Consider the following 72089-nt stretch of genomic DNA (forward strand, 5'->3'; position numbering starts at 1 on the left):
GCTACAATATCACCATACATTATGAAATCCCTAACTCTAAGCCATTTTATACATGTTTTTGTCGCTTACAAAATTAGGGCTAGAATAATTCACCCAATAGAAAAATAATAGCTAACGTCTTTTACAATATAAAGTCATTTTCAGCTTCAGGGGCGCTACCCCCAAAAATCCCTATGGAGGTGTTGCCCCTCAACCCCACCCTGTACTGTGATAGGGAGTGCACCTAGGGCACTACCCCTTGAACCTGTCTTGGGGGCACTACCCCCAAACCCCCATAAAAATAATTTGCGAAAAAACTGCACCGAATAAACCTCTGAGTTTGATTAGGATCCACATCACAACAATCTCCCACTTGGAGACTAATCAGACTCCATAACAATAACCTCCCACTTGGAGAATGATCATAGCCCTACTAAACCTGTAGCTCCCACTAGAATATGAAACCACCCTAGACTCTGTTGTTCTTTTATTTTGTTTAGTCTAAGAGACCAACCAAATTGAAGACGAGTTCATCTTTTCCCTTGTTACTGCCTTGGTAAACATATTTTTTGGATTATCATTTGTTTGTATCTTCTCCAGCTTTAACTGTCCATCATCTAAAATTGACCGAATGAAATGGTACCATAAGTGTATGTGTTTTGTCTTTGAATGCTAAGCAGAATTATTCACATGATGAATGGCACTGGTTATCTGTGAACAAATAATTATCCCTCTGTGGGTGTCCCAATTCTTCCATGAAGAACTGGAGCCATATCATCTCCTTGGATGCCTCTGTAGCAGCAACATACTCTGCCTCTGTAGTGGATAAAGCATTAACCTTCTATAACCGAGAAACCCAACTCACTATTGTCCCACCAATAGTAAATACATAACCTGTAGTACTCCACCCAGTATCAATATCCCCTATAAAATCTCAGTCAATATAGCCCTTTAAATCAGTGGTAAAGCTCTCAAAATGTAAACACTTACTGGATGTTCTTCTCAAATATCTAGGATTCCATTTAACTGCATTCCAATGCTCAATTCCTGGATAACTCATATACCTACTAACGACTCCCACTACATGTGCAATATATGGCCTTGTACATACCATAGCATACATCAAGCTTCCTATAGTTGAAGCATAAGGTACCTTGAAAATATTAGCCACCTCTTCTTGTGTCTTTGGACACATCTCCTTAGTCAATTTCAAATGACCAGGTAAAGGTGTGTTGACAACTTTAGCATTCTCCATAGAGAAACATTACAACACCATTGCAATATAAACAACCTAAGATAATGTCAATTTTCTATTTTTCTTATCTCTCCAAAATTTCATACCAAGGATTTTCTTTGCTCCCCCCAATCCTTCATAGCAAATGAGAGTGTTAACTATTCTTTTAACTTCTTAATGTGATCCATGTTAGACCCAGCTACAAGCATATCATCAAAATATAAACATAAAATAATATAGTTGTCATCATCGAACCTCTTAAATTAAACACAATGATCTGAATGACACCTATTGTATCCATGCTCATGCATAAAACTGTCATATTTTAGATGTCATTGTTGAGGTGTTGGCTTCAAGCCATATAAACTTTTTTTTAATCTACACACTAGATTCTCCTTACCTTGGACCTCAAATCTTTGTGGCTATGTCATATATATCTTTGTTGGAAATACAATAGGAAAAGTAAACTCTGAGAGGGGGGATGAATTAGTACTTAAAAAAATTAACCATAAAACCATTCACCACCCATGCATTTCACAATCTATGCATGTAAACTAAAATACCAAATTAAGCATATACATCCATAACTTGACAGTAAGTAAACATTCAATACATGTATGACACAAGATACTTGGCCACCTAGAAACCCTCCAAGGAGAAGGTAAAACTAGGGTGGGGATGACACCCACAAATCTTCACTACTGCAATAATAAAGTGTATCCAATGAAGGTTGCAATGCTTTGATCATGAAACATGATCTATCCTGTGAAAGGTTTGCCATGTTAAAAGCTTACAAGATTGTTAGATCTTACCCTGTTAAAAGATTTCAACACCTTGTTAGAAGTGTGCCTGGTAAAAGGACTTTGACTTACAATGAAATAAGCACTCTGTTAAAGGATTTACAACAGCCTGTTAAGACTACTTTGTTAAGAGATTTAATTGATTCACCTATTAGAATGTCTCAGCAATGATCCTTAGGTTGGCACTCTATTGCTTGATGGCAAATCACCTATTTCCTAATATGTACTTGATCCTTCATGATCAGATGTATCTATGTTGGCTTCTAATTCCTTTTCTGTGTTCTCCTCTGACTAATTCTGTAACATATCTCAATTCACAATTCCTTAGCCACCATAAATACTTTGTTTGCATATGAAAACTTCTCTTTTCTCCTTCCACGCACATGCATAAAAATTTTAGGGTTTATCCTATTTAAGAAGACCTATGTGACTTAGGGTTAGGTATGAATCAACGAATGTGATTCACCCATATTGTCGCTTAGTCCTCTTTTTATGATTGGTTACATGGACTGCATAGGGATTCTCAATAAAGATCTGTCCTTATCATCTAGGATTGCAAAAAATCCTCAAGTCGGCTCCAAAATGGTTTACATCGTAGTTTGTACCATTACAAACAACTATGTCAAAATTGTATTACTCGGCACTTGAAGTCCCTGATGCTCGGCATCAACTGCAACTTCAATGTTGTAACTCGGCCTCTAAATGACTCGGCATCCATTGATCACGCAGCATGAATGACTCGACACTTACTATCTGCTCGGCACTTGAGTGATTTAGCACTTACTAGTTACTCGACACTTATTGAATATCTCTTACTCAGCATGAACTAAGTAAATGACTTAAGTATATTATCACTCATATGTCAAAACCAATATGAGATTAACAATCTCTTCATCCAAACAACCATGAAGAAATGTTGTTTTAACATCAAGCTGCTCCAAATGCAAATCTTCAGTAGTCACAATACTTAAAATAATATGAATAGAACTCATTTTAACAACAGGAGAAAATATCTCATCAAAATCAATGCCCTTTTTCTGTACAAATCCTTTTACAACTAACTTGGCTTTAAATCTTTTCTTACCTCCATCATCTTCTTTCAACCTATAAACCCATTTATTTTGTAAAGTCATTTTACCTACAGGCAGCTTGCATAAATCTCATGTCTTATTTTTTAGCAAAGAGTCCATTTCTTCTTTCATTGCAGACTCCTACTGAATCTTTGTATCCATCTACATAGTTTCACCATAACATTCAGGTTCACCAACATCAACAAGTAAAATAGAATACAAAGAAGGAGAAAATCTTTTTGGAGGTCTACTTAGCCTTGTTGACTGTCTAACATTCACTGGGGTGTGTGGTATTTGTTGTTGCGATTATTGCAGATCATGAGGAACTATTGGAACATCATCTTTTGGAGTGTCATTCAGCACTACATAATCATTTTCTTTCTTCTAATGTTGCTGCAACATATCTTTGTACAACACTTTCTCATTGAATATGACATCCCTACTTCTTATAATTTTACAATTTTTAAAATCTCAAAGCTTATAACCAAATTCATCAATGTCATATCCAACAAATACACATTTCTTTGACTTAGCTTCCAGCTTGGTTCTATTTTCAGATCCTATATGTGCAAATGTTTCACAGCCAAAGGTTTGGATAAAAGAATAACTCACCTTCTTACTAGTCCATGCTTCCTCTAGAATACCACAGCCCAAAGGAGTAGAAGGACCTCTATTATCCAAATATACAGCACTATTGACAGCATCCACCTATATGTTTAAGGGAAACATGGCATTGCAACCTCATGCTTCTTGCACTCTCCATTATTGTCCTATTCTTGCATTCAGCCACTCTATTTTCCTGTAGAGTCCTTGGAACAGTTTTCTATCTATTAATACCATTAGTGGAGCAATAATCTTCAAATTCATGACTGTGATACTCACCGCCATTATCAGATCTAACACATTTTAACTTTTTACCAGTCTCATTCTCAACCAAGCATTTCCATTTCTTAAAAGTTTGAAATACATCATATTTATGTCTAAGGAAATAAACTCATACTTTTCTAGTTGCATCATCAATCAATGTAACATAATAATGAGAGCCACCAAGGGAAGATACCTGCATTGATCCCCATACATCTATATGCACAAGCTCTAATTTATCATTTTTTGTTTCCTTCCCACACTTCACAAAACTCACTCTCTTAAGTTTTCCATACACAATTTTCACATAAATCCATATTAACACATTTTAGAACTAATAAAACTTTCTTTGAATGAAGTAATTTCATACCTTTCTCACTCATGTACCCAAGTCTATGGTATTATAGTGTTGTATTAGAATCTACAATATTTGTTTATTCTCCTTGCTCAACTACAACAACTATTCTTAAATATTCATTTTTCTCTGAAACAATCAAAGTAGAAGGAATAGTATGAGATGTACAAAGATATAAGGTGCCTACTTTCACACCTTTTGCTACTACAAGGGAGCCTTTTGAAACTTTCCAATTTTTATCATTAAAAGTAACTACAAAACCCTCATCACCGAGTTGTCTTGCTAAAAATAAATTCTTACTCAGCCTTGGAACGTATCTTACCTTATGTAGTAGCCAATGATTCCCATTTTGCAACTTAATCTTAACTTTTCCCTTTCCAACAATCTAACAGGGTTCATTATCCCCCAAATAAACAAGCCCAAAATCCCTTTCGACATAATAAAATAACCTCTATGAGATATAGCATGAAACGAAGCCCCAGAATCTAAAACCCATGAATCATCAACACTTTCTAAAGAAAGAACCAAAGCATCCTATTTGGATTTGTTACTTACCACATTTGCCTCCTTGTTCCCTTCTAGTTTATCTCCTTCATTGTTCTTCGAGTCCAAGAATCTTTCTTCTTATGCCCTGGCTTCCCATAGTACCAGAAATCTCTCGGTCCTCTGGATTGAGACCTCTTCCTCTTTGACTTTCCTCTTCATTTTCCACGATTTCCAAAATTACTTCCTCTCTTAGTCATGCTACCTTTGCTTTGTGCGTTCAAAGCACTTCTTGATGTAGATCCACCTAAAGTTTTCCTACGAGTTTTATCACTTAGAATAACACCAATCACATCATCAAATATTAGGGTATTAGATCTAGAAATAAAATTACTCACAACCATTGTCAAGCCATTCCATCTTTCTGGCAAATAACACAAAATCAAGAGAGCTCTAATTTATTCATCAAAATTGACATTCACAGAAGATAACTGACTAGTAACAATATTAAAATCATTTAAATGATCTGCAACAGATCCACCTTCTAACATCTTCATATTAAACAAACACTTCATGAGAAATAACACAACCATTGTCAAGCCATTCCATCTTTCCGGCAAATAACACAAAATCAAGAGAGCCCTAATTTATTCATCAAAATTGACATTCACAAAAAATAACTGACTAGTAACAATATGTCTGCAATAGATCCACCTTCTAACATCTTCATATTAAACAAACGCTTCATGAGAAATAACTTATTTGAAGCGAAGGGCTTTTCATACAATTTTGCTAGGGTTCACATCAACTCTTCCATCATCTTTGCTTTTGTAATTTTAAATGTCACTGATGGTGCTAAGCATAATCAAATACTTCTAAGTACCTTTCTATCTAAAATCTTTCAGTCCTCATTTGTCATAGTTCCTTGTTTCTTTTTTTTCCTTCCAATGGCTTTCATAAATCCTTCTGATAATGATACTCCTCCATTTGTATTTTCCATAACTTAAAGTTCTACCCATTAAACTTCTCAACCTTCAGCTTACCCTCATCTGCCATCACTCCCACTCAACCGTGAGACCTTCCTACAAAGGATCACTAAAAAAAGTACAATGACGATCTAGCTAAAAAAAATGACGACCACAGACAAGAATAATAGTTACATGCAAATATAACCAATATTAGAAAATAATAAAATACACAAAAGAGAACACAAGACATAAAAATTTAACATGGTTCACCCAATCCCTAGGCTATGTCCACCAACAGCAAGTCCAATATCATTATTATTATCTAGTGATTACAATATACAATCCCTTATAGCTCAATACCGCTACAAGAAGCTACAATATCACCATACATTATGAAATCCCTAACCCTAAGCCATTTTATACAAGCTTTTGTCACTTACAAAATTAGGGCTAGAATAAGTCATCTAATAGAAAAATAATAGTTGATGCCTTTTACAATATAAGGTCATTTTTGGCTTCGAGGGCGCTACCCCTGAAAACCCCTGCGGGGGCATTACCCCTCAACCCCACCCTATACTGCAATAGGGTGCGCACCTGGGGCACTGCCCCTTGAACCCTTCTTGGGGGCGCTGCCCCCAAACCCCCATAGAAATAATCTAGGGAGAAACCACGCCAAATAAACCTCTGAGTCTGATTAGGCTCCACATCACAACAAAAACATCTTGCATGATCAAACATATGTGCTCTATTCAAGTCCTTTTCTACCTTAAAATTATTTGTTGAATGTAGTTCCACAATTTTGGTTGAGAGAAGGGGATATATATAGTTTGAAGTATCAAATTTGTAGAAGTTTTTTTGGGATTTATGTGTTTTTTTGCAAAAAGAGTGTTGAGTTTTGAAGAAGAAATGAAATGGGTGGTTCACTTATTAGACATGAACCAATAGACCACTATATGTTGTTACAAGATGTGAAGCATTTACCAAAACTCTGCAGGTATGGCTAGCTTGATTATTTTCTTAAGTTGCTTATGTTTGGCGAGGATATTGTTGAGGAGTTTGTCAAAACATTTAGAGATGGCAAGGCTAGAGTAAAAGGGGTGATAATTGATGCATCTATCAACCATAGTGCAGAAATTACTCGTTTACCACAAGAACAGGAATGTTTCCACATAATAAGGATGTCAGAAATGCAAGGGTTGAGTTCACAAAGCCAAGAGACCCTCCTCTTGATACAAACAAACAAGGAACAAAGAGGGTTAGTCTTCCTCCAAAATGGATGGCACAGACAACATACATTATCAAGCACATCACCTGTGAAGGTAGGTTGATGAATATTTTTTATTTTCTTTAAAATTTGCTTTCAAATACCTCTACTGAGTATAAGAAAGGTAGATTGCACTTTGTTTTGCAACATTGTTTAATTAAGTTGCTTGTGGAGAGGTCACTTAGGATTGTTTCCTAGATGACTTGGGAATAATTTGTGATTTGTGGAATATTTGAACCTAGACCCTAGAATGTCATCCCTAAGGGTCAACCTCTTGCCCATAAATGTAAGAAATTGCAAATTCAAGAGTCTTCCACAAATGAATCTTCCCCATCTAAGTCCTTAGCCTCTAATTCATCGAATTCCATAGATAATGTACCTCTGTCTAAAAGAATGTCTAGGTCAAATCCAAAGCTTTATCCTTAGAAGCAAGACCTTCTAGTCATAAGGGCAAAGAGTAAATGTGTGATGAACCTCCACAATAGCCAATTCCTCAAATCACTAGGAAGGATATTAAAAGAAAGTAACCTTAGAAAACTTCATCTCATACAACCACTATGTTCAAGAAACCTAAATCAATACCCACTCCTCAGTGAAGAAACACTAGAATCTGCCACCAAACCTCACCTCTACAGTCCACTATAAACTTGGAATCTAGTTACTCTTCCCAAAATCTTTGTCCACGGCCTATACCCTCTTCCTCTCCTCAAGAACATTCTAAATATATAGTTCATGAGGAAGTAGAGTAGAATGCGAATGAAGAAATGAATTCAAGACCTAGGCTTGATGATTTGGCAGAGGCATAGCAAATGCAAGATGAATTAATGAGGCAACCTTGGGAAGGTGAAAGGTTGGAAGTGCGGGTTGAGGAGGTACTTGAAGAAAATGAGGATTAGGTAATGCTTAGTTAGAAGTTACCCAAAGTGATTATAATTGTAGATGTGCCTAAGAGGATTGACGAGATGGAACAGGGAGTACCTGTAGATCAAGTACATGAAGAAGTGGCAGAGCAGATTGCAAAAGACTCTTCAGGAGGAAATAATGTTAATATCAAATGAAGGTGAGAAAGTGATGAAATAGATAGAAGGAGGTAGTCAATATAGTAGGGATAAAATGGATGAGGTGCTACCTAATTCAGAGGAAAGTATACCTCATGTGCCACAAGAAACTCAGTTTGATAATACAACAGAGCATCTAGCTCAATCAGCTAATACAATAGCTAAAGTCGTAGTTGATGATATTCCTATAAATAATGATTCTAAAGGAATGGAAGAAGTTCCCACAACAAGCACTATTGAACAACCAACAAAACTTCATGATCAAGTTTCTCAACATGAGAGAGGACAAAGGCACGAAGTAGGGGAAAAAGAAGACACCATCAGACCATCTCTTCATGTAACCTTTTTTGTCACAGGGATGGAATGTTATACTGAGATTGTTGATCAGCAAACAATGTATGAGATGGAAATTCACAAGTTAAAGAAAATCATTCAAAACAAGGATGTGTAGATTGCCAATTTAAAGGACAATTTCAATCAAGTAATCAAGTTAGTTCTACAAATGCTTGAATGTCAATGCAATGTATCTCAAAGAATTGTATTTGAATTTTCAAATGATTAGACTATGGCAAGGGAAAGATCCCTCACTAAAAACTTCTTTTGAGTTTTATGAGGTATATAGGGATTCTCTTTTACATATCAAATATTTACTTTGTGAATTCTATTTACATGACTTTGTTGTACCACAAGACACAGCTTGGAATCCTTTGTGTTATGTGGTTGACATTCATAACAGTACTCTTATCTCTTAGATTCAAAATGAGATCACTAGGAGGGAGCAATTTGATTCATATAAGTATGCAAAAGTCTTCCAACCTCTTCTAGTAAGAAAGGAATCAAAGAATGGGCAAAGGCTATATCTTGATTGGAAGAATTTGTAGGTTGATCAATGGTTCAGGCCATATATAGAACCCCTTAGGAGACAAGTCTTTGATTAGTATAACAGGGTTGTTAATAATGATCTTCATGTTGCCTTGATTCACAGACATCACCAGATGGGGAGATATGATAGCATGTCAGCAAAGGAAAGAATCTCATTCCCTCAGCCTTCTTTAAGTTGCTACCATCAAAGCTAAATGATACATGTGAAATGATTTGAAAAGAAAGGAAAATTGGTACCATCAGAGCTAAATGATACATGTGAAATGATTTGAAAATAAAGGAAAATTGGCTTACATTGGTAATACAGCCACCTATCCTTCTTTGGTTGTTGCCTAATATGTGAGGTGAAGACAACATGTATGACAAAGATTTAGAGGAAAGGTGCTAGCGTGATCTAGAGGTGATGAAAGGCTACTATTGAAGCTTTGTTAGAAAACAAAATGGACAATAATTTAATGAAGATTTGATAGAATTTGCTAGGAGAAAGAATTCAATCTGTTGAAGGGACCAACTATAGATTAAGTTGAGGGGACTGACAAGCCAAATTTTTGGCATAAGTTAGGGAGTTGTCTTTCTTTCATTTTTAGAAAAGTAGATTAGATGTTAATATTTTCATTCGTGCTTCCAGTTACTGTTTTCATAAGAAGCTCAATGTGACTGTTCCTATGGCAAATGGAAATACATAGCCATCTATTGTTTCCTGCAAGCATTAGGGACAAAGTGATATTTGATCTAAAGACTAAGTCTAGGCCTTGTTTCCTGCAATAGGAAACAAGGCCTTGTTTCCTAGGCCACTAGGGGCAAAGTGATATTTGATCTAAAGATTGAGTATAGGCCTTGTTTCCTGCAATAGGAATTAGAGAAATTTCATTTCCAACATTTCTATTCCATCATAATACTATTTAGGATAGAATTCATGTCTAAAAAAGGAAGGTAATGCATATATTGTGTTGGCCCATTTCAAGTTTAACATTCTTGGGTTGATAATTAAATGATGTTTTAGATTGTTATGACTGTCAGTAGAGATGCCCTTTGCCTAAGTAAAGAAATATGTGTTCCTAGTTCTTACCCATATCTTGGACACTACAGCAACCCAATGCATTGTCACCAATTATTTTAGCGAAGTTGCAAGTGGAGTGTAGGAGTTGAGTGTGTCAACCATCAATCACATGGTGAATCATTAACTAGACATAGATCATGGCTTGGTGCTACGCTAAAAGACTCTTCAATCAAAGGTTTGCAAAAGCTCTTTGATGTTATGCAACCAATTAGAACCTGAGTGAGGGCTAAAAAAGAGATAAGAGTCTAAAAGGGATGAGAAAATTTATCGCCAAGATGGAAAATGTTTAAAAGATTGTAATCCATGCCTCAGCTATTATGAGATGTAATGTTAAATCATCGTTCAACTTTAATAGAAAATTGTGCAATCTTGGGCACTTACAAGATCCACATAATTGAACTAGTCAAAAAAATAATATATACCACTCTCATCAATTCAAGCATGTGCGTAAAGAGGGTTGGTAACTATAAACACTACTTGTCAACTTGCTAAGAAATGTAATCTCCTTTGATCAAACCCCTATGTGGACCAATATAACAGCAATGAATGAAGACATTCATAAAGCATGCAATATCCTTAAGATGATTGTGTGACTAATGATTTATAATGTTGGTATGATAATCTTGTATGAAAGATAACAGTATAACTTTGATCATCTATATGAAATAGAATTTGGTCCTTAAATACACGCACTAAGATCCAATTTGAAACAAAATGCACTTTGGTCAACTCATGTTGTCTAATTAGAGGAAACATGGAACCAAATTAAAAAATTCACGAAATTTGGAGTTTAGATTTGCACATGGGAAAAATAAGTCATGTCAATTCTAGACCTCCGAATTTGAATTATGATAGTTGACAACTAGATGTGGAGTCAAATCTGAATCTCGGGGATAATTGATGATGTTGATAACCTCAATAGAATTATTTTTGATATTTGAAAACTAGATGTGGAGTCAAGTCTGAATCTCGGGGATAACTAATGATGTTGATAACCTCAATAAAATTATTTTTTAACTTGCACATAAAATGCATCTAGTATGCTAGTTAATGCATCAAGGAAGCATGGTTGACATGACCCAAGATGTAAGAATAAAAGGCATGTGTCTAAATTTTCAACATCACAAGTTTGCAACCTTCAAGTCAATATAAGGGCCATGTTCAAACTAAACATGTTAGTTCCGCTCTGATTTTATTTTATTTTAGCTCTTTTTATATTGAAGTATATTTGAATTCAGCACCATCTAGGTGCCTAAATGAGCTTTTTGTCATTCTTTGGCACCTGGTTTAAAGGGAAAGTCCATTTCAACACAATAAGTAGCAAATTATAGTATTGTGAACCAAAAGAAATGTTTTTTTGTGTGAACCTATTTATATTGAAGGCAAACAAACAGCACATAACATTCTAAAATCAAGCTTAGAAGCATAAGATTCTAATAACTAAGATCACTTTGGAAATCCAAATTACACGCTCCTTGTTTGTCTATATAAAAACACCAATGTGCATTCTTCATTTATCTCCATGCCTCCCCAATCACAGCTTTCTTCATATCAATGCAAGTTGCCTTATTTATTATCTATGATTTAGCATTATATCTTATACTGAAACACCCTCAACAATGCAACTGACGTTGAAGAAAATCATATTCAAAATGAAAAAATTGCTGTAACAGCTTTATGGCAATTGTCAAAAAACGAGACTTATAATTCATACCACCATATCAATGCTGCTGGCAGGTATTCAATCAATGTGTCTACAAAGGACTTCAAAAGCCTGTCAGTGAATGTAGCTTGTCCAAGTAATGTTCAACTGTTAAAGGCCTAAAGATCCTGTATAGATAATTAAATCATTAGTTCCTAAAATCATGAAGATATAATCAATGAATGTTATACAGGGAATCCAAACTTCAACCTCGTGAATTGATACAAAAATATTCCTAACAGCTGTTGATGATTTCTAGATATTTTGCATTCACTGAGGAAAGATCAATTTTAGCCTGCAGATCAAAACCTTTTGTATCGGCAAAAAAACCAAGGACCTGTGCATTGGCTCAAATTTTATATTGTTGCCTCCCACTGCAGTTAGCCTTTTTGTTAGTCCTTTATAACCAATCCTAGTAGAGTTATACAAATTGTTTCACAGAATGAATCAAGTCAGTTTCGTGTTTTTTATGCGCTCTTTTGTTGAAATTGTGTCAAGACAGAAAATTGTTTGACTCATACGAATAACTGCCACATATTACTTCTAAAATACCACATGCTAAATATTCAAGGTTGCATGGGTACTTGTACCCACACCCCTGGTACTAGTACCAAGTACACGTATCCCAAGTACCAGGTACTCGATGGAGAGCATCATAGCTAAGGACCTTGCTTGAGATTTCTGATTATAATTTTTTTCAAATTTTTTTTTGTGTATCAGCTCGTTGTTTATCAAGCTTAACTCAATACCTAATTAGTTTGAAACTTTGATAGAATACTGATTAACAATAAACTTTATCACAATTCAAGCATAAGTTTGTCATTTCCAATATGTCCTCATCATATGATTTATGATCTTGTTCATGTTTAAAGTTTTCCTTCTCTGTTATTTGTTTATCAAGCTTAATTCAATACCTAGTCAGTTTGAAATTTTGATAGAATATTGATCAACAATAAACTTTATCACTGTTAAAGCCAGAAATTTATCATTAGCAATATTTCATTGTCATATGATTTATGATCTTCTTGTTCATGTTTGAAGTCTGTCTTCTATGTTATGCATCTAAACATTTATCATAAATTATTATTACAAACATATAACAAATCTGAAATTGAAAACAATACATTACATTTGTAAACTTTATCACTCTTCTTGATTTGAAAAATTATTGTCATGACTCATAAATTCAAGTTTTCTATAAATATAAAAGTATAATTAAAAATAAAATTTGACATACCCAAGTACCCCTGTCCCCTATTATTAAATATAGCTGTACCCATACCCGTACCAGTACCCTAAGTACCCCAAGTACCCCCGTCCCCGTGCAACCTTGTAAATATTGATGACTAAATGAAAACATGAAGTTCCTTTTCATATTATCATAGCATAGAATCCATTTTATTGACCACATGGATATATCATAAAACAACCGGAATTTCAGCAGTAATGCTCTTTCATTGTTCAACTTCTGCCACGTTGCTGCCCTTCAGCTACATAGTAGGTAATCAGATCTCGTACTCAGTTTAAATCTAACTGTCCATATCACCCTAATCTCTCTGCTGATTTCTCATGTATAACACACTGGGAACATATACTCAACTAGGGACAGTAGACACAAGAAGCAAAGATATCATTTGAATAAATTATAAGTTGTGAAATTTAAGTAGAACAATACATATTTTTTACAACTGATACAACTTAAAGGCTGTGTCTTTAAGGCTACCACTGAAAACCAGACATATGTATTTAATTGAGCACAGAGAAGAAGATAGAATGTAAGTATAATCCCACCATCAACAAATACAACCCATTCAAATCAACTCCTGCTATACCTTGATGTCATGAACGGGCTGAATTTCAAGGCTTCTAACGGTCCTTCTGAATCTCAAAAGAATAATCTACTTCAAGATGACACCTTCCATCATCATCTATAAACTGTACAGGATGTAATATAATCAAATTTTGCAAAAAATCAACAGGTAGTTGTGTACATTACAAGTGGTTTAAGCTAGGCAGCATAAAGACCATAACTGGTTTTTTTCTTTGGATGAGAAAAGTTTGAATAAAACACTAAAAGGGACATTCATTTCCTTGAGTGACAAACCTTTGTTTTGGCTGTATATGTTCCACGAGCAAGAACTCCACTTGGAGTTGTCTCCTCCTCCAAGGCATGTACATATGGTTCTTGCCTAGGACTAAATGCTCCCAACATATGATGAATATGATCAACTGTATAGGCTAGCAAAGTGTTAGCATGCTTCCATATATACTCAAAACAAAATTCACACTCAGCTGAACCATATGCAGCGTACCTTTAAGTCCAGCTTTCCAAACTGTGTTCACATATTGTAAACCAGAAACAATGTTGTGACGAACCATAAAACTGAACTTCAAGTAATAGTTGCAACCTTCCTTCAGAGTAAAGGATATGCCATCGGTGCTTTTCTCAGAAAGCAACGAGAAATTTATTTCTTGATTGCTAGATGATATTATCCCCAGAGATTGAAATGTAACTTCTGGTTCCATGTTTTCTGAAAGTATGGAAGAAAACATACAATCGTGAGACGGTAATACACCCTATGTAAGTTCATGCATGAATGCAAAGGGCATATACCTTCAGCAGAGTCATAATCAACACAACCAAGAAGTTTCTCTTTCCACCTTCTAAGACTTTCATCTTCCTGAATTTTGACACCAAGTCAATGATTCAGTATTGCTTAGCTTCTTGACAACTGATAAAGAACTAACACAAAAGTGAACCAAAAAAATAAAATAAGCGACACACCAAAGTATGGCACGACTTCCTATGCATTACAACATTTTAAGATCTTGAAAGCAAGAGTGCATGGAAAAAAGTACACTAGATTCAGAATTCCATTTAAAACAACTACTCAAGCTCCCAAAAAGCAGCTGTGTAGGGCAATGAATGAGGTATAATGCCAAGTGACTAAATTTGCACTCTGTGATCCTCTGCAATATGCTTTCTTAGTTTTCAAACATCATACAGCTTAGTGGCAACCTTTTTCAGCAGGGTCACAGATGCAAGGATCGCATTCATGGAAATCCAAGAATAGCAAGTCTTTCAAGCCAAATTTAATCTTCTGTACTGTTGCTAGACAGGATGTATTGAGAATAGATAACAAAATGTGTGGATGTTGATACCAAATTTGAAATGTTAGTTCTCATTGCCTATGCTAGAGGGAACCCCATAGGCTCCCAAAATGCAAGTTGTGTTGTTTCATGCAGTACAAGACACAAATCTCAATGTTTTTGTGTGTGTGTGTGTATGGCCATGTAATGAATCAAAGCTCTTCTGTCTAGTGCACTATCAACTTCAAAAATAATTCATAAGCAATAACAATATGGACCTAACAGAGATACAAGCTGTAAATAGCTGGGACAGTGTTAGATTAAACAAACTAGAGAGGAAAAAAGTCATAACTGTAACAGATGTATAGTAATGAAATGAGGAAAAATAATAAATAAAGAGAACCATGAGAAAATGCTTCTCTCTTGAACAAAAAAATATGCAAGAAGGTTAAATGCCCTTACATCTTGATTCAGTCATTACCACCCAGTGGGTCTACATATGGAGGAAGTGAAAATAAACCATACAATCCTAAGTAAAACCCATCTAAGAGTTTGAAGACACATGATGGCAGCCAAACATGCAAACAGCCATAAACAAGCCGAAACAGCTTTGGAAAGTACACAACCCATCCCACATCTGATCAAAACGAATATTATTGGTTAATTAAAGAGCAGGAAAAAATATATCCACCATTAAAACTAGAAGTATGTGTCACCATCATTTTCATTAGTGTTAAATTAGACAATAATCATTTCAGTAACAGATCACAATGTTTAAGGTAATATGGATGGCAACTTGGTCTAAGCCTAAAGCAAAAAATGTTGCATAAGAGCATTTACAAACAATAGATGGTTCGATTGATTTGTACATCACCTTTGATCAGTCACAACTCAATTAGTCTTTATCCAGAAAAACAATTGTGTAGGTAGCATAACAGGTACCAGGTGTGTTTTGCATGAGTTATTAATGCGCAACTTTGTTAACAATATTGTTGGACAAGAAAATAAATTGAGTACTGTGATTATTTTAAAGAGAATCACCAAAGGTAGTCTTAGGTAATATCTCAAGTCATGAATCACAACTATTAAATCACAACTTAAACTAGATGCATGTTGTCCTCGGCAAATTTGGCAGAGTAGCATGAGAGAATCATATGCGAGCATATACGAACAGTAATTTAGAGAGTCAGACTAATGATTCAACCCCATATAGCAAGAAGCGACGGAGATATGAGAAAAGCTGCAAGGTTGGGCAGAAAAATTGTTTGATATCAATATCAGCCAAATTCCTGTTTCAAAATGTTTAGAGGGATCATATACACAACTTGAAAAGTTTGAAATACCACAAGAAGAGTGTAAAGAGGTTTGTTTGAACTTTGTCAAGAGTTAGAAGAGATATCAGTTTCCATGAAGGCTACGACTGAATCTCTACCAAAAAGGAATTTCATTTGGGACAATTCAAAATCCAAAGATGTGGAAAATGGATAGTGGAGCTTAGTTCACAATAATTATAAGCATAGTTACACCGCCTTGGGGGACAGGGGGATGTTCGAATGGGTGGACAAGTTTCCAGGACGGGGGGACAGAGGGGCTTGAATTTGGGAACGGTTAGCGGATGGTGGGGGGATGGTGACGAGGGACATGGGGGGTTCTATATACTATACATATGGTACATAAAATGCTAGTTATGAAAAGATGTATTATAATTTAGAATATAATTGATGTAAAAGAGTAAATACTTGAACATTGGATTGAATTACATCGAACATTGAACATAAATAGTCAAATCAGCAAATAGTCAACACTGAGACGCCCCCCATCCTCAATGGAGGTGGCGGAATTTGGTGGCACCGCTGGGAACAAGTGAACGGAGTCCCCAAGTCCCCAGTGTGTCCCCGTCTCCAGGACGTGGGGAAAAAAGGTGGGGGACGCATCCCCATGTTACTATAATTATATGTAAAAAATAAAATAGAATCAAAACCATCCAGATTTATAACCAAAAATTTTGGTGGCAAAAAATATCAGGACTCAAACACACATTTTTTGAGTTGGGGGACAAACTATATGTCAAATGGTATATATGAAGATAAGATGCTCTCGAATAATACCTAGGAACATAGTTGAAATAATCGCTCAAAAATCAAGGAGTTCCTGCTAATTGCTGAGTTTTTGGGACTGGCAAGATTTTTCCCAGGTTTACGTGCGACTCGGTTGGTGAAAAAATCACCGAATTTTTGACCAAAAATGGGAGACTAATTGCTTGGCAAGTTTTGTGAAAACATGTCTATGCACAAAATAAGATGTCAAACACACAAAAATGTCATTTTTTATACCAATTTGCATTTAAAGCATTGTTTAGTCATTTTTCAGCTAAAGGGCAGGAGGATTTATACAAATATAACATTTAAGTATAAGTTGACTTTAAGTTATATTTGTATAAATACTGTGAGGATGTTTGAGATAGGTCTCAACTTCATAGGAGTTAAAATGCAAATTCTTGATTTTGGGGGTTTTCAAAATATTCTAGGCTTAGCAAAATTTTAGAATTCAGCATGCCTTCTGCAATGTTATCTCCCACAAACTGTCCTTGGTATTTGAAGTCAAAATTGAAGCTAGAACAATGATTTTCTAATGATTCTAACTCATTTTCTCACAAATCACTTGATTTCAATTCTAAATCCTAATTTATCTCAACCACTTGGTCACACCAAATTTGTAACCAGCTCCTCTGATGCCAAATTTGTTGAACTTCCACTGTCGATGATCACTTTGCAGCATTTCCCAACTAACTTACATTTGGTCTTGAAAAGACTTCTCCTATGAATAGGTTCTTTATCCTCAATTTTCTCATTGCAAAGAGTTCTTCTCACCATCAAATTTTCTCCAAGCTCAGGATCACTCTAAGGGTGCACAGATTCACCTTGTATCACAATATTCCTGCTACCACTTTCATTTTCACCAAAGTATCTACATTCAAAGGATCTATGCCCTTCTTTGCCCCATCCGAAACAGTTACCATGAAAACCACCTTTAGAATAAGAATTACCTCTTCCTCTGTAAGAACTAATACCTCCTTGGTAAGAACTACCACCTTTCCACTCAATCTTGCCTTTCTCATCAATTTTTCATTCAGATTTGCACTTATATTGCACAAAATTGTCAGATCTGCCACTTTCTCCATAAGATCTACCTCTGCCTCTCTGGAATCTACCACCTCTACCTCTCTATCTTTTTTCATGCTTCAATGTCAATATCTCCTTAGCTTTCAAGGCATATTGATATGCTTCTTCCACACTTTCCAATTTCACAAAACTTATCTCATCTTGAATTCCAAATCTCAATCCGTTTAGGTATCTTGCAACTTTCTCAACCTCATCATCCACATGTCCAAATCTGATGTCCAATCTATAGAATTCTTTAGTGTATCCTTCACAGTCATGTCCTTTTGTCTCAAATTTTGCATCTTTCTCAACAAGCTAACTTGGTAATCAGCATGAAGAAACTTCTTCACTTTGTTCACCATTTTCAACCAGGTATTGATCTTCTCTTTTCCTCCTCTTTGTCCATCTATTTGCAAATGCTCCCACCATAGTAGGGCATGACCTTTCCACCTAGTGACTGCAATCTTTACCTTCCTATTATTAGGAGTGCCTTCAAACTCAAAGAACTTCCCCATATTAGAGATCCAATCCAACACAACATTGGTGTCCAACATTCCATCATAAAGAACAACTTCCACAACAGGCTTTGAATGTGCCCTAGACAACACTCAACAATTTTTCCTCATCCTAATCTTCCTCAGGTTCTGAATTAGGGTTTGGTGCTATTGCTTCATCATCACTCACATCATCAAGATGCACTCCTCTCCTCTGGGCTATCTCCACGACATCTAATGTGGTTGTAATTTGTCTCAACATGTCCATAATAGTAGTGTTAGCATTTCCTCTACCTCGATCCATCTTTACAATTAAGCTCCTACAAGATCGTAACCCTCTGCAAGCTATAAGTCAAATCCGCGGATCTACCACCCTACAACCAAATTCAACTTAGGGTTCTAAACAATCCAATCTCCACAAGGACGAACCTCAAGCTCTAATACCACCTGACACAAGACGAGATCTAAAAAGCTAGGGCCAGAGGCAAACCTAACTATCCAACCACCTTGCTAAGTAAACACAACGGAAGCAAACAACACAAAGAATAGCACCAAGGAGAGAAGGAACAACAAATATTTTATTGATTCATCTGATTATCAACATACATACCCAACTGTAAGGCCTATCAACATACATACCCAACTGTAAGGCCTTCTAGGTTTCGGCCAAATACAAAGATACAACCACAAAATCCACGATCCCACTCTTAATTCGCTCTTCCAAGAACATTTGTTCTCAACTTTCTAAGTCATGCCTAACCTAAACCTAAACACCCCTATTTATACTTTCCAAAGGAGCTTGCTGAAGATTCTAGATCATTACATAATAAAAAAGGTCGACCTTAAACGGTCTGCACACATCCCAAGACAAGATCCTAACATTAAATTCTCGATCCAAATTAAATACATAAGTCAGCTTGAACCAATCACAGACAAACTCGATCAAAGAAGGAACTGAGCATCAACAAATATCAGGTTCACTCAGCACATGAAGGAATGCTCGGCCACCAAAGCACTCGGTCAATACTAGACAACTCAGCCAACACTGAATAGCTCGGTAACCACTAGAACAACTCAACAGCAACTACAACTTGGCAACCACTAGAACTTGACAATGACTAAACTCGGCATAACAAGCATAATGAACTAGGATGAGCAGAATAGCAAGGCAACCCAGGATGCTCCTGCATCATGTTTATAGTGTATTTTTTTTAAGCATACATGATATTTTGGTTTTAAGAACATATATGAGTTCCAATTGCCTATTATGGAACCGAAATCAATTATCATTACTTTATGGTTTATGAGACATATTTGTGATTGTGAGCTTAGAAGAGGTTGTCTTGGTAAATCCTAAGCAATGACTTACAATAAGGGTTCAAGACCCAAAGTAATCAGTGCCAGAGTAACCTATCATTAGTTTGGTAATAAGTGAAAACGTACTAATTAATATTTGGGATAAAACATTAAAAAGATAAATAGTGATGTTACCTCGCTTATGCCTTGAGTGTTGGTATAGGCTAAGATGGGAATGGGATGATAAGTAGTGAGTGGTATGACTTGTATTCCTAGTCTCCACGAGAGTGTATTCTAGATCTACATGGGTCACATTGAGGGTATGGGTCTCGAGTTACCAATCTAAGATAACTCAACACTTGAGGGTCTTAGGTCTAGTGAGAGAATAGTCCAAGGTAACTCAAGTAGTTTGACCATGTGATGACACTCTTGAATATGTAACCTAAGTCTCCTCCATAGGTGTATTTGCCTTTGGTGGGTGTTGTTTATGGTTGGTGATTGATGCTTATTGGTGATTGTTATTTTGTTGGTTATTTCTCTTTTGATGATTGGTATTTGATTTGGAAGTTGTTATTCTTTCAATGATTGTTCTCTTTGAAACTAGTACTTATTTTGGTATGCAGTTTTGGTTTTGGTCAATTGTTGTTTCGGCATTTGTTATCTATTCTTAATTAATAATTTGGTACCCTTGAGGTAGAAAGCTTTCAAGATTCTTTGCCTAGGAATTGCATTTGTGGTTTGATATCCATGTGCAGATCGTAGATCGTATGTTATCTCCCCAGCAAGGTGGGAGTATACCTTATTAGATTACCACGAGGTCAAGAGTTAGCGAATCATTGAGATCCCCAAAGATTTGCATCGGTGATGGATGATCCATTGTTGCAACTATACTATTCTCATTCTAATTCTTGGAGACTTACTCTTATTCTCAGTTGATTTGTCTATGTATCATGTACTTTGTATCTTGAGGTCTCATAAGATGATGTACAATATTGTATTGTACTTGTAACATTATTACATACTCTATGACATGTGCAATGAATATTGTGTATTTGGATGTACATTGTATCGGTTGTACTTATGAGTTTGTTTATGAGATCATGTATCTAATATTTCATTATGGTTATGGACATTGTACTTAGGATTAAATCTAATTAATAATAATTATTCAAATTAGATTCAACGTGAAGGAACCCTTGAGAAATGGGAACTTAATTTGTATTGCTTAATGTGTATTTGATGTGTATGTGCTATATTGCTTTTGCATTGTGATCTTGATGTTGCATAAACTTTTAAGGAAAAAAAAAAGTTCAGTAAACATTGTAACTTAACTAGCTAAGTTTTTCTTGTGTTCCCTAAAAGGATGTTACAATAAGGATAAATGCTAGGGAATTTCGAGAAGATTGGATTTATTTAACAAAAGTTAAATTTGTGTCTAAAGAAAGCTTAAAGTAAAGGAAGGAGAGTGTAGGGAATTTTTAAAGAGATTTATTCATGTTTTAGAACATTTTCTTGTACCTACAATTGTTGAAAGCATGAATGCTGATGATATTCCTATGGGGGAGTATTGTAGAAACATGATTAGATCATTATCATGATGATATGTTACATTCATGACTGTGTTTTTCATTGATGTCAACATGGCAGTTTTCTATGGTATCTAACAGAAGAACAACGATAAAGAGCAAGTTAGTACGGACAAATCGTTGAGTACTTTCACTAGCGAGGTTAAATGGAGATTACATTTTGTCTAGCATATGCAGCTAACCTCGGAAGCATAAGATATTAAGTCTAGAAGAAGTTATGCAAGTTTCGGTGAAGATTGTTCTGAGATAGAGTTTAAAGAAGCTTGTTCTGATAAACTTGTTATATCTCTTATCAGAGTTGTTATTCTGAGAAACCAAAGATAAAGATGTGAAGAAGACATGTTGGAGATGACGTGGCTAAGCTCGCTCGTCATAATATCACACGTACGGAAAGTTATTCAGGTTATAAGGTGAAAGATTAATGTTATCGCTAAGTGTAACGTGTTCTTATTGTGGTCCCATAATAATTAATTGAGGTGTAATAGCCAACTCAGGGAATTGTTTTATGGATTAAGAATAAAGGAAGGACATTTTCCTTCATCATGTATGGATAAGATGCGAATGATTGTAAGCAGCACAAAGAGTGAAATGCAAAATTAAGCAAAGCAAAGTGAAAGTGAAGGAAACTTTGTTGTCGAGGTCCTATTGTGTGATCCAAAGTTTGATACTTGGATCCGAGGTTCATGACCTAGTCTACAAGGTCCAACAGTGATTGGTCCAATTGACAAGACTCGGAGAAAGAAGTTGAAGTTCAGTACAAACAATTATTCTACAAGGAATAGTTGAAAAATCAGTTGGACAATGAGTTCAGTGGTCTTGCCCCAAAAGTTGTTTGAACAGTGGGTCCTTCTATCTTCCACAACTCCTGACAAGGATTCAAAGTCTCCTAACATGGACTCATATGTACTAAATGTTGTAATAGACTCCTAACAGAGTCCATCCTCTAACAAGGAATATTTATATTAGTACATCATCTTGTGGGCACCATTCCCACCGGGGTTTTCCCTCTGATCAAAAGTTTCCCTAGTTAACATATCTGGTGTAATTGTATATGTGCATCTTGTTATGGTTGCTGATTACTTTGATTGAATGGTTAAGATTATTTAAGGTTGATAAATGTTTTAATTATTGGATAACTGATTCACCCCCCCCCCTTCTCAGTTATCTTGGTGGACTATTGTTTCTAACAATAGTGACTTCTAATCTTTGTGAATCCAGTTCTAGAAACACGTGCAAAGAGAGAAAACTTCTTTCATGGTTATTGTTAACTATGAAACTATTTCTCAATTTCTAATTATGCTTATAATCCTTTTCCTCCAATTTTGTGAATGGTTAAATGCAGCTGCCATATGGCTCGTCAGCTTCCCTCGAGTCTAAGGGGAAACTAAGATTTCCTTGAGTTAAATTTTTTAAGTTAATTAATCAATATCCATAGGGAACTAATGCTCTGTTAGTTGTTGGGTCAATAACTAACTTAAGACTACCCAAGGGTGCATGGCTTTTAGTCTAATTCAGTACCTTGGAATAGATAGATTCAATAAGGAAGTCATTGGGTGAATTTCGCAACAAACATAAGCATACAAAACCTTTATTGAAGATGACTGAAATTATTATGGCTAGGTGGATCAGCTGATCCTAGAACCAGTCCTATTATGAGAAGAAAATAAAACAGAGTTGGGCACCAAGCAGATGCTAAAAGATTGCAAGTTATAACTCAAGTGGTCTTGAACAGAAACCTTGAATTATCACTAATATAAAATGCTGAAGTGTTCTGATCTTTCTAATTTAATCTAAGTATGACAGTGTACATTTGGATACTAGTGCTATCTATAAGGGCCTGTTTGGCTGCAGGAATAGGAATACGTATTCCAAAATAGAAAATGGGGCTACGTATTCCTGTTCTCTGTTTGGTTCAGCCAATATTTGATGGGAATTCGCGGACCCCAAAATTTATGTTTTCTAAAATTAAAAAAAATGGAATAGGAATACGTATTCCAATAACACCTATTTTGGTGGAATTGCAAAACCCCATTTTTGGGCCAAAAATGGAATACATATTCCATTTTTACTTCGTATTCCAATTCCGTTTTGGTGCATCCAAACGAGGAATTCAAATTTTTTAGAATTTACATATGCCTATTCTGCTTGTATTCCGCTCGCCAAACGGGCCCTAAATTCCTAGAACTGCCTAGATTTTTTGTAAGTCAACACTAGGGGATTAGGGGTTTAGATAAGAGAAACTCTTAGGAGAAATATCAAGTTGGTCAAGAACCTTGTGCAAATGGGTTAGGGTGAGGTTCTAACTCCAATTGATAGAATTCTTAGCAAAGGTACACTAATTAGATGCTAGTCAGATTAAGAACATCGGATACATTTGTAGTCGGGCGTTGTACCAAGTTAGCAGTAGCTTTAAGGTATGACTAACTAGATTTGTAGGTCTTCTTACACCAGTTTCCAAATACTCGACAAACCATTGACCATCCCTTGCAGAGGGTCAGTCTCACTTCTAGTAGGAAGTGAGCAAGGGGGATCGAGTCACGATCCATGGTTAGGTGGCTAAATGCTCCAGTGATGCTTTTTCCCTTTTCATGTCCTATGGAAAACAAAGTCTTCAAAGAACTATTAGCCTCTTTGTGAATTAGTAAGGTTCTCTTTTCCTTCTTGTCATCTCTAATTTTTCCTTTCGGTATATTGATGCAAAGTAAGAGTATTTTCTGTAATGTCCCATTTCAAGACATTTACTTATTAGTCTTTTTATTTGTATCCGTTTCATAATATTTTTATCTGATATCCTTTTCATTCTTTGGTATCCTATATATATATATATATATATATATATATATATATATATATATATATATATATATATATATATATATATATATATATATATATATATATATATATATCTCCAAGAGTCATGCCTTTATTAATATTAATTATATTAATAAGATAATTATATTATATATTATTATATTAAATATGATTATATATTATATTTAATTATATAAATCATATTCCTTGTAATTAATAATACTATTTTAATAAGTAATTAAGATGTAATTGTCAATCATTGATATAAGTGTATATATATTAATTATTTATATTCAATAATAGTATTTTAATATCTAATATATATATATATATATATACACATTATTAATCATTTTAATATTATATAATACTTATTTATTATTAAATTATATATCAAAATGGGAATATCACAATCCTCCCCTCTCGAATTTGCCTGTCCTCAAGCAAAATCATTCATACACAAGTTCCTTCATATATACAAAACATATTTCCATACAAAAAGCCAAAAAGATTTATGAGATATACATCTTAATGAATGAAAACAAGAAGCAAACACAAAGTAGACACATGAATGCACGAAAACACGAAGCCTACACAATGTAGACAGATGAAGACACGAAGCATACACAATGCAGACAGATGAAAACACGAAGCAAACACGATGCAGATAGATGAAGACACGAAGCAAACACGATGCACACAGATGAAGACACACATTATGCAATTCCTTGATTGTGAACCTACAACCACAAAAAAAATCATTAGTACACATTTATATATAGGTTTTCCTTTTTAGGATTTCCTTATATCAATCCCCTGACTAGGTATTTATGGTCTCAATTTAGTGACTTGTCAATCAAAAGTATAGTTCATTTAGTAACTCATTATTTCCTAAGGATGGGAGCAAAAACTATAATAGGGTGCCCTATTACCCAATCATGGGCCTTACCGTTCCCCCTCATTATTATTCTCTCTCTCTGATCATCATTTCCAAGATAGTGTCTTTGTATGATTTACCCCGGGGTATTTGCTCCACCATAGGCCTTACCTAGTACCCTTGGATGATGCAACCCAATGCTCATTTCACCACAGGCCTTACCTAGTACCTCTGAATGGTGTCACCTAGCCCATTCCACCACCAGCCTTATCTTATCTTGGAAGGTGATGACCTTAGATAATCTTATTGCTTTTACTTAATAATATTATTTGTGATAATGATTGAAAACTAATCTCACTTAAAGTTCAATATTAGAATTTTCAAAACTTAATTCTATTCAATCATTATTTGATTATTACCTATCAACTTAAAATTCAATTTCATTTCATTGTAAGTATTTGATTAGAACCAATGATAGTAGGTATTAGACTATTCAATATTCATCACACTAACAAAATGTGTCAATAATAAGGACACTCAACAATTATTTCTTAATAAAATATACAAAGAAAATATATAACTTACCTCATTACCTTTATGTGTTGAAGTGGTGAGTTAGGAGTATGAAATAATTTTCCAATGTTGATGTAACATTATCACATGGAGTGCATTGAAAATTGAAATATGTTGGACTTTGGGCATATTTCCTACATTTTTCCTCTAATATCATTATCTTGAATATGCTTCTTTCATCTAATAAAACGGTGGGATCCTTCATACCAATACGGTGCATGGACCAGCTAAGGTGGGAGTGACTTGGTCTTTAAAAACTTCATTTCTTAATTGATTTTCCTCTCCATAAAAAAATGTATTATTAGGGTTAGTAACTAGATTAATAAACCACTCCCTCTCATGTCATGGACTTGCTAGTGACTATTTTATGAAATTACTTGGTACATTGAATAGTTGGTAGATCCATCATTTTATGGTGGTTGATGCATTTGTTATTACCTTCACTCAATAATTATTGAGAAGTAAAATCTTGTTACCAAGTCGCATAATAGTAAGCATGGAATAGATAGTTAATCAATTGCTTATTTGTTCCATCCAAACATTATCACTTTAATTGGATCTTTGCAGATAGGTTCCACATCCAATATTTTCCTTCTATCATCCCTTACGTACGAATGTTAGGAGTATGCAATATAAATGAAGAGTGATATTCCTTTCGTCTTTGTATGGTGTTTAAATGAAAGAGGAAGTGATTCATAGAGACTTTAAACAACAACTCTTGAGATTAAAGTGTGCGTTTCACTTTTGTGTTTTGTTAAAAACTCTCGGAATATTTAGGGCACATTATAGTCATATTAAATCATGAATATAAAAGTTGAACACCTAACATTGTGCAGTGAAATGGCCAAATATTCAATGACATTAGGAATGTTGAAATGAGACTTGAATTTGGAGCCAGTTACTCTCAATCCTTTATATTATTTGATTATGGATAAGCATTCTTGACCAGAGCTATGAACTAGAAAGAGGTGTTTTGAAATGGCCTCACCCTTGGACAACAACTAAGAGAAAATTTAGCCATACAAAACATCATGGAACAACAGTAAACACAAAGAAAAAGACAGCAGTAGAACAACATTCTAGTAGCACCATGCCCCCAAGGTCAAGGGAATAAAAAAGAACAAGGCAAATGGTTGTAATATTTTGAAGATGAAAAGAATGACCAGTGAACGGCAGTACAGATGATTGCTACATATTCATATTGTTGAAGATCAACATTGCCATGTCATTTATAAAGGATATGAATTTATTTATTTTTTAATTTTTTGAGAAGAAACATAATCTTGTTCGATTATTTGCATATATTTAGGGTGATTGGCCATTATATGTGTGTTCTTGTCAGCACAAAATTGAATACAATAACCATATGACTTGGATATAGGAGTTATCAGTAGTGCTAGATATGTGATCCACCAAATAGATTGGAAGATAGCATTTGAATCCTTTGCCAATTAAGCATTCGAAGAATGGTACGAAGGGTATTAGATTGCGTCCCTATGATATCCCTTTTCATTTTAAAACTTTGTTTTTGCATAATCACCTTGATTTTGTATCCTAAGACCGACTCAAGGCAATGTAAGTCTACAGCTTTCTTTCCAATTGACCATTGTCAATTCCATATGGTATCTTGGATTGGGCAATTTTCAATCATCACCATGACATTGCAAAGTCATCTTCGATTGGTGCTAGTAGGTATGATCAATATATTTAGAGTTCTCTAGTTCTTCTTTGATTGTTTATTCCCATAATTGTCTTTCTAAAACGAAATAGTTGATTTATGCTGAACAAATACTTTTGTGGTATTAATTAAAGAGTTGTGTTCTCTAACTGGTAATTAGATGATTGCCAGATTGGTTGGTTTCCTTACAAGAGTAGTATCATCCTTTTTGTCTAGATGAATCAGTGATATGTTTGACTATTCTATGCAACCTTGTATTATTTGGATCTGATTCCTGACGTGATGCCCATTGCGTCCTTTCCTTGTTGCTAACTTGGTATTTCCTCCACTGAATCAATGGCTGCAGCAAGTAATAATTCCAATTGCCTTAATGTTTTAATGAATTAGCATGCTCAATACTTTAGTAACGTATTTCATCTGTAAATTGATGTTGGCTTCTATTTACAGTCATTCGAGAAATTTCTAAATGGATATATATTAGCATGAACTTAGTGTTACTCCTTTCCTAAAACCATCGGTTTCTGATATGAAAAGAAGATTATTATTAGGATTGATATCTATCAACACTTCATTAGCTGGTGATTGTACACTTAATCGCTAGTAATTCCATTGTCCCCAATTCACCTGATTGTTTCTAATACATAATAATTGGGATAGTCTCTTGTTCGTATCAGCTCTGTTGAGTCATATATGTCATATATTCCTCCGCTAGTGCCTTGCATATTTGAACATATTATATGTTTTCCTATGCTTGAAAATGTTAAGTTGGATGTCTTTTTATTTCATTCTTCTTAGTTATTCATCACTATTCCATAGGATAGCAAAATCATGCTCTGATACCACTTGTAATGACCTGTTTCAAGACATTTACTTATTTGTCTTTTTATTTGTATCCGTTTCATAATATTTTTATGATTTTATCTGATATCCTTTTCATTATTTGGTATCCTATATATATATATATATATATATAGGTATCTCCAAGAGTCATGCCCTTTCATTAATATTAATTATATTAATAAGATAATTATATTATATATTATTATATTAAATATAATTATATAATTATATATTATATTTAATTATATAAACCATATTCCTTGTAATTAATAAAACTATTTTAATAAGTAATTAAGATGTAATTGTCAATAGTTGATATAAGTGTATATATATTAATTATCTATATTCAATAATAGTATTTTAATATCTAATATATATAACTATATATATATATATATGATAATATTTATGATATATATATAATAATTTATATTTTTTATTTATATACATTATTAATCATTTTAATATTATATAATAGTTATTTATATATATCAAAATGGGGATATCACATTTTCTTTATAATGAAATTGTTATTTCTTCTTGGAAATAAACTTGTCATGTGTTCTTTTATGTGAAAAAACATTTCTAGGGTCTTGAGCTTTGATATTTCTTCATTAAACCACTTAGTTAGTCATTACACTATACTGAAATTGACAAGAAAATTAAAATTATAAGTTGTTTATTTTGTTCTCATTTTATTTGCAAACTAGTGGTTGCATATTTTCTAGATGTTTAGTCATTACATTTGGGGAGGCAGCATGACAAAATGTGGGTGGATACAGAGAGGATTCAATAGCATTTATTCACTAGTAATTCCAAAATCAAGACCTCATGCCATATGAAATTCTATTAGCAGAAGCCAGTATTTTCCCATTGGAGGTAGCGGCGATAACTTGGCCAATAAGCTATTTAAAGAAGCTTAAAATAATGTATAACTGGCAATGGCCCATAATGGCAATGAAAGAGGATTTGGTCCACAAGAAGAAAACTTGGATAAAACAAAACATAAAGTGGTTGAGAACATGGAGTGTTAAGTTTGACCCAACACAGGAACATGGTGATTAAGCTTACCTGGGGGCAAACATTAAAGGGAAAGCCAGGGTGTTAACAACTCAATTGAGGACTGATTTGCATCATCTCAAATGCAAGACAGGTAGATGGAAAAGGCCCAAAGAGAAGTGGAAAGAGAAGACTTGCAGGTCTTGCAAAAATAGTTTGATTGAGACTAAATGGCACTTTCTCATTGAGTGTGCAACATATGAGGACATATGTGCGCAATACGAAGTCATCCTGAAGGTTGAAAAACATGCATTGTTTATTTGAGAAGGATAAGATCAAGCAGACTGTTAGTTTGATTGTCAAAATTCATAGCAAGAGATCGGGCATGGAGAGGAATATGGAGTTAGTTTCAGGTTGTGATCCCTGGTCCCTTATACCGATCAATCTCATGGACATCATTAAATATCTTCATTCATTCATTCCAATAGAATATTCCCAAAAAGAAAGAGATCATTACAAGGGACAAACGGTTCTACAGAGAATTCATTACCTTGCAACCAAATCAAACAATTGAGCTTCCAATCTAACAATTTATGAATGAAATCCTCTATATTAGATTTCCTTATCTAGATAAACCGTGAATTGCAAGCCCACCCAACACCTCTTTCACAAAATGCAGAGTCGAAACGTATGTAATGCTAAAATGTTTTTGATAAGTAGCAATCAAAGACTGCATCTCTATGAGGAAACTCTATAATTGAAAACCCCCTTTTCATAGCATGAGGTGCAAACCAAACAAGCTGAAAATTACCAACATTGAACAAAGATAATTTATAAATACAAGACGTGAACCAACATCGTTGTATTGGAAGGGAGTTGTGCAGAAGATATAAACTTGGAAACATGAACGAAGAATGCAACATGTACCGCACTGCAAACTAAGATAAAAGTTGGACAATCATTTCCGCATAAAGGATTTTCAAATGAAGTCAATTCCCTAGGAAAATTGAGATTACTTCCCCTCACACAAACATGCAAGAACATTTCAAAAGTTTGGAACATGGACCTTCTCCAATAATTGCCTCAAATTCAACTACTCTAGATCGTCATTGAGCTTAGCAAAGAAGGCAAATTAGTCCACCCCACATTAACAAGAGAATAACACAACATTACTTTTTCTAGAGCAATGACTAAACACAACCTTGTAAAATTGACAGCACTAATCTAAGATGTTCAATTTCTAGCCTTATAAATGGTTATGACTCTACCTATTGATGGTTACAAGGCAGTCCTCTTCCACTTGCAAACTTTGGAACCCAAATACAACTGCTAATTTGAGCCCTTTGAGAACAACCAAATGCTTCATTGTTCAATTTTGTACCTAAAGAGAATTGTAACCGCAACAACCACACTTCAGTTCCTAGAGGTTGTACCACTAAAATTTGTTTTCTAAGAATCATATTTTTGGCAAAATACTAAAGGAGAGATTTCACTTTATTGATTGCCTTGAAACAAAGGAACAAGTATACCCAACTATTAAATGATTGACAATTTTTAAAAATGGAAAGAGGTGAACCAATTAAAGATAGAATTAAAGAAAGGTGAGCTTGATACAAACACTAGAAAATCTATTGGATGAGGATTTGAAGCTACAATATATACTAAACAGAATACACAATGTATTCAAGGAAAGTTTAAAGGGTTGTACCAACCGATCTTATCATCATATATCAATGAATGTTAGAAGTCAAATAGCATTTTTTCAAAAAACAAAGTCAAGAAGAAAACGATAATGAATATTAACCTGAATAAATGCATAACCAAAAACAAGATCAAGAAGAGAGGATGATGAATATAACCTAAAGAGATGCTTAACCAGAAACAATGGCAAGAAGAAAGAATGATCAATGTAGACCTAATTGATGCTTAACCAGCTAAGCAAGAAAGAGGGTAAAAACAATAAAATAGAGAAAACAAAAAACGAACATGACACTTGAAGCCAAGGAGGAAAGAACATTTGGGGCATTAAAGAATGGGCTCAAACATTCAATGGACATTCTACCTGCCTTGACACATATCTAGGCTCTCTCTCCCTATGACAAGGGCCTCCGAGCAAGAGATCCCAAAAGAATCATATAATACAGAAAATTAATTAGAAAAAAAAAACAACGCTAACTTTAAATATTAAATACTCATAACAAATGTGGTTTTGTCTAGCCTAAACATTTGGAGATTTGGGCTCTCATTTTAAGCTAGACACAGTGTCACACTATGACAATGCATTGTAGGTGGAGGGCAACCTTTTCCTGGTATTCTCTCATCCTACAATGAGTAGACTGCAACGTTGGAGGGAATTTGCAATGAGAAGTAAATTCTTCCGCTACTATGCAAGTTTTTTTTAGTGATTTCTTGTTTAGAGTAGAGGCTCTTCAATCCAGTTAAGTAGAAATTGCATGAAGATGCAAACTTAAGAGTCAGCAAAGATGATTCATTTGTCTTGACATTACCACCATTTCCTTGTAGTGGGTGCCAATCCATATGATTTTGATTTGGATCAATGAACATTGAATCATGAAATATATTTTGATTTTATTTTTCTGATTTGCATTGGAATCATGAACATAGACATATATGATATGGTTTATTGTCTTATTGAATATTCAATTATTACTTATTTTAATTTCAATTTGAGTATGTATTGGTGAAGTATCATACTATCAAATGATTTCATTTTGTATATTTCTTGCATTTCTTTCCACACACACACACACAAACACACATACATACACACACGCATACATACATACATACATACAGACACACACACACATACATAAATACATACATACACACACACACACGTACATACATACACACATACATACATAGATACATACATACATACATACATACATATGCATCCGCATCCCCCCCAAAAAAAATCATGCATCCACACACCGCATTCTGGCATTGGCATCAGATCCGCACCTGAATCGTTAACTAAGGGAGAATATAGAATGACCCTTCATGATTACAGAAAATAAGAGAGAATAAATTGTTGTAGAAGGAATTCTGATTACTTATAATATATAACCATTCTTCTATCACTGCTACTATTGTGGAGGACTTTGCATCTGGTTTATAATCTTCTTTTCACGATGCATAGGCTTCTAAAAGAAACCACCACCATATAAATTGCATCCACTACTTCCTGTTTGAAAGTGAAACATGGGGAAAAAAAAGTGATCTTATGGTTACATAAATTTAATGTATGCCATATTTCCTTCATGTATTCTCATATCACTGTCACATGGTGCATGCCATAATGAGCCAACTAACATATATAAGCACTCGGGATGAAACAATCCCCCCCCCCATTCTCCAAGATAGGAGAAAGAAGAAGTTGAGCAGTCAAAAAAGGCTACTCAATTATCATGAATGGGCTGAACAGATAAAATAGCAGGTAATCGTCAAATATAGATGATTTCTAGTCCTTCAGAACAATACTTCATGTGGTCCAAGATCGTTCATTCCAAAAGAATAAGACCCCTGATCAATCAAAGATTCTTCATGCATCTATACACATGTTGGATTGTAAACTGCTGTGATGGTTATTGCAGATACTGCTCAACTCTGTAAAGCATTGGGCAAGATGACACAAGACCATCAATTCAAAACCATGTGTAGTTCTCAATTAATACCACAAATAATGTCCTCAGGAGCATTAAGAGATTTGATTGGAGTGTTCATTGCAACATTGCATGTCCTAAAGTAAAGGCATTCAACAAACCACAACCACGCTATATACATCTAGAATTTCTATGCCAATGAAGAGCTCCTAAAATCTGCAAATGAATCCTTATTAATTTAGAGAAAAATCTCAGACAAACTGCTTACACATCTGTGAAAGAATCCACCTTTTGATTCATACAGAATATCCATCACAAAGATGATTTATAACTATAGATAATATCTTAGATAACCCTTTCAAGTTCACAATTCCAAGAATCTCTTATATTTATATTAAATTAAAAAAATAAAAATTAACTATGGTACATCCAAACTACACAAAAGGGTCAGGCCAATTTCAAAATAGACCACAACAACAAACAACAAGTAAATAATTAATTCCCAAATCAGGTTTCAAATTTTCCAAGAATGTAGAGAAAACTAATTAGCTTATAATGTAACCTAGCAAGGTCCATTACTAAGTCTCTAGATGATGGATCTCCATGGCTGGGCTTAGGCACAAACTGTTGCCCCTGTTCAAAATGCCAAAAGCTCCTCAATCTCTTTCAGTCTCTTAGTCATCGTCTTGTAAACTGATCCTCTGAAATTACTTTTGCCTCTTTCATGCAAAAGTGTGGTCAACTGGAAGAGGCATACTCTTCTAAAGATGATTCGTAAACTCCACTTAAGTCTCTAGATATGTGGAGTACCTATCAATTCTTAAGCTGAAAGGATCAACATGTTTTCCTTGTGTAATCAGCAATTAGAACAAGCGATGAGACAAACCCAACTCATTTTAGTGTCCCTGGCAAGCTCTATAAATATATTTAGAGTGATCCGGAGAAGAATAGTTAATTTTACATTCTTACTCCTCAATACCTCTGAAATCCTATTTAAAATCCCTCCATGGTAAGCAGACTTGAGATGGACCATTTGAGCATATGGTCTTATAACTTGGATTCCTTTTGTAATCTGAAAAGTCCCCAATAACTTGTTTTCTTTTGAAGCATTTCATTCTAAAAAAATGTTTTTGTGTTCTCTTGTTAAAATTGTTAACATCGTTCTTGAGGCATCAGTCATAAGAGTTTTGAGAAATCTTACATTAGTATTTATGTTATGGTCAGTTTTGGGACAATTGGACAAGGCCTGCAAATATAAGTCTTAGAAATTCCTACCTGAAACTTGCTGCATGCACGAGCTGAGTTTATGAGCTTGTTCTTTCAGATTACCCAAAGATTGCCTTCGTCATTTGTTTGATCAAATGAAAGCACCACCAAGTCCAACAGCTAAGATTCTCCCATCATGCTAGGTCTGGATATGCAAAATATTCTGAACTTGGCAAGCAATAGCCAATATGTCCAGCTTGTCCTTCTTAACCAATGGACTTCCTGAGTAAATAAACTGTCGTTGTCATCAATTTGTAAGCTGATAGGCGGTTTGCATTGCACAATCCCCAAGACAAAGCCCAAATATGATTTCACAGACTAAAGTACAGTGTCTTCTAATCACCATGTCTAGAATCTAAGTAAGCGATTGAAAAGAACCAGCATAAAGAGATACATGAGAAGAAAAGAAACTACATGTGCATAGATAGGTTGTTGCCCAGTTCATTGTTTTGCAATAATATAAGGAGGAATACCATTGTTGTCCTAGTTAAAGGGGAAAGGGACATTATCCAGGGTTGAAATGTATTATTGGGAGCTGTTGTCCAACATTTGATTGCACATTTATAGAAGGGTTAGGAGTTGGACTGATGAGAGGGTATACAAGAATCTTAGGTTTTTGGTAATTCTTAGGAACAATATTACCACATTTGCTCAGGAATGCTGGAATTCGAATTCGGTTTGTATGCAATTTGAAATCATCCAAAATTCCTTGCCAGTCTGACAAAATCATTCCAAGTTCAGCGAACGGGACACTGGGCGAATTTGCTGTGACTTCGATGAATTCTGAAAACGACCTGCAAACCCGGTAGGGACATTCTGGTGAATTTGGGATGAGTGAATTTGGGATGAAATACGTCACTTGTAATTCAGACAGTATATCACTTGTAACGTTGTAATGTTATAATGTTAGTATTGCAAATTTGGGGCAAATTCCGGTCCAAATATTAAATCATCTGCGTCAAATGTTATAATATCCACATTATAACATTATTACACTGAAACCATAAATATTCCATACCAGCTCTACAAGACTAACCAGTGTTTATATCATCTGTGTGAAATGCAATGCATGGACCACACAAGAAGCAGAGAACAAAGTATCATATACACTATACATCCAATTTAAATTATTGTCAATGAATGAGAACAGAAAATGTAAGCAGCTGATGCCAAGGAAACTGTCTGATGTTACTTGGTTATCAGTTAAATTAACAGCGAATGATCCCATCCTATGAAACGTAATGATGCATTTCAGACCAAACTAGAGATGTCCCCAGCAGGGGACGTTTCAAGTATGCAGGGTCGGAGATGTCCCTGTGCCATTCCCAATATTTTGTCAAATTTAGAGACATCTCAAGGGTTTTTATCATAATCCCAGAGACTAGACTAATCATCCCCTACAAGTCACAACCCAACAGGTTCTCTATTTTTTTTTTCTTTACACAAAAATACAAATAAAATAAAGCAGGTGGGGGGGCACACCCCTTTACAAAAAATTTGAACCTTAAAAAATGCATCATATTCACATTAAGTTACAATATTATCTAAACCGGGTTATAGGAGAATTCTTTGAGAGAGAGAGAGAGAGAGAATTATAATATGCATATCATAACATTGATAAACCATCTTCACCATAGACATTTTAGAAGCTTAATACATAGCAAATTAACAAAATTGAAAACCCTCCTCTTGCAACTCAAAAATGAAAACTTTCTTGTTATTGTTCTTTCTTTTTCTTCTTACCATGAACAGTTGAAATGAAGAAGACTACCTTTTCAGCCTCCGAATAGGGTTCCATATTTTTTAATTGCTATTTCTACCCAGGGGCCCGCCCAACAATTAAAACTATAAAAATAGTGACTTTTTTGCAAAACGGCAGACCTTTTTTGGCTGAAAAAATGGGGATGCATTAGGTAACGGGACAATTAGGGAACAGCTAGGTTGTCCCAGGTATTTAACGACATCCCTGAGTCTCTTATTTCGCAAAAAACACCATTTCTGGGACATCTCCTTTTTGTACTTTTGGAACAGCATTGGGGACAAAAAATTCCCATCGCCCCGTTCCCAAGACAAGAGCAGAGGAAATTGGGCAGGGGACCATCACCGTGGAGCATTGTATCTAAGTGTATGAAAATCCTAGTCTCAGCTTGCAAGGACTATGGACAATACCACAGATCATCCTGTAGCAGTCAACCCCACATTACATTCAAAGTTTCACTTATAATACCAAATAGCAAGGAAACTAATTTCTCCTGAGTTATGGGTTTGGAACGGATTCAGATACAAGAACTCGACTCATGGATTCATGAAAAAAAAAAATCATTATGGTTCGTTTGGGTTCATGTGTGTGTGTGTGCACATTATATATACAAAAAAATAAGAGAAACATGCATAATTGTAAAACTAAATCATTTCATAGTATGAATCTATGATGCTTGATCATTGATTAAAGCCAGATGTCAAGACTCAAAGATAAAAAATTTAAATTTAAACACCAATCACAATTCCAATAAAATCATTACTTGAATTACTAAATTACAAAATGAAAATTCAAAATATAGTTTATTAAAGTTTGAAACATGATTCAATGTTCATAAATCATGCAAGTGTTTATCATTGATCAATCATCAAATGGATTATCAAAAAATTGCAGATCAATGAGGTCTTCAGCAGATGCAAGTGGAATAAAAATTAAAAATTTAAACACTGATCACAATGCCAATAAAATTGTTACATTGAATTACTAAATTACAAAATGAAAATTCAAAATATAGTTTATTAAAGTTTGGAACATGATTCAATGTTCATCAATCATGCAAGTGTTTATCATCGATCAATCATCAAATGGATTATCAAAAAATTGCAGATCAATGAGGTCTTCAGCAGCTGCAAGTGGTAGATCAACATCATCATAAAAACAAAAACTATTTTTGTATTTGGGTCCATTTTATTTCACTTTGGGTCATGGGTCCCTGGGGTCCGCACGGGATCACCCCAGGTCCGTGCTGAGTTTACCCAAGGTTTGTGTTTGAAACTATGGGTCCATCTGGATCCACAGCAGTTTAATACTTGATTATTTATCTATGCTCATAACTCTAAAGAAAATCATCGCATTGAATTAGTGAATTACAAAATGAAAATTCAAACTACAGTTCATTAGAGTTTGAAACATGATTCAATGTTCAGGAATCATGAAAGTGTTCATCATTGATCAATCCTCAAATGGATTATCAAAAAAGTCCAGATCAAAGCTGTCTTCAGCAGCTGAAAGTGGTAGATCAACATCATCATAAAAAAACTCATTTTTGAGTGAGTTTCGGCCCACTTTATTTCACTTTGGGTCGTGGATCCCTGGGGGTCAGCACAAGATCCCCCCAAGTTCATACTGGAATCACCTAGGGTCCATATTCAGACCTGTGGGTCCATCTGAATTCACAGTGGTGCTGATCTGGACAGGCCCTGGACGAATCCAGTACACACCAGTATGTGAACCCAGACCCGGTTTGCACCCGGACCCAATTCGAGGGTCCAGGGTGTGAACCTGGTAATGTATAATTTCTCAGAATAATTTGTAATTTGTCGGTGTTACAATTTCACTCAAAGCAAGCAAGCCTTAAAAATTATAACACCCATTGCTAACATTAAAATAAAAATTCATCAAGATTGTGGATGTTTTATTGCTCCAGCTACAATCTATTTCAAAATACCAAAGCCCGTAAAGCAGCAAAAGATAATGAACAGCAGTCCAATATTTGCTCTGCCTATCCAACTTACAATCTCCACATCATACATTAAGTCGAAGCAAATTAAAAAAACATAGTGTTCAGGTTCAATACAAAAATCCAGTGACCAGTGAATATGATGCTCGAGTTCATACACAAACCATACAAGCTAGTAACTTATACATTGCAGCAAACTGATAAAAAGTGTGACACTCGACAACAAAACATGAAGTGCCAACTTGCCAAAAACTGAATTTCCTGTCTTGACTAGACTTTGGGTACAAGGAACTATTAAATTAATAAATCATGTATGCATTCCTCTTGAGAACTGTAAAGGATGTCAGTTTAGTTGTTCATGTAATTCCAGATTCCAAATTAAAACAAGTTTTCAATTTTTTTGCCATTAGATTCTGTCAATTCTGAAAGTTGCTTAGACCTCTAACTAAAATTGTTATATTTAATTGCTCTTTACTGCATAAAATTTAATTATTTTTGGGCTTAGGTTATACATTATGTTCATACCCTAACAATTATCCTGAAGGTTTTTAATACCACTGAAAATTTCCTAGAAAACCTCATTTCAGGAATCCTAAATAGGTTAGAGCATAAAATAACTATGTGAAACAGTACGAGGACTTACAGTGTGCATCAAAGATGCAAAAATAGTGTAAAGTTTAAACTATAAAGTTCTGGCCAAAAAATAGGAAAAGCAGACTGACTCAACTTACAATTTGATTTATATCTTGCAGTAAGTCTGTGAAAAGCAACTCTGACCCAGCAAACAAAAGGAAGTACGAATTTAAGAGTCAAAAAGCTTGATATGATTTTTATAACAGATATTTTGCAGGGGTTTCAAATACAGAACAATAGTCATGCATTCAAAACCCTGCAACCCATTTTACTAAAACAGAGTAAGAACAATGTATTCTTGGTAACAGGAGGAACATACCTTATCAAGTTCCAACTGTTCCTTCAAAGACACCAGAGGACCCGGCACATAACTGCCATCCTCCTGTTCTTCATCTGTCTCACACAACGATGCCTTAGAAAACCGCCTTACAAGATTGTTCTGCTGAAAGGATTCTGAAGAACCTGCTGTATCACCAGTCTCTGAAGGGCCATTCATGTTTAAACTTTGAGCCCTACACACAGAAATTCTCCCGCTATAGAACTCTGAAGAAAACAACACCTTAACTCAGCTAATCAAATAGCATCTTTCAATCCCTCCTGCTTCAAACTGTAATGCGGTAAAATATATACTACTTCTCCGGATATTAAAATTGAAATGCTATAAATCTTTCGGTTTCTCAGTTTTCTAGCTTAAAACACATTTAGTAGATTTTATTTTCAATTGGACAGCTTTCAAATGCAGAAATTTGAAGGAAAACATGCTCTGTTACGTTTATGAGGCTTTCCCATGCATAAATTTCAAGCTAAACCTGGTCTATTTCATTTCTGATTTCATATGTAAATGTTTTGGAAAAAACAACATATCTGCTTGATTTCCGATAAATGCATAAATTTTATGCAAAAGTTCTTTTTTGTATCCGAAGCTATCAAAAAATGCATTTAAGGAAATAGCCTTACCTCTAGACTGATGCTCTCAAAACACATAACTTTGGAGCAAGGGCTACTTCTTTGGGACAGTGGATTTCAAAATGAGTGAAATCGAAGCAAAACCTATTCTACATCGATTCAGAAACCTAAAAATGCATACATCTGTACAAAAACCTATTCTTTATCATGTATGATGCTCACGGACATTAAAATATGATGCCAAAACGAATTTCTATATTTCTGAATCTTTCAAATGAAGAATAAAATGACTTATCTGTGTTTATAATTCAGAAAAAAAGCGTTTTTTTTCTAGCCTATTTGAGCTTTAATACAAACAAATTTTAAGCATAACATATTCCATCTAGTTTCCAAAAACAAATGTATATATTCCGTTAGTGAAGCTCTCGACGCATTATTTGACTGTATGACTGATCTATCTGGCTTCTACAGCATCCTAACACACAAAAGCTATTATTTCATGTCAGAGGTTTTCAAATGCTTAATCGGGTAGACACAAAAGTTAACTATTGTGTTTACGAATCTCTCGAAAACATACATTTTAAGTGAAACCTACTTGTTTAATTTCCGAAGCCTGCAAATGCATAAATTTAAGGAGCCCGTTTCATTGCTGAAACTCTCAAATACCTATATGAAATAAAACATACCTTGACCTAATGTTTCCAATGCACGAACTTGATGAAAAGGCTGCTCAGTATCGTTTCTAGGCTCTGAAATACATAAACCTCACAAAACCTATTCTGCCTTGTTTCTAGGACTTCTAAACGTGTGCATTAAAATAACATATGTAAAAAATAGTAATTAACATATTAGTTTCGAATCTGAAGCACTTAGATACATAAATCTCGAGAGAAAGGTGAGACATTTAGCCAGATTTGTCAGTAAAACATTCTTCGTGAGAAACGTACCTGCAAAACCCGGAAATGCGAAACAAACAACTGGATAGATTTAAATATTCGAAGAATATGATGCTGCACAAATGAGAAGAATTTTACATATCAACGCCGGCTTGAAATTTTAGATCACAGACGCCTAGTGTTTAAAGAACGTCTAGGCGCAAATAATTAAAAGTAAGACAAAAACAACGACGGCAAATGACGGCAAACGGATTTCCGGTTTGTTGAAGTTTTTCCCCGTGCGTTAAGGGACAGTAAATGTACTCGCCGTCCTTTTGACGTCAGTTGACAGCAGCCATTCAAACTTCATCTCAGGTTTATGTCAGCTTGACAGTAATATTTTTGTCATACTTGCAAACAAATTTTGAAATTCAAAAGCTAGCCATTTTTGTCACGAATTAAAAAAGTAAAATTGGTGCATTTTTTAAAGATTTTTGATATAATATAAAAACAAATGAACATATTTGAACTTTCCCTCCCACTAGAGCGTCGAGTATATTGATGTCTGTACACACTCGAGCAGAATTTATCTTCAAACAAAAGTTGTCTCCGGTTATGAAGATAAAATATCTCATGATGTTGTATAAGTGAATGTCTTTTCTTTTCCATTTTCCTTTTACGATTAATAGTCTAATAGAAGGGTTTTAACTTTGGTGAAAAGAATTAAGAGTTAAATTTCATCTATTTTAAATTATTATAATATCCAAAGAGAAATAAATAAAGTTTTTATTTGGCATTTGCTTTTGAGTATTATAATAATATCGTTTTAAAAAAGTGAGTCACTTTGATTATTACATGTAGGGAGCACTAATGTTTTTTTGTTATCAATTATCAAATTAAAGTCATTTAGTTTGTGTTAGATTTTGCAAGAATTGAGAATTGACCTAGGATTTGATGTTGATCATAGATTACATGCGACTCTGAGCAAGAGATGATCAAAGATCAAAATAGTCACATGAAGAGAAAACTAGAATAAAAATAATTTCAGATTTCCCTCAACTAGTGAAGGTATGAAGTGCTTACTATATAGAATACATATACATCCAAGATTCCATTAGCTTTCATTCCCCATAAAAGGCGGAAGGTTTTACCTACTTGCTAAATGCAAAAGCATGTGGCATAACCTCCTAATGTGAAGACATAAAAGGCATTGTGAAAGGTGGCATATAAAGTCCAAAAGAGGGTTTGTAACACAACTAACTATATGTGGAGGGTGTGATAGAGTAACTATTTTACCACGTGTCCTTGTATTAACCTATTGAACACCTTCAAATGCCAAGAGGGGGGTGAAATTGTATTAAATGAATATTTCACAATTATGTCACAATAGTTAGTTGTTTATTATTAATCCGATCAACAAAAGATATAGTTGAGACAACAACATACACACACACACACATGAACATTAAATTTACATGGAAAACCCAATATGAAAAAACCACAATGAGAATCACACTCACCATATGAAATAATTGATTACAATGTTTTTGGCCAAAAGCCAAGGAACTCATTGTTCTTAAGAGAGTTGCATAAGCTTCAGGCAAGGTACGTGTCTACACAAAGTTGCTAAAAGAACTCTTAGTCTTCTAATAGGTGTTGAGAAAGTATAAAATGAAAAGATGTAGGATCTCTTGATTAGTTTCTTTAACCTTTTTGTTTGATTCAATAACTTTATCTTTTACTCTTCTTATTCACATTACCTTGTCTTCACATTTGATTCGCACACACATCATCACCATCTTAGAAACACTCATGCATTTCTCATCCATTTGCACACACGTGTCTAGTAGTTTATTCATTGAAAAATCAACAAAATTAGCCATAAGAAATATAAGCAATATTTATACAAAGTCAACCATCGCAAATACAAACACTCAATGTGGTCAATCCTAGGAGATGAAACAGAGTCAAATGCATCACAAGAAGACTTCCTCAAATTATACAATCAAGTCCCATGCATTGCAACATTTTCCAAATCTAGAACCAAAGGTAATGTTTAGAAAAGGATTCAAACATGTTATTAATCATCTTAATAACACTTTTTAAAGCAAATAATGTTAAGTATGACATGTCATAAATCACTCTTAGCCTCTTAACTCTTCCTTCATTTTATATCTAGACAAATAAGACAAAATTCAGTCACGACAGATAGATATGTTGGCCAGAAGCCAACACAAGCAACAATATCACACTTAGGAAAATATATCTACACTTGTGAAGCAAACCAATATAAACTTTCTAAATGAAAATATTACACAAACCATCTAAACATGTCCACCAAACTACACAACCATGGATAACAATGTGAAACATTATCTGATCCTCTCTTATCCATTCCTAACATCCAGTCTTACTGTTGACAAACAATACATCATGACTTTTGAAAAATAGAAAGGGACCTAAAAACATGATAGTGTAATATTTACAACACATAGTAATTATAACCAGAAGAAAAAGTCACCATCATCTCATGCAAAAGAATTTAGAGCGTTCTCCTATAAGATCTTCAAATACTTTTCCTACATATTGCAAATTTCTATACTTCCATCTTTTGAATACACCTGATATTGATTTATTATCACCATCAAAACATAGTCGAAACATACAATCACAAACCTACATAAACCTTCAAGTAATATTTCTTGCATATCAAACATCAAATACTCTTTCTTTCATATTAAACATCAAATATTCTTCCTGCATAGCAAAAGCGTCCATTAGATGTACACAAAAATTTCATGTCCGTTGTTGGCGCTCAAAAGTGTAGCCTGAATTTTGAGCAATTTTGAGAAATTGAGCCCTATAAAAGCTTTTTTGATGCACATGTACCCAGCTGTCAAGTTGAGGCCTAAGAGGTGTTCAATGCTTCTAGCACCTTCCATTCAGCCTATCTAAGTGTTCCATGAAGTTAAACTAACATTCCGAGCTGTTTCGTGAAGTCTCGTTTCAAGCATATTTCAAATTTGCATTTTCACCGTAGTGTCAAACAACGACGGAAGGCCTTGTTTGCATCTGAATATCTTGCACCCAGAAATGTTTTGTGACTTGTTGCTTTGGGAATGTCTAGTGTCTATACCCAATAACCTATGTTTCAGGTTTTGAGTCATTTTGAGTTTGTTTGATTAGGTTTTGAATCCCTCAAAGTTGGTCAGTTACTGTTTTCATGCTTTTGCAATTAATTCTGAATTCTAGGAAGCCCTGTTTGACTTATTATAACTTTTGACTAGTTGACCCAAATGCTAAATTTCATTTTGCGTTGCATTGTAGATGTCAAAGACTTGTTATGTTTCAAGTTTCAGCTTATGATGAATCTGTTGGATCAATTTTCAAACGCGATTCCAAACGCAATTTCTATCTTTTTACTGGTGTCAGCATTTGCAAATTTGTCAGGACCCCTGTTCGAGACATTATAACTTGAGATCCATGATAGATGAGATCGAATGGATTGTACCACTGCATTGTCCTCTAAAAATACTTTAAGTGTGCCAATTTTCAAGTCATGAAAAATCCATTTGCACACTTTTCCAGGTCAATTCCATTTGCAAAAATCGCTTTTCTACCATTGTTTCAATCTACAAAATCCAAGTAGCTCAATTTGACCGCTCGCCAAATACGTCTTTTTATTCTTCGTGAGCCTAAATCATAGATCCATAATGTCCTCATGACAGAGAACCAATGCCCCAGTTTTCATTTCCCTATGTGCTCATTTGCCCAGTTTTCAAAGCCAAATCTGAGCCCAATTTAGTGTTTTCTGACATGTTTTCTTGCAGGCAGTTCTAAAAGGTCAACTTTGACAGTGAATATCTTTTGACCCCAAATTCGTCATGAGACGAGATTCGACAGAGTAGGAATATGCAGAACAAAGAGTCAATGTGCTAGCTTTCAAAGCCCGATCAGGTGTTCTGGTCAGTTTTTAAGGCCAGTCAAAGGACCCTCTGGCATTAAATTGGTAGTTTGCAGATAAGTGATAAAGTGAGTTTGAATTGATGGTTCAGTGATCAAATTCGATTCCAGTCAGTTCGAGGTGGTTGATGGATTAGTTTGTCATGTCAGTTGTTCGGAAACAAAACAAAAATTTGCCGAACCCGCCTTAGGGCTCGACTGAATTCCATCGGATTGCTAAGGCTTCATGAAGTTTTGAAAGTGATTGAAATGGACCAGAATGAATGTGATCTTTTGAAATATGAGGTGGTATCGTAATAATGGATGCAACATTTTCTCAACATTTGTTAATATCAATGCAATGCATAATTGGATCATTTAAACATACAGATTGGGACATTTGTAAAGGGATAAGTGATACTTTAAGTAGGATGGTATTGAAGTACGAAATTACATGTAATTATTGATAAACAAGGAGTCATTGTGTGGGGCATTATAAATCACAGAAAGGACAAGTGTAGAGGAGCATTATCCCAGGCTCCACAAACCTTCCAAGCTCTCTTTCAAAAGAAAAAAGGAATAAACAGAGCTCAATAAAGAGTAAGAGCTTAAATGATGTAGTTCAACCATCTCTGGAACAAGTTCAGGGCAGCATAGGTCTATCACACCAAGTAATTAAAGGGAGTGATTCACTAATTGAAGCACATAATTTTAAACAAAAGGAAAAATTAAAATTGAAGCAAGATATATCTGATGAAGTTGAATATGATACTGGAGAAGGAAGTACATCTAGATTAAGAGCTAAGCATAAGAGTGAAGGTGAACCCGATGTGTATAGCCATTTTTAAAAAAAAGGAAGGGTGAGGCAAAAGATGTTCAGGCATCACTGAAGGCGTAGTTGAAAAAGTTGGTCCCAATAACATCGTTAGTACTCAAGTCAAAATATCAGGTATTAAATTAAATAAAGACAATGAGAGGAGGTGTATCCACTATGGATAAAACATTCAGGGACCAAGTTCAGATATCATTAGAAATTGATAGCAAGAGCAAGCTGCTAATAAGCTAATTAACAAGGAGAAGAGGCCAAAATTGTTGGTACCTAGCCCAAGTAAAGATAAAAAGTGAGCCCGTACCTTTCTCTCAACTCAGTAATGGACGCATGCAGTAGACTTCCAAGGAGATGAAGATTGTCTGCCAGTGCACATGGTCGCAACCTTGGAGACAGAGGAGATGACAAGAAATAAGCTCCAAGTACAGATAAGGACACAGTGGGCAGTCAAGTTGAATTATCAACAGATCAAGGTGATTGTGGACCTTCTTTTAATGGTCAGCATGAATCTCATGATTCTTGCCCAAGTATTTCATCAGAAATTTCACAAAAAAAAAGGGGTAAGAATGATCCTACAGCATCAGATACTAGGGGCAAATTTACTACATCTGGTCTCTTGTAAAATGACAGGATGGTAGTAGATTCATTAGCAAGTATGAAGTCATATTTGAGCTGATCTTCACCCAGAGCTCAAGAACAATTATCAGAAGATGATATTTTAAGAGAACCCCCATGCTGAAAAGCAGGTCCAAAGTCGTGAGCAGGCAAGGAGACTAAGCGACAATATTAGAAGTTGTTCACAATGAAAGGAGCAATGAGGCTATCCCACACGACACATCAAAAAGAGGAAAACCACAGTGAAACATGTGAAAGCAGAGATCCCCACGCTGGCATATTAAAAGAGAAAATAGGCGCATAGGTAAAAAACACATCCTCATGTCAAAGAAAGGGAGCTATTTGGATGAGGTTGGCATATAACAAACTATAGTCAAACAAGCAATGCCGCCCATCACCATAGAAAAAAATTTTAAAAAGGGGACCAGGAGCCGTCCATGCAAATAAGAAGAAACATGTCAAAAGAAGGCCCATTGCAGTATATCCCACATTGCCTGTGAAGGGGGAATTTTAAGCGTTTAAATACTAATGCACTTCATATTCATTGTGTCTCAAAGAAAGAGCCTTTTGGATGGCGGACGTTGCAAGGTGGACCCCCGTGTGCTGAACGAAGAAGCCAATTGGCAGGCTGACGTAAATAAATTTTAAACAAAGGTGCTCGTTCGCTGATGTGGCGAAGGTGTGCAGGATTTTGACAAGTGGCGAGATGAGTGGCTGGCACAATTCTACAAGATGAAGTTGCCTGAGAGTTAAAGAATGCAAGATTTCACCATGTGGTGGTGGGTCCCAGCTGGTCGTGAGGTGGCGCCAAAGGAACAGTTCAAAACAGATTCACCAGATGTCGCCACGTGTCTAGGTCGACAACTGATGCATGCCCGCTTCCCGGAGTTGCAAGGAAGATAAATAATGCGGAATAGAGGGTGATTAACATGTGGCACCAGGTAAGAGCAGATGATGATGTGGCATCTGATGAGCAGTGGTCGGCCAATCAGAGGTTGCCACGTGGCAGAAAGGCTTGGTCAAACTAGTTTGACCCCAAATTTAAGGGGGTGAGGAAAAAATAATTAAGTTTTAAAATGTTATTGTTTAATTTTTTTTTTTTGAAAAGTGGGTGTACACGTCATATCTTTTTTAAATTCAAAAAGATCATTTTTCAAAGTTTAAGCTTAGGGAAATTTTAAATTTTTGAAATTTAAAGTATCAAGGATGCAAACCTGAACACTTATAGCAAAGGAGTGATTTTCAAACTATGATTCTGGGGGTTTCTAATACTTAAAACATAGACTCCAATATATCGTTGGAATTGGAAAAAGACGAGCTATCCATTTTTGGAGCTTATTTTTGCACAAAACACCACTGGTTCATGCTACAGGGGGTTTTCTATTGGAGATTAGTTTGCATGTTTAATCAAGTGTTTCAAGTCATTAGTTGTAGAATTCAATGGAAAAACACCTAAAACACATTCAATGACCTTTCTATCTGATTATTTTAATATTTGTGGTGTTTTGGCTAAAAGTTTGATAAATTGGCACATGCTCGGATTTAGTTAGCAGAATTTTGTCTTTTGCTGAGATATTTTGCATTTGAAGAAGCAAAACAGAAATAATATGATTAGCAGTTGATGGGAGAAGGTAGAGAGAGGTTTTGCAACTCCAGGGATTGAATTCCAAGTGGACACATGTGAGGCATAGATCAAATCTGAGAATTCATTCATCCTATATCATTCTTTCTTTCTTTCATTGTAGGGGTTGGAAAATTTGGAAATTTTCTCTAGTATGAAGATAGTTAGTAGGACTGGCCCTAGAATGGATGTATTTTGAATGGAAGACCTGGGATGTGCTGGTTCCAAACCATGAAGCTTTGCTTTGGCTGTGATACCCCCTTCCCATCCCATCAATTTCTCTTTCCCGCCATTTTCTCTCTTGTATGACAGCATATGTTATTGTACAGCCTGGTTTATTAGGTGATTTGTGAGTCATTTCATGTATTTTCATGTATTATTTCAAGGAAATTAATACAATGAGCAGCAGGTGTTTTGTTTTAGTTTAAATCTTGTCTCCTTTCTCAGTTGAGCTATGATGTTTTATGGTCTTTGAACAAAGAGCCTAGATCATAAGTGCAATCCCTTAAGGCTGTATGTTGCTTCATTGTTGCTTGTAATTCAAGGAATTATGTAAATGCTTCAGAGATTTAACAAGGTTGCAGTTTTATTGAGGGGGATATCAGGTAAGAATGAGATTTAGATCAAACGTTGATGTCTATTTACAAGGTGAATGGATAGATCATATATCTAAATATATAAATAAGTATCAGATATCTAAAATACATGAGGAAGATTCATGAATTTGCCCAATGGATCAGGCACTGATCAACTATAGGGTCATTAAGTTGTTGTCTATACATGGTTTTCATCCACTTTCCCCACCCACATAAAATCAAATCAAATTCAAATCATCTTTACAATTTTATGTTGAAGAGCTATAATAGAATGCCCTCACTCAACTTATGAGATTCATAGCTTTGCATTTAGTTATTGTAGATCTATGTCATTTCATGAGTCATTAGGAGAAATATGGGTAAAATCTGCTTATATTAGATTTAGGGATATGTTTTTGCACTGGTATGGTATCATTTGAATCTGAGGTCTACTTGCCTAGGTTTAGCAGAGCCTGAAGTAGAAGAAGGGTCATGCCTTATAGTTGGCCTATTGTCAGAAATGGCATGTTGAAAATGGGAGTTAGCTGCCCCTAGATATGTCAGTTTCTCAATGGGATAATTGAAAACCCTCTAGCATTTTCAAACACCAACATCCACCAAACCATATAACTTGAGAAACTAATGTGGAATATTCTTCAAGCTTGTCTTGTCCATTCCTAGCATTCAACCTTACTATTTTTATAGAACTAAAATGTTAGCACATGTATTTTTGGAAGCTCTAGGACAAATTAAGCCTTTTTTTAGTGGTATCCTTGATTGTGGATACATTTACACTTTTCTTTCCATCTTTCCCTAAAAGCCTAATGATTCATATATCACATAATTGTTTACCTTGAAAACAACCCTTTAGGATATAGGTTAAACCACCTTCATCCTATACTAGTTGTAAAGGATGAAATAGGATGCAATATCCTCCTTTAGAATTGGGTGATCAAAACAAAGAGATCAGAACCACAAAGTAGATCCTGCTAAATCCACTAAGGGAAAAGGGCTACAACACATAATCTCAACCTTGCATGTTTGGAGACATCCTTGGATTTGATCCCCAAGTTAGGAAGATGTTAAAAAATTGTATGTGAATCTAATCTAGAAAGGAATAAAGTAATATATAGGAATAAAAAAGAGGGAAAGATGATTACCACGATACAAACTTGAAAATAGCTTGTCAAACTATGTTTAAAACAAAAACTATTGGAGATCTTCACCATAAAACCCTGAATTTGCAAACCCAAAATTTTTTAAGGCCAGAAGATAAGAAATAATTCCTTGTTCTAGGTTGAGATGAAGTAAGGGCTGAGATGGGGTCAAGGTTGAGATGGAGGGTCCAAGTTGAAAAGGAAGGCCCAAGTCAAAATGGAGGGTCCAGGTCGATTTTGACCTAGACTTGGGCTCAAAACTGGAACTTGGTTTATGAGAATTCTAATATAGGCAAGATGATATGAGTTTAGGGTTGAGATGAGGTCAAGGTTGACTTAGGTTGAGGTAGTCGACCTCAACCTATTCTACATAGAAATATGAGATTTGAGATATTTGGCATAAGTTGAAACCCTATATCTGCAAATCCAATCCTAAGAACCCATAACCTACACACAATAGAGGAGAAAATTGGTTAGTGGGGAGGGGATTTCCTTGGTCAAGCTCTGATTGAGGAATCAACCTTAAATAATGATAAATAAAGGAATATTAATGTGTAGTATAAGAAAATATAACAATATAGAATATCATAACAAGGTTGATGCAATTAAGTTTGATATGTGATAAAAAAAGGTTAGATCAATAGCCTTGACTGAACATAAAAACAAAAACTAAATCATGTAAGAGAAAACCTAATGTATGTAGATGCTTACACATTCCTTATCTATGAATGCTTGTATGAGTGTAGATATCCTCTTTGATGGCCAAACTCCATAATTAAGCTATATAAAGGAGGGAAAATGCATGATGATTGTTAAAGATCTTAAATGCCTGAACAAGGAATGTCTTGCCTGCTTACTTGAGAACTCCTTGAATACACTTTGAGAGCTTGAGAATCAATATCTTACACAAATTCTAGACTCTTTTGGATTCCAAGTTGATGAAATAAGACCTTCTTTTATAGCTATTTTAGAGCAAACCCCAAGAATGGTCAGCTCAAAAGAGTAGGAAAAATCAATATTTGGCATTGAGCCTTGATTTTTTTTTGAGAAAACACCTAGGTAAAGGGTGACCTCATCCCTTAAAACCTAGGTAAGGGATGATCCTATCCCTTATCACATGTGATAGATGACCTCGTCCCTAATCCAGATGTGATGGACCCAAAAAATAGAGTTTAGGCCATGAATCATTGCAATAATGAAGGAAATAGGTGATGTGTGGAAGGAAAATGACTGGAAATGCATTTAAATCATGATTATATGGTTTGGGGAATAAATGTGTTGTCCTTAATTTTGATATCACAAAATTGAGGCAACCCTACAGAATTTTCTCATGGATTTGTAGGTGTATCCTCTTTTTTGAAATGCATTGATAAGGTCTCGTGAAAACAATTCACTATCCATGAATTGTTCTTTGTGTAGTCTTATTTATGTGTTCTTTTGAAAGTTTTCCATTGATATTATCCCCAATTGTTTGTAGGTGAGATTTTTCCTTCTTGAACTATAAATGCTTAAATTTTGGTTAACTTTCACATCTTTTATTTGTTTTTCTTTATATTGTAAATAGTTTTTGCTTTTGTTTTTTCCTTATATGAATAGCCCTTGGAATTCCACTCAATTTGAGCTAACTTAGGTCAAAATTAGAGTTGTCTAGCTCAAGTTATAAGGGAAAAAGTGGGGTTTTTCAAGTCAACTATATTTTTCATTAAAAACTGCATAAATGGGGCTTTTTATTGACAATTGCACGACATAAGATTACATTGGGTATTTAAAGTGGATTTTGTGGTCCCCTTAAAGATTTCAGCTCACTATGAGTTGATTTCACCAGAGTTTTTTATATGTTTTATGAAAATAACCTTTTTCAAGACTAATTTTCATGTTGCTTTATTAAAAATTATGGTTAAATATTAAATATAATTACATGAGACAACTTAAGTGCATAAATAAGATTTTTATTTCATATTGCATATATCCACATGCAAAATAATTCATGAAAATCCACTTTCAATAAATTCTAAGTCCCAACATCATTAAAAGTGTGCTTTTTAAATGCAATTGCATATGTGATTGTGTTTAAAGTTCATTTTTAATAATTAAATGCATATGTATTTTTAATCACCATTTATAGTGGGTTTTTAAAACTCATTTACATGTAAATGTCAAATAAAAATGAGATATTTATTCATTTTAAGCACAGGTGGTGATTTTGTACCCAAATACATATGTTTTTAATTAAAGAAAATGCTTTCCTTTAAGTCTACAAGCATAAGTGTCATTTTTTGAGCCAACTACATATGTTTTGAACATATGTAAATGTTGATAAGAAATGTGTTTTGACTTCTAAAACCCACCTCAAGCAAAGTGGCAATTTTATATCATATTGCATATTTTTCCCAATATTCTTATATCTCTAAAAAATGTTTTCAAAGACTTTTCAAAGAGTTAAGTGGCAGTTTTTCATTGTTTTACATATGCAAGAGTCCATGTGCTTGCTTTCAAAAGGCGTGTATTGGTTTTCATAATACAATGTCAAGAATATCCTTGATATTGCATTTTTTTTTTTAAACACATGTATTTGCCCTCTCAAATTACATTTTTCTCTTGAAAGCCTTAAGTGGCGATTTTTGTTAAAAATGTGTGTGTTTTGGGATATGCATTTGTCCTCCAAAAAAGTGTTTGAAGGCATTATTTGAACAAATCCTTATGGGTGGTGTTTTTATTTACTATTGCATGTAGTTTGATATACATGTTTGTATTCAAAAAACACGTTATTACATTCAACCATTTTTGGTGAAGGTTTTGCCATTATTTCCAAGTGTCGATGCCATCTAAACCTGCATCCATATATGAGCATTATATTGACAAGTGTTATCCAACCAAAATGACTATTTTTATTAAATACAAAGGCATTTTTGAAGGTTTTTCTAAGGCAGCAATTTTTGAAGGAAAAGCATATGGCTCCCCATATGTGTTTTGACCAAAACAACTCGTTTAGGGCATGTTCTTCACTCAAAATGGCTTGGGGTAAGTAAATTGATTCCAAGCTTGTTTTTCTTCATTTTACAAGCTATTTTCTTGCCTTGGATGTCATTTTTATGTGTCTTTGCATTTGAAGTTGCTCAGTCAAAATTTGTTCCACATTTTGGGCATTGCATTTCTCTAACCATATCCACATGTCCAAATTTGAACCATGTTATGAGGATTAAGAAATATATGTAAGTCTTGACTTTGGATAAATCTAAAATCTAAAAATCTCTTGGATTCTTTTCGAATTTGCTCAAGATTTGGACAAGGTTTTATTTTTCTCATTTTTGGTGGAGTTGAAGTAATTTTCATTGTTTATTTTCTCTAAGGAGTTTGTACATATTGTTTTGAATGTTCTTGTAAGTCATTGACATTTCCATTTTCAGATTTGCATGATTTTCATTCTTGAAGTTGTTCCCACTATCATTCATCTTCTTCTCCAAGTTTCATATGCAAGTCCTCATCTTACTTGCATATGCAGTCGAGTGTAAAATCTTGTTCTAAAAATAAAGATAAGTTTGCCTTTCCCTTATATTCAAATGGAAGTTAAAATCCCACTATTACGTATTTGATGTACCTCCATATGGCTTCCCTATGGTTGAAGCCTTTCCCACATGTTTGTTGGACGGAATCTCACATTTTGCACTTATTTAAACATGAGGTGCTCAATATATTATTCATTTTTCACCTTTCTCACTTAAATTAGCTTGTTGATTACATATTTAATTCATCCTAAAAAAAAATTGTTTCGGGCTATTTACTCACAATTGAACCACTCTGAGCATGACTCATTTGTTTATTCTCTATCCTCATTCATTCCATCCATTATCCTCACTTATACCTTGTTCAAAATCCATCAAAATATTTCTATGGATCCTTCACATGCAGATGTTCTCATTTTATGGGATTTTTATGTAACAATTATGCAAGCGTACCATTTTGCAATGTCAAGAGAATCTACTCTAGCAAAGGGCAAAGACAAAAATAAAATGAGGTACCAATATGATCGTATTCATAACTCCATCTCTTCATCACAAATAATCTTATACTATGATGAAGTATGGGATACTAATATTTCTCATATGCACATTGAAGACTTTCTTGCAAGGGTTGAGGTTGCAGCTACCAAAGATATAGTGTCGATCAAGTGGAATCATATTCATCTTTTGTCAACTTTCCCCTTGGCAACTCATGAACCAAAATTCATCCTCGCATGTGCAAGACATTTTGATGCAGCTTCATGAACCATCAAGGATCAAGATGGAAATACTATCATTACTCTTGATCTTGAGACTATTGATAGTATATTTCATGTTCCTCACACTCTAGTTGTTACAAATATCACAAGGAAGAAGGCTACAAAGTAGTGGAATGAGGATACTCCATCTCATACCAAGTTTGTGAATGATAACTGGTTGATTACTAAGAGACTGAATCTTATCAAATGGTTGGTTAAAGGAGTACACAAATGTGATTTCAAAGAAGAAATCAATGACCTCATCACACTTCTCACTCACTTGGCAAGGCTCAAGGATTCAAACACCTCTGAATCTTAGATGTACAAATACATCTCACTCATAAGATAGTCAAAAAAGAATGTGTTTTGGGTTGAATTGGTGAGTGACTCAATATGCAAATAATTTGTGAACATTCTATCAAATGGCGTATTCAACATGAACTCTAACATGGTGTACATTGTTGCTACTCTAGGCACATTTTTCTAGTTTATCAACCAGACATGACAGGTCTATAGTTCATGTGTGGGAATATTATGAGCAATTACCTTTGAAGCAAAGTTAGATACACTTCATAAGAGTTCAAGATGCCTTCTTTGGGCATTTTATGTGTTTGTTTGATAAAGAGTTTACTAACAAGTGAGTATCTGATGGGGCATAGAACAAGGTTAATAAGTATGGTTGCATATTTTTATAATTCCCCAACTTTACATATTTTCAAGTTGGGTTCTTCAAGGGAGAATCATACACACTCGTGCATGTCCTGAAAATGGAATCTATTGTTAAGTTGAGTGGTGGAGATCAAGTTCACGAATCAAATATAAATCCTTGGCCAAGGTAGTTTTAGGCATATGTGCCAATTTTAAGATCATTTGTTTATCTGCAGACGTCAGTTATATAGGTATAACTGATTGGGCACTCAAACCACCTGGTAGCTTAGATGGCTAGACCGAAGAACATCCCAAGCCCAATCTCAAGGTAGGGAGGGTCATCCTAAAAAGTTAGGATGTGTAGGGATAAGTATGGTCTGAGGTTGGGAGGTTAAGCCTGTGTCAATGTTTCTCCTCTCACCAATGCCAAAGCTTGAACAACAAGATAAAGAGATTATTCTATTATTACTGTATGTTTCTTTTACACTTTTACTTTTAGAAGAATAATTAGACAGTTTAGTTTTCTAGTATTGACATTTACATTGAATAAATATTTTAGTTGATATAACTCATTTAAGAAAGTTAGTCGTCATTTTATTTTCAGTTGAATATTTTATTTGTTAGAAATGGTTAAATTGTTTTTGATATAAAAAGTGACCAAAAACAAGGGGGTCGGCCCTTACAAACAAAAATTTGGTAACCAACGCATTACCAGCAGTGACCAACAACAAACAAAGAAATGGTTAAATTGTTAGCAATGTATATAAATTTATTTATTCCTTTTGATCTCATTACATCAGCTGAACATGAAATACAATTAGATTAGAAATAGTTACTTTTATTATAGTTAGTAGAAGTCATTGTCATGTGAAATGGAATCAATTACTTATTAAATTAGATGACTAGGAGTTTTAAATTGGTTATGAAAATTTATTTGTTACATATGGTATTAGAGCGTTGGGTTTGCCATTAAACCTAGGACACACTACTTTCTATGAAACCTAAAAGTTCTGGACTAATTATACAGGATGCAAGTACGTAAAACACCTCGCAAGAAGACTCGACACCCCATCTTTCCTTGTTCCATGCCTCGAGACAATGAAACTTTGAACTAGGCAATACAACGAATGAAGAAAGAAAGAGTCAAATGGACTCATGCTAGTAAGGTAGCATATAGGAACAAGTTGATCCAAAACTGGAATGCTCGATAGAGCAACTCTCTTTTACAGTTCCATAAATCCTGGATGGTGTGAGATATGTACCAATATGAGCCAAAATTAAGTGTTATAAAGCAAGAATAAGATATTTTTGATGTAAACATCCTCGATAAAGGAAATTTTGTAAACAAGGTTGCTCTAAGTGAAGCAACAAAGTATTAAGTTAATTAAATTATTAAATCATGCGATACATACATTTGCAAGACTTCTTTTCTCTTGTGAAAATTTATTTATTCTTCTCCCACTTAATTGACAAAAATTTGTAAATTAACAGGTGAAAACAATAAACATAAAATGAATAGCAACAAGAACGTTGTAGAACAAGGCATAATTCGTGAAAATACTCAATCTTCTAATGACTTGTTGCTTTAGATCTTGCAAGAAATGCAACTGAAGTTGGAAAACATGGAAAGAATAATGAATGAAATGGCAGCCCAAATGAGGTAGAACCACGAGTTAACTCAACCCTCACCTCCTCCTAGAGTAGAGACAGAAGTCTTCAAGCATAACAAGAAAACCTCCTCAACCAAACAATTAGAAAAAAAAAGAAACAAGAAATAGTAGCTGATTTGTCAGCTGATATTAAGAAAATCAAACCTCCCAAGTTTTATGATTCTAAGTCTAGGGAGGAAACAAAAGCTTGGTTAACTGAGATGGAACAATATTTTGAAATTAGGAAAGCAGTTTGGGGAATATATCATTTTACCAAAGAAGTTGCAACCTGGTGGGGAAACACCAAAGTTGAGTAGAACATAAAAACCACTAAGATCACTTGGGAAAAAAATGTAACCATTTTTAGAAATCGCTAGTTGCCTCAAAATTTTTATGATCAAAAACTTTTAGACTTCCAAAAATCAAAGCAAGGAGACATGTTAGTACATAAGTACTAGGAGAAGTTCACCTGACTATTAAAATATGTACCACTGCATCAGTAGGATACCAATCTGAAGGTGAGGAAATTTATTATGGGTTTGAACGATAGAATAGGCGGAGTTGTAGATGTTCTCACCCCCAAACCATGGAGGAAGCTCTAGAGAAGGCTATTCAACAAGAACATAAAATCAAGAAGGATGATTCCATCCGAGACAATAAAAGGAAAACAACCTGGATTTATAAGGCGCTGACTTTGGACCCTAAAAAAGACAATTTAAGGACTTCAAGTACAACAAACTAGAGTCAAAGGGAAATGGGGTTAAGGATGTTAAAGGTAATTTCAATGCAAATAAGAATGATAGGAATAATGAAAAGAAGGGACCACTTCTAGGATGCTTCACCTGTGGAGGGAATCATTATGCTAGTAAGTGCCCTAGTAAATTTAACACCAACTAGCCACAATGACCACCTCTACCACAACAACAAGCATTTCAGAAAAAGATTCATGCAAGCCTAGATAATAGGCAGGCAAAACAACAGTTAGGTCCCATTGAAACTCCAAGTAAGATCTACAGAAACCCTGTGTTCATTTCAATTGATATTGGAGCCTCTAAATGTTTTATCTCACCTAGACTATTAAGTAGGTTTCCAAAAAGATCTAGCTTTATGAAAAAACCATGGACAATTGAATATGCAAACCAGTCAAGGGCTAAGGTAAAGCAGTGCATGTTTGAAGCTCAGGTTGACTTTCCAAAAAATTTTAATGGAATTAAATTTGTATGTAGCATCTCTGGGGTCTTATGACATTAGCATAGGAATCAATTGGTTCAGTGAACATAAGGCCAAGGTAGATTGCCTTTCCAAAATTTTAAATTGTGTGGATGATCAAGTTAGGCCAACAAGCATTACAGGGATTAAACAAGAAATTAGATCAAAACAGATTTCTGCAATGCAACTTAAAAGATACAGAAGAAAGGGTTGTGAGATTTTTGCAGTCAAGATTGAGGACACAAGGGAACCTAAAACCACCACTCATGGAGATGACTATATTTATGAAGATGGGGAAGTCAGAAAAAAGTTAAAAGAATCTTTCGAGGAAAAATACCCCTATTTAAATAATTATCAAGATGTGTTTCCTAAAGAACTTCCTGGACTGCCCCCTTCCTGAGCATTTGATTTCACCATAGATTTGATACCAGGAGCAGAACCCATATCTTGGGCACCATATAGGATGAAAACTATAGAATTTATGGAATTACATATCCAACTTTAGGACATGTTAGATAAGAAATTGATCTGGCCTATTGTCTCACCATGGGGAGCCCCAACATTGTTTGTGAGGAAAAAGGATGAAACCATGAGATTATGCATAGATTACAGAATGCTCAATAAAGTTTTACCATAAAAATTTGGTAACCATTGTATGCACCCTGAAATTGTCACCTAGACTATGGGCCCCCATTATTCAATTTATCAATTTATCAATTTCCTCAATCAATAGTTTGCAATATTTTATTAAATCAATTTCCTTGATCAAATTTGATTATTTATTTATCTAGGGTTGATCATTTAATCCTAAGTCTTATTTAATTAAAAGAATACCTCTTTTTTAATTAAATTCATCCACATTTAATTAATTAAGAGAAAAACCCCTCTTTTAATTTAATTAAATGTTTCCTATTTAATTAAAAGAACTTGCTCCCTTTTAATTAAATAAATCCCATGTAAATTAGGAAATGAACTAAATTAAAATTAAATAAATTCTTTTTTGCTTCCCTCATTTAATTCTTCTCCTCTTTTCTCATTAGAGGAATTTTGTCTCACATGGATCAAACTCTATTATCCCATATTGGTTGTGAGAAGCTTCCCACCTCCACATTTTTCTTTATAAGGGAGAGCCCTCTCCTCATTTTTGACATCCACAATTATTCTATTGTTATGCTCCAGGTTTAAACATCCACAATTGTGCTATTGTTATGCTGCAGTTTTGGAGAGCAATTTGTGGAAGAATTTGAGCATTAAAGCTTTTTGTGGAGAACTTATATCTTCTTGTCTTATTCTCTCTTGCATCCATGGCTTCCATCATGAGGTTTCACCCTTGCATTTTCATATTATCTTAGAGTCATATTTATTTTCATAGATTAATATTGCATTGTTATTTCCTTTCATAGATTAGATTTCCTTTCTTGCATTGCTTTGTATTGTTATCATTTATATTAGTTTGCATCTTCATTTGCATTCATATTTTTATCCTTGAATCTCTTGTTTCATGGTGTACTTGCATAGGCACAAACTAGGTCAAACTAAGGGCCTCCATTACAAACCCTTGCACTCCATGAATAGAGAGCTAGGAGCTGCCATTCGAGACCTCATTCTTGAAAAATCTTGGATATAATTACTCATATAAGTTTGCCCACATTTTAGGCATACATTTTTGGTACCCACCATGGGGCTCGAACTCATGACTTTATCAATTTCAATCCTTTATTTAGTTTTATCAATTTTATCCTTGACTTTTTAAAGTCAAAATTTATTTGTATTCTTTGTCCTCATGTGTTCCCAAATTGACCACACATTTGGGTTGTTTTGTGATCCCAAATCGATCTCACACTTCAATTTCTTTCTTTGACTGCATGTGTTCCCAAATTGATCACACATTAGTCAAAGAGGGGCAAATGTATGCACCCTAAAATGGTCTCCTAGCTATGGGCCCCCATTATTCAATTTATCAATTTATCAATTTCCTAAATCAATGGTTTGCAATATTTTATTAAATCAATTCATATAAATTTCCTTGATCAAATTCAATTATTTATTTTTCTAGGGTTGATCATTTTATCGTAAGTCTCATTTAATTAAAAGAAAATATCCCTTTTAATTAAATAAAACAAGTCCCCATTTAATTAAAAGACCCATTACCTAGGATAGATGATCTCTTTGATCAAATGAAGGGTGCAACCATTTTTTCAAAAATTGATTTGAGGTCAGGTTACCACCAGCTTCATATAAAGGATGAAGATATACATAATACCTCATTCAAAGCTAGGTATGGACATTACGAGTTTACAATATTACCATTTGGGTTAACCAATGCCCTAGTAGCCTTTATGAACTTAATGAACAACATATTTCAATACTACTTGGATAAGTTTGTGTTGGTCTTTATAGATGATATTTTAATCTATTCTAAGAACAAGGAAGAACATCAAAGGCATTTAGAAATTGTTTTGCAAAGATTAAGAGAACATAAACTATATGGAACATTATCTAAGTGCGTTTTTTATCAAAAATAAATTTTGTATTTGGGGCACATTATATCAGCTCAAGGCATAGCCATAGATCCATTAAAAATAAAATCAATTAAGGAATGGCCTATACCTAGAAATGTAACAAAAGTTAGAAGCTTTATGGGGTTAATAGGATTCTATAGAAAATTTGTCAAAAATTTCTCAAGGATAACCTATCCAATCACCTCGCTTCAGAGGAAGGAGAATAAATTTATCTAGACCGCAAAATGACAATCAATCTTTGATTTTTTGAAAGAAAAAATAACTACAACACCCATATTAAAGGTACCTGATCCACTAAAGTAGTTCATAGTCATAACAGATGCATCCAGAGAAGGATTCAGAGGTGTGTTAATGTAGGATGAACAAGTTATTGCTTATGAATCCAAGTAACTGAAAAACTATGAACAAAATTACATACCCCATGATCTTGAACTAGCAACTATTGTGCATGCCTTGCAAATGTGGAGACATTACTTAATCGAAAAACCTTTTGAACTTAGATTCGATCATCACGGTTTGAAATATATCTTCACCCAACCGAATCTAAATGCTAGACAAAGGAGGTGGCTAATTTTTTTAGCAAATTATGAGTTTGGCATAAGTTACATTAAAGGCAAGGAAAATAAAGTGGCAAATGCCCTAAGTCGAAGAAGGCACATCTCTGCAATAGCTACTATAAACTTCAGGTTAAGGGATCAAATTTTACAAAACTTAGAACATGATGAGTTTTATGCAAAACTTAGCCTAGCTCTTATTAGAGACCCACAAGATTTCAAGTATTCATAGTTTAGTTTAGAAGAGGATGGATTACTAAGATATCACAACAAGATCTATGTACCCGACAACCCTGAACCCTGAAGACTAATTTTAGGAGAATTCCATTTAGCCCCATATTCAAGACACATGGAAGTAACAAAAATCCTATCAAATATAAAACCCCTATATTTCTAGAAAGGGATGAAAAGGGAGATAACAGAGTTTGTCGCAGGTTATTTGGAATGCCAGAGAGTAAAAGCATAACATCAATACCTAGCAGGTCTGTTACACCATAATGAGGTACCCAAATGGAAATGATAGATAATATCCATGGATTTCATACAAGGATTACCTATGACACGAAATCGACACAATACCATTTTGGTTGTGGTTGATAGATTGACAAAGATTGCTCATTTTATACTAAGGAATTTAATTGATGGAACACCAGAGATTGACCATAAATTCATGAAAGAAATTTTCAGATTTGATGAAATTCCAGAGAAAATTATTTCAAATAGGGATGCCAGAATAACTTCTAGATTCTAGAAAACATTATTTTTAGCTTTGGGTACTAAATTAAACATTAGTTCAGCCTATCAACCTAAGACAGATTGTCAAATGAAAAGGGTGAATCAAGTATTAGAATCTTAAGTCCAGAAGATAAGAAATAAAAACTATACACGATAGGTCTATAGTTCATGTGTGGGAATATTATGAGAAATTACATTTGAAGCAAAGTGGGATACACTTAAAAAGAGTTCAAGATGCCTTCTTTGGGCATTTTATGTGTTTGTTTGATAAAGAGTTTCCTAACAAGTGAATATCAGATGAGGCATAAACAAGGTTAATGAGTGTGGTTGCCTATTTTTATAATTCCCTAACTTTACATATTTTCAATTTGGGTTCTTCAAGGGAGATTCATACACACTACCAAGGTATCCCACCAATAGAATTATACTAATGGAGTTAGCAAGATAACTTATAGAAGTCCAGGCTTATCAATCTAGTTTGCACCGACCCATAGTGAGGATCTCATCTCGAAACCCATTGAAGATTGGAGGATAATTAATCAAAACTATACTTAAGGCCAAGAATATGGAGTTTGAACTCTAAAGGATCATCTTAAAAAAGTTTACATCCAGGAGTTGTTTTGATTGGAGGAGATTGCATGAAAAGATGAGGAAGTAGTTCTTGCACATATATCGTCTAGAAGATCTCAAGATTGACGTACGTATTGAGGTGGATATACAACATATGGATTATACTTGGTTAACTATCAAAAGTATTTCATATTTTAACTTAGCTTCAATTTCTCGTAGTTTTGAAGATGATGATCAAAATTTAGATGCTGAATATTTTCAAAATGATGTGGAGAAGTTACCCATTCTTCCTCCTACATGGTCATGCAAAGAAAATACATTCATTTGTGATAGATTCCAATCTATCCTTGCTAATACCAACACATGGATGAAGAGAAGGGGTCTTAAATGCATAAAGATAAAACCTAGCAAAGATTTTGATTTTGTTGGTACGATTAGTTTGAGATAAGAAATAAAAGGTAAAGGTAAAGATGACACATCCTCATCTACATTTGAACCTCATGTTCAAAGTTTTCCAAATTTTATATCAAAGGAGCAAATAATTTAAGAGTACTTGAGGTGAAAGATATTGAATCTCAATCAATTCAACTTGACTCAAGTGAGGATGAAGCAAGGAAACCAGAGGAGTCATCACCTCTTGCTTCATGTCCTCTTGAAGTTCTCGTTGGAGCCTCTCTTCTAAATTTGGCTCCATTATTAGATGAATCTCACGATTCACCTTTAGGTGTTGTTATGGGTGCATTCTCCATTAAGCATCCATCTTTGGAAGATCCTATGACTATTACACCAGCATTGCATGTATCCTCAGTTGCACCTGCATTAGAAGCACAAGGAGATTAGTATGATTTTGAAAATATTTTTGATGCATATTGCTTGTTTATTCCTTCTTCCACTGTTCAATCTACAACATTGTTTGATGTAACTTTAGCTTAGTTTTAACTATTTATGACTGAGGTCACACATAACACTTCTCCTCCTATGGCCATTCAATTTGAGACACTAGTTATAGTTACTACTATTATGCAAAGTAATCTTTAGTTAATTTTGGTAACTACTACTTTACTTAGTGCAACTTCTTTCAATCTTCCTCCATGGTTGAGCATTGTTACACGAAAAATAAATTCTACTTCAAGACAATGACAAAAAAGTAGGAAAACCAAGGGTTATAAAGAATAAGAAAGCTAAAATAGTTTCTTGAGTGGTGGTTGATGATAATCACATCAAATATGTTGAAGTAGCTTAACCTCTTGTGGAGAAATCTATCGAAGACATGCAGCCAGCTAATTACAAAATTACAAGGGTCAAACTTGGTATGAAAACTAGGCTAAGTTATTAACAGGTTGCACACGAGGTGGTAAAATTTCTTTCTTGAAAGAATGATGAATTGTGAGAAAATAAAGTTTTGGAAAAAAAAACTGGCATGCTTCTTGAGCACTTGTTTTTTACTTGCATGTGGTTTTTTGGCTGTAACTTGCTCATCTAGACTCTATTTTTCGCAAATGAGATATCATCAAAAAGATAGTTCTAAGCCCATCATGATGGTGCAATTTATTTGGATTTTTGATTCTATTTGGTTTCTATATCATGTAGTCAAAGGCATAGGTTCTATTTTGCACTCCAAGAGACATATTTTGAGACATTCTATTTTCCAGATTTTGCTCCAGACACATCCCATTCAGTTTTTAACTTTTTTGCATTCTGGTGGACATCTTTCTTGTTTTAGGGTTAGAGATCAATTTTTTTTCTTCAGATGATTTTTCTTGGGTTGTATTATCTCTTGTATCAACCTTATGTCTCTTTTGATCTTTGTTGACATCCTTTTGTAGTGTTTTTGTAAATGCACTGAGGTAAAGTGCCACTCTATTGCATCTCGGGATTTTGCACATCTTTGTGTTTTATTGTACTTGCACTACATTATAAAGTGCCTTAGGGGGTTTCATGTTGGCCATATTTGCCATCTTCCTTTGTCAAGTGAGTGTTCCTTTTGTATATGTGGAAAACCTACTTGTCGGGAACATGCTTAAACAAGGAAAGCATTAGTTGTACATGTTCATATATCAAGATTCAAACAATAAATAACTAAAACTACTTACATTTTACTAAGCTAAACAACTGATAGATATGACTTCCATGCAACCTCAGAGTAGCTCAACAAGGACACCCGTGTGAACCTTGTTGGTGTGCTCTAGTTGGAGGGATGTGGATGTGCTCTTCCAAACACAATGATTGAATGAATCCCTTCAATGATGAATGTATAAGAATGAGATACAAACCTAAGCTAGGTGAGTGAGGAATGCTTCAAGAGGAGGCTATGGAAGAAGCCATTATTAAGACATTCTAGGAAATGGAGATGAATACAAGAAATGAAATCTAACAACTACCAAAGAGTTAGTAACAATGCATGAAATCACCAAAAGCTCTAGAACTATACTAGCATGATAACAATGCAAATGAGGGAGATGGGAAATGATTGAGACAAGGGCTCTATTTATAGGCTTGAGAGAGGCCTTGGGGAGGTGGCATCTATGTGGCATCCACATAGGTGCCACAAGGGAGACACATGGGCTAAGGAGACAAGCCATGCAAAGGTCAACATAAGCCTTTTTCGTGAAAGAGATGGCTCAAGGTTTGCTCACACATGTGTAAGCAACCTTGGAGAAAGGAAAGGGGGACAAGTGTGTAAGAGTCTAAGAGGCTTTTTGGATAATATAATAAAAGGGAGGCTTTCTTGGATTTTGAGTTTCTCACACATGTGTGAGCAAACACTGAGGGGCTGAAAGGTGCTTAGGGAGGTGTTTAGGATAATTAAGTGGGATTAAGTAGTGGGTAGGTTTAGAAAGATGGGAGTAATGGGTGGTAGACTAGGTTTTAGGTGGGATTAAGATTAAATTAAATAGGATTTAATTTAATCATAGGATTATAGAAGTTAATAAAGTGGAGGAAATTAAATAAATTGGAATTTATTTAAAAGGGGATTTATGGAGCACTATGCATTAAATAGATTTAACATTTTAGAGGGGAAGTATTCAAATTAAATTTAAATACATTAGAGAAGTAAACTTATTTAATTAAATAAATTTAAAAAATAAGTAGAGGAACATGACAAATATAATTAATAATTAATTAATTAATTAATTATAGTGTTAAGGGAGATATTAAATCAATTAATATAGTGTTTAGGATGATTTTAAGTCTCTATATTTTTCCCCTCTTTGATGTGATGTCAGGACAACATTATATCAAAGAAAAGAAAATATAGGTTGTCCTAGTAAGGAGAGGAGTGAAAAGAGTCGTATTGTAGTGACAACAAGGGAGGAGGGTGCCCCCTTGAGGAAATGGGGTGAAAAAGAAATATATTTTCCCCCATTTTCTCAAAAATAGACACAATAAGGAAAAGGGAAAGAGAAAGGGCTTGAAGGAAGGCCTTGCATGATGTGTTGGTAAGATCTGAATGAAGCATAGTGAATTAGATAATGATTTATCTAAATGCATCCTAACTAAATGATACCGAGGGATTCACTTGTGTTCATATGGGAGATCACACCCTATTCATGAGAGAACAAATGACATATACACACTAGAGAGGTTGGGCACAACCAAATTCTTTTCAGGGATCTCGGTGAAAAATGTGCTAACCCATTGCCCCCAGTGAGCAATGCATAACCATAATTGGAAATTATTAGAGATGTGTTAAAGAATCATGAAAATAGATCATACTACAAAATGACACATGTAATTAGTTTAAGTTGTGCAAATGATACCAAGATATTGAAGATTGAGGCATACTTGGGAAGGCTGTAGTTCACACACAAAGTTAAAATCAACAAAAAGACCTCATGACCAAGTAGTCCTTCAGTCCACAGTTTTTTGCCATGAACTTAATTTTGATGGTGAATTTGTAAGACCTATGTAGGAAGGATTCATCTTATAAGGCAACAATTGATTGTTTGATTGAATTGTATTGAAATGTTTGTGATTGTTCATTGGCAATTATGTGAAAGGAACAAGGTTCTCAAATCATTTAGTCTCAGTGTTAATTTGTGTAAGTTTGTTTGCAATCACTATTTTGATAAGATCAGTTTGATGGGATGAAGCTTAGTCTCATGAGAAGAGATGATGAACAGAAGAAGTTGGACAATATGATGGATGAAGAAAGAAGGAAGAACTTGATTGGATTAGAAGAATGGTTTTGATAAGGTTGGGTTAGAAGAAAAATAGGATGGAAATTGATGCATATGAACTAATTGGAAGAAGGGAATGTGGTTAGATTAGAGGATAAATGAATTGATTGAATTGATTAAAATGACTAGATTGGGACCATTGACAAAGGAGATCCAAGGAATAGTAAATGGATGTGAAGGGTGGGGAAATCTGAATGGTGAAATAATATGGGGGACAAAAGGATATGGTATCAAAAAATGGGGAGTCAAGGGCCATGTTTCAAAGGAGTTAAAATGCCCCATACCAAGGATAGGAAATATGGTGGGAAAGGATGCATGGAAATGGATAGATGGTGTGTAGGCTATTGTATGGAGGAAGGGAAGTCATGTGTATTTCTAAAGCACATATGAACATATTGTTTTTGTGCCTCTAGTATTGATCGCGAGCATAGGCCTGAAAGTGGAATGAATAAGGGATATGAGAGGGAGGGTATGAAATGGATGAGATAACCAAGACCAAGGCAATATGAAAGAAGGACAAGAATATATATGACTATGGATGTAGGATGGAGAATTGAACATGACAAGGACTATGGGATGCAAGATATTGATAGGATGTATAGAGAAAATATGTGAACAGATGGTGGGAGTATGTAAGATAGTGTGTAAATAATGTACAAGGGATATGGCAGGTGCATATGGATGGATGAAAGGAAAATTATAGTCAATATCAAAGATGGACAAGGATGATGAATGGTAGATAGGAATATGGAAGATATATAAGGTAGTGCGGTATGGATTGAGCTTGCCTCTAGATACATGGATGGTATCCCTTGATAGTTATTTCTCTTTCTTTGTTATTTTCAAGGAATTTTTAACTATTTTCTCATAGATGTTTGTAGGATAGTAAAAAGAAGGATGAAATGGATTGGGAAATGAAGGTTGAAGACTTATGAAAAAGTTTGGATTAAGGGAGTGGAGTGATTTGGAGGAAGACATGGTTGATGGATGCTAGGTTGGAAGACTTGTGAATGAGTGGATGAAGGAGGTGGAAAGATTGTCATTGACACACATGTTGAAGGTTAATGGAAAGGAGAAAATTTTAGAGGATATGTAGGAGAATTTTGAATTTTGGGATATAGGGACCCAAAATGGATGAAGGAGATGATGGATTTAGGATGGTAGATTTTGGAGCATAAGGACCCAAAATGGAGTTGGTAATGGAAGCTTTGAGGATTTTTGGAAGAAGGAAGCCTTTGGATTAGCAAAATTGGTTGCTAGTTTGAAATTTTCTTTGAGAATAACTGATGCATTAAGATAGCTTTGGAATCCACATGATTTTTAAATCTTTTATTTTCAGCCTTTTTGGCCTTTTGATTTTTTCTTTCTTTTGGATCATATTTTCTTTTCTTGAACATGTTTTTTAAAGGGTACATGTTGATCCTTGGATTTTTGCAGATTTTTAGCTTCATTTACTTTACCTTTGCATCCAATTTTCTTCCATTGGCCATAGTATGGGTGTATGAGGATAAATGGTATGGAGAGATTGTGGGTGAAATTATGGATGGTGAACATTGGAAGGAATTGAAGGATGTATTCCTTTGTTGATCTTCAGGAGGAGAATGAGGGAATGAAGTGGAATAATTGGATATGGTGTATGGATGCATGTATGGACCCAAAATGGATGGAAGGAATGAAGGGTTTGGCTTTGGAACATAAGGAACCAAAATTGATGGAAATGAGGAAGGAATGGGATATGGATATAAGGTCCCAATATGTACTTGAAATATGGATGATGGGAATGTTTAGGTTTGGATGGAGGAATTTTGGATTTGTAAGGAGTGGAAGGTGTACTGACATCTTGAGTCATTATTTCTTCAATGGGATACTTATCATTTTCAATACAAGATGTGAGTCCATGTATGGGCATTCCATGAGTGGATTGGATAGGTGTGGCAAGGTCTTGTGGAGGATTAGTATCGTGAGAGGAATATGAGGGATAATAGGATCATGAGATGGATTGGGATCATGAAATGTACATGAAGGGGTACTTTGATCTTGACTAAAAAGAGGATCATGTAGCGGGATGGAAGGAATGATTGGATCATCTAGTGCAATAGAATCATATAATGGAGTGGATGGAATGAAATAATGAGATGAACATTTTGATTCTGACGGGGAGGAGAGCTGGTGGATTCTGTAGAAGGAACATCTTCACGAGGTGGAGAATTTATGGATGTTGACTCTTGAGATGGAGGGGAATCAATAATGTGCATGGTACGTGGAATGCCTTGACCTTGATTAGCAAGGGGATCATGAGATGGAATAATAGGGATAAATGGATTGTGAGGGATAAGGGAATAATGGTATGGAGAAATGCTTAGATCTAGAGGAGAAGAGGAATCTATAATGACATGCTTTGGAGGAAGGCCTTGAGATGGAATTGGGTGTATGAATTTGGGTGATTGGATCACTTTATTTGTTTTTTTATACTTAGACAAGGTTTGTAGTAAGATAAACCTATTACAAGGTGGGGTTGATTTTGATTTTGAAGGATTAGGATTGTGTGAAGGTGGAGGTATGGCTAGGGGATTGGAATGATGTTTTGGACATTAAGCTAGAAGTGTGGGGATTTACATGGAGGATTTAAGTTGGATGGGACATGAGGATTATGGCCCTCGAAACATGGGGGAAGAGGACATATGTCATGGAAGGTAGAATTTTGTTTTTGATTTTCTAGGCTCAAGATAGAATTCTTCATTTCCTCAATTTCTTTGGCAACGATATTTATGTTTGAGGAATTATGTGGGCTATGAATGAAATCATATGTGGTTGAATGATAATGAGGTGGATTTCCCTTGTTAGATGTAGAAGAATAATAAATGTAAGATGGATTACAATTAGATATGACATTTTGAGGATTGACTTGATATGGGGTTTGTGCTAGAGGTGTGACTCCATATTGCCTTTGAAGGCCCCCAACCATTTGGTTAAGCCAATTCATATCCATTGAGATTAGATAAGGAGTGGTGAGAGATTTGATGAGAAATGAAATATGAACTTGGGACTAGGAGAAATTTTGGACTTCATGTTTGATTTGATTTTGACTGAATTTGATTTGATATTGGATGAAGGTTTGAGATAAATTTGATGTAAATAAAAACATTATGATATTGCAAACAAGTGAATGTTGGATTTGAATTAAAAGTCCAAGGTTTATGATGGTGCTCCTATGTCCAAAGTAGAAGATTTTATAAAAAATGAGTTAGAATAATATTTGAATAGATGAAGAAAGATTCATTAATTTTGGATGAAGATGCAAATGGATTGAATTAGAAATTGATTAGAAAGGAATGAATTAAACAAGGGATTGAATTAAGAATCATGAGGATGAGGAAATTGGGTCTTGATGTGGATTATAAACCATGACCAGGATGAAGATTAGGGATTTGATTGAATGATTAAGAAAATGAGGAAATGATTAGGATGGTTGAGATTTTGAAGAGTGTGATGAAATGGATGAATAGAAGAAGTGATGCGGAAAACAAGAGCTTCATTTTTTTATTTTTGTTATTGAAATGTTTTTTGATTTTGAACTTTTATGGTGTTTTTGGATTTTTCTGAAACATAACATGTAAAGCATACAATGAAATATATACAAGAAAATTTTGGATGGGATGTCCCCTTTAAATGGGGAGGTTTTTGAACACTTATCACGTCAAACACACCAACAATCCTATAAGGTTTTGACTAGGATATACAAGCTCAACTAGGGGTGTCCTTGATGTACACAAACTACGTGAGGCCCAAATTTGTAGATGAAAGAAAATAATGCCGCATGGTTGGGAGGAGATGGTAACCCAAATCTTCATCTTCACTTCCCAAAGGTATAAAGTTCTTTGGGGCTTAGCCAAGAGTGAAAAAATTATGCTTCCAAGAGAGGTTTCTTTTGATTCACGTCCTAATATTTATACTCCATAGAATGCTAGAGTTGAGGTCATTTGAAGGGGTGATGAAATCCCTAAGCAAGCCTCCTAAAAAGTGTAAAAGAAGGCTACTTATTTCTTGTGCACTCAAGATCACCCGAAGGCACAAGAGGAGTGAATACGTAAGTGGTCTTGGCTTTAAAAGACACTTATTTTTCTTTTCTTTTCCAATTGATGGTTTATATAGCATACACTTGTGTTTATACACTTGTGTTTATAGCATACAATGTTCTTTCCAACTTGATAACATCATCAACATAATAAAAATTGAAAGCTCACCAACATAAGTAAATCAAGCATCATCCACATAAGAAAATTGATAAGGAAAGAGTCAATTCCTATGCATTCAAGATTGAGTGAGTGTTTGTTTTAAGTACCAAACTTGAGTGTTTCATCACAATGGTTATGTTGGCTCCTGATTTAACAGTGTTTTAATAACCAAGTATACAAGGTAAGATTGCATCTCTGGGCAGCTATCTCCAATAATGGACACAATTTTCCAAAAACTCAGGCCAACTATAAGGCTACACTCCTTCTTCACTTCAGGCTCTACAAAACCTGGTGGGTGAACCTCTTAAGATTTGATTATGTGACCAATGCAATGAGCATAATCAAGATCTAGAATAACAGATGAAAACCCCTAAATCTTCTATACTTAACCAGTACTTCATAAGCATGAAATAGCTAATGACTTGACTCATGAAACTAGCAAGCTAAGTGCAGGTTAAACTTTGAATAACTTTCAACATAAAAGGGAAAATTGATTTAATATGTTGATATCAACAAGACCTAGGTATGAGCAACAAAACCTAATGATCATGTTTTCGATCAGTGCCTTATCTATTGGGAAATTGAATGAATTACAACTGTACATCTCATTGAAATCTTTGACATAATTCCTACATCAACATCCCTAATCAATCTTTCACCTTGTGAATAGACATCTACTTCATATTTGAATCTCATATTCAAATTATCCCATCATGAAATTTGCAAACCTTGTGATAAACACCAAGCAATTACATGGCTCTTTGTTCCACCAGGAAGACATTTCAACCACATACATTCCAAAATGAAATGCAACCCAATTTATGCTCTTGGTTCACAAATTAGAAAAGATTTCAAATCCATGACCAAGAGACAAGATTCAAACCAAATTTTGAAACCCTTGGATGTTCTTTATTTGTTCTCCTTGAAACCAAATACATGAAAGATGTAAAAAAAAACTCACAAATCATTTAACAAGTAAGGACTATTTGCATAGAACTCAAATTGTTGTTCAATATAAGAGAGAATGTTGGGTGTGTGGCTATCATAGCCTGAGAAAAGCTCCTAGAATTGGAAATTGAAAAACCAACCAACAACCATGGTTTCACAGTAAAACACTGGAACCCTGTTGGTATTACCCAGAGAAAACTACCAACCCCTACAAAAGAGAAGAAGAAAGTATATATATCAAGAGGGCAATTCCCAGATTGAAACTGCAATTGACATGTGTCCCTTCAGAATTCCTTCCCAAGGAACTGAAAAAGCCTCTCTCTACCTTCTCTTTGTAACTGAAAATCAAAATCCCATCATTTGGCCTCTACAAGGTAGAAATATCTAAGATATTTGATTCATCATCATAATTGATTTTGGTGCTAAAGTGAATTCACCATAAAAGTGAAAAACTAGTTACAAATAACCTCAAGAAGCCAATATAACCTTTTCCAGATTGTTTTCTCCACATTTAGGCTTCAAAAGGTCTTCAAATTTGCCTTCTAACAAACTTTGATGCTCAATGATCAAATTTGCCTGTTTTACTGCCAATGCCCCAAATTTTACAAATTGACCTATAACACAAACTGGTGAATAGCTGTGCATAATCTGACCTTATATTCGAAAAGTTTGTCTCGTTCTGGTTTTGGTGGTATATTGGAGTGCCCATTTCGGTTAAAAATTTCTCTAGTTATGGCCATTTGAAAATCAGGTCTCCATTCATGGTTTCCATAGCACTTGATAATTTCAAAAATTTGAAATATTATAAAGTTTGAACTATGTTATTGAATCAAACTTTATTTAAAATGAGCAGGTATGTGCACAAAAGACAAAAAAAAAATTAATTTCATAACTTTGAAAATTCCTTCAATCTTCCATCTGTGTCAAACTTGGTTGACCGACCTCACCACGTGTTGTCTTCTGACTGGCTTGGGCCTGTATAGCTGTTGAACCCCTCCAACTAGGCAACATGTGTCATCTTCCTATTTTGATTCGCTATGTCACCATGTTATCTTCCTTACAACTTTCCTTTGGCAATAAAGTGAGAACCCTCAAATCTACCACATGGCATGATCTGGCACATCACAAGATTTGCTCGCCACATCATCTTGCCTCAAAATTTGTGCCATGTGGCACCTTGAGATTGGTCTAGAATTCCACTTCATCACCTCGTCATTGCCTTCGCTATCTAATTGCCACTTGTCACTCCCTGGTTCGCTACTCCGTATCACGTTGCTTATTTGACCTTGGTCAGATTTTGGAGGTTTTTCGGTGATTCGCTATGTCGCTAGCCAAAAAACCTTGGATTTTCTAGCTAGTGAGGTAGCGAGTTGTCGAATTTTCTAAATTTTTTGATGACCTACAATATGATGACATCATCCTCTTTGATATGTCTTTCCATTCAAAATTTTGTTGACATCACCTCTAGCTAAGCACAGGCTAGACCCACCACACAGGCATTGCCTTCCAAAAGCGCTTGTCTTAATACACAATGCAGCCTTTAGTGTAAGATTGTATTTAAACATTTCAAAATTCCTATTCCCTTCAAATGTGGGATATATGCATTACGGTTTTGGCTTTGTATTTATCCGACGACTCCATGATTTCTTATGCGTTGACTATTTTGTTGTGCCACTGGTAGATTTT

At 34.8% G+C, this 72089-nt stretch overlaps 1 protein-coding gene across 5 annotated transcripts; it reads right to left on the bottom strand.

Moving 5' to 3' along the window:
* Positions 1-11415: 11415 nt before the first annotated feature.
* Positions 11416-40403, bottom strand: LOC149529165 (rho GDP-dissociation inhibitor 1-like). Of its 5 annotated transcripts, none has more exons than XM_089809810.1 (7): positions 40228-40387; positions 38694-38917; positions 14334-14400; positions 14032-14250; positions 13824-13948; positions 13552-13654; positions 11416-11847 (listed from the first exon to the last, which is right to left on the bottom strand). In XM_089809810.1, exons 2-6 carry the CDS (start codon positions 38868-38870, stop codon positions 13586-13588), a joined length of 657 nt encoding a protein of 218 aa, XP_089665936.1. In that variant the 5' UTR covers positions 38871-38917; positions 40228-40387; the 3' UTR covers positions 11416-11847; positions 13552-13585. The 5 variants fall into 5 exon arrangements, with proteins under 5 accessions (XP_089665936.1, XP_089665937.1, XP_089665933.1 ...); XM_089809811.1 differs by having other exon boundaries at positions 38694-38886; positions 40228-40373; XM_089809807.1 differs by lacking the exon at positions 11416-11847 and having other exon boundaries at positions 13067-13654; positions 40228-40403.
* Between the last annotated feature and the right edge of the window lie 31686 nt (positions 40404-72089).

Source organism: Cupressus sempervirens, chromosome 11 (assembly GCF_028749045.1).
Source record: "Cupressus sempervirens isolate cs-2001-9-10 chromosome 11, ASM2874904v1, whole genome shotgun sequence".
NCBI lineage: Eukaryota > Viridiplantae > Streptophyta > Pinopsida > Cupressales > Cupressaceae > Cupressus > Cupressus sempervirens.

Coding starts and splice junctions, on each gene's coding strand:
- LOC149529165 (XM_089809810.1), bottom strand. CDS start 38,870: ATGAATGGCCCTTCAGAGACTGGTGATACAGCAGGTTCTTCAGAATCC. Junction 14,401..38,693: donor AACAGTTGGAACTTGATAAG/GTATGTTCCTCC, acceptor GTCAAAATTCAG/GAAGATGAAAGTCTTAGAAG. Junction 13,949..14,031: donor TTGGAAAGCTGGACTTAAAG/GTACGCTGCATA, acceptor TAGCCTATACAG/TTGATCATATTCATCATATG.